The sequence below is a fragment of the Oratosquilla oratoria genome, chromosome 12 (assembly GCF_046742065.1).
Source record: "Oratosquilla oratoria isolate Oo_2021 chromosome 12, ASM4674206v1, whole genome shotgun sequence".
Taxonomy (NCBI): domain Eukaryota; kingdom Metazoa; phylum Arthropoda; class Malacostraca; order Stomatopoda; family Squillidae; genus Oratosquilla; species Oratosquilla oratoria.
In genome coordinates this window covers 46,591,879-46,663,967 of record NC_134788.1, presented here as the reverse complement: position 1 = coordinate 46,663,967, position 72,089 = coordinate 46,591,879, and the positions used below count along the sequence as shown (strand labels likewise).

Here is a 72,089-nt window from a genome sequence, read left to right as displayed (position 1 = left end):
ATGTATTGTGAGACCACCCGTTTGTGAGAAAGCAGAATCACAAAGGTTACACTGGAAAGGCTTCTCTCCTGTGTGGGTCCTCATATGCTTTGTGAGATTACTCTTGTGTGAGAAAGCAGAATCACAAAAGTCACACTGGAAAGGCTTCTCTCCCGTGTGGGTCCTCATATGTTCTGTGAGATGACCCTTTTGTGAGAAAGCAGAATCACAAAGGTTACACTGGAAAGGCTTCTCTCCTGTGTGGGTCCTCATATGCTTTGTGAGATGAGCCTTTTGAGAGAAAGCAGAATCACAAAGGTTACACTGGAAAGGCTTCTCTCCAGTGTGGGTCCTCATATGTTCTGTGAGATGACACTTTTGCGAGAAAGCAGAATCGCAAAAAATACACTGTGTGTGGGTCCTCATATGCTCTGTGAGAGGACTCTTTTGTGAGAAAGCAGAATCACAAAGGTTACACTGGAAAGGCTTCTCTCCTGTGTGGGTCCTCATATGCCTTGTGAGAGAACTTTTTAGTGAGAAAGCAGAATCACAAAAGTCACACTGGAAAGGCTTCTCTCCTGTGTGGGTCCTCATATGCTGTGTAAGATGACCCTTGTGTGAGAAAGCAGAATCACAAAAGTCACACTGGAAAGGCTTCTCTCCTGTGTGGGTCCTCATATGTCTTGTGAGATGATCCTTATATGAAAAAGCAGAACGGCACAGGTCACACTGGAAAGGCTTCTCTCCTGTGTGGGTCCTCATATGCTCTGTGAGATAATCCTTTTGTGAGAAAGCAGAATCACAAAGGTTACACTGGAAAGGCTTCTCTCCTGTGTGGGTCCTCATATGCTTTGTGAGATGAGCCTTTTGAGAGAAAGCAGAATCACAAAGGTTACACTGGAAAGGCTTCTCTCTTGTGTGGGTCCTCATATGCTTTGCAAGTCCATCCTTTTGTGAGAAAACAAAATCACACAGGTCACATTGGAAAGGATTCTCTATAGTGTGTGTCATTACACGATATCTAAGATGACTCATGATATAGCTGTGCCAAAGATGTCACACTGGATCCTTATCATTGCATGACACACATGGAATCTATGGCTAGCTCTTCCAAAGAAATAGTGATAGGTACCCTCATCCTGGAAAAAAAAATGTATCTATAAGGTGGATACCTAAACTTTTTGAAAATCTGTAATACACTGCAATAGGATAGTGGATGTTTTGTGTACAAGCCATTTCATACTCAAGTCCCGTAGTACCTAAACACACCCTTTGTACTTGCCATCACCTAACATCAAATAGGTAGTAACACTAACAGAGATGGTGCTATGATATATTGCAATCTATTTTTTTTTTCATTAGAAATATGCTGAAAATCACCCAAAATCTACATCCATACCCAACCCACAAACACAAGAATAACTCAAATTTTGTTCTAGTTTTTTTTTTCATTATTCATGTCATAAGGTTTAGAAGTGGGGAATGGTCCAGCTGGCCACAGCAGTCATATTTTGATATAACTCCATGACATTCCATGTTTGGACTCATAACACCTGAATCTGAATATGATCCACTCTAGGAAGATTTATTCAGTTCATGTTACTCATCTGACTCAAATAAGTGATGCAATTTATATTGTTTACGATATACTGGTAAGTGGTGTACTTGTGTTATATATAGATCTAATAAAGTGGTAGCTTATGTCATAAGCTACCTTGAATGTTCAGGTTATTAAACCTAAGTCACTGGAGTCAATGTAGTTGTTGAACAGGACCTACACATCTTGTGTACCATAATTGTTGAACAAGACCCACATATATTTTCTTACTGTGTTTATTACAATTGAACGACTTTTGGAGAAGAACCACATATATGTTTTTTCACTACTTTTGATACAATTTCTAATCTAAAATCCACATATATTTTCATGCTACATTTGATACAAGTTAATGAGTATTGAATACAAACCAACATATAATTTGCTACAATTTAATCAGAGAAAACTATATTCTTTCATTACCCAACTTGGACACCACTATTGAACATCACAAAGGAGGAGAATGGAATAAAATATGGTTTAATGAAGAGCAGCTTCCATTACAGATCATATATACACATATAATCAACTTGGGTGGTGGCAGTGATACCTTTTAAGTCATTAGGTTTAAAACCATAATTCCCAAGTCACCCTTATATAGGTATATTTGATTTTTCTCATTGGAGGTGCTCTTGGTTAAACACTATTCTGTAGAGGTGTTATAGAAATCTTGCCCTTCCATTCATCAATTGAAAGATAATAATACTTATTACAACCTTGTATTTATTGGATGACAATCAATCAAACGCCAACAGCACCACATTTTTGGTGGTAGCGGTGGGATTTACGCCATTAACCAACCTCAAGTCCACTTATCTGTGTGTCGACTGAGACAAAACTTGTGCATCCTGTGGATTATTAGTAATGTCATCAGAGAGGGAATAGGTCCTAGGCAGTTCACAAATAAAACTATAGAAATAGCACATGAGACTGTAGGGGGAGTGATGTGTTAAGGTGTATAGTTTTGTTAGAACTACACAATTAAAGGTAATTAAGCAAAACTGGAAAATAAAATAGAGTGGAGCTTTAACCTGGGAGAAGGAGAAGAGGCAGGTCTTACAAGCGAACAGAAGGAAGTTGGAGAAACAGAGACACCAACTGCATTTAAACGACTCTCAAGGATAAACAGAGGGTGAGCTCCACATGACAGGTGTTAGACAGTTGCTTAGGAGGTACATCTACAGTAGGGTCGTTAGATTCTTCCCATTAAGAACAAAACACCACCAACACATACTACACTCCCTAACCCAGTTCTTTGCAGACTATGACATCCCAGAGAGCATCTTGTCAGACAACGGAGCAGAATTCACCAACACAACCTTCAAGAAGATGTGTGAAGAGCAGCAAATAACCCTACTCTACACCACCCCATACCACCCACAACCAAACGGTGTGGTAGAACAGATGCATCGAACATTGAAGAGCATCCTGGGAATACAAAAACTGGTGGAAGAACCCATGGAGGTATCCACAGTAAGTTGGTGTACCCAAGGGTTACCTGTGATTTGCACACCTACAATGTGCTGAGTGGAGAGTACCTCACCAATCAATCAAAAGGATGATCACTCTCAGATGACAGGATGGAGTTATTGCAGGATACTTGGACCAATTCAGATAATCCTTCATGTGGTGTTGCAGAATTTTTCTTCCAGGAGGGCATAGGGCCATTGTAAGGCCAGGTATTTTTAAAGGAGTATTATTTTCGTTTAATTGCGTTTTTTCTAGAGAGTACTGTAAACGAGTGTACTGTAGCTCTGCCCACCCGTGACGTCACTAAGACGTGTTCGGACGGAGACACGAACTAGGGCCATTAATGTTAAGAGAATGAGAAGAATTCCCAACCCCCAGTTCAGGATTCCTCTAAAGTTTAGAGGGATAGTTTAGGGAGAGATTGTGATGACTAGGGGTTGACTTCAGAAGAGAGATGGGGTTTTGCAATATAACACAAAGGGGGAGTTGGTGGATTTACACATGGATGCGAACTCATACGCCAATCTCTCAGTTTCTTGTGTGTAGCTAGATTAGTCTCACACCCCAACTATTCCCCTTAAGAGGTATGTCAGTGCATTCTGTAAAATTAATAGAAATACATGACCATAACTGAAAGACATGGACATACATTGAAAATATAATAGGCAGATATTATCATCAAATATCTAGTGAGTCTCCCACCCCAACTATTTCCCTTAACAGGGAGGAAAAGGGTTGAGGGAGTGCAAACAATAACACTTGTTGCAGAGGGTAGGTGGTCAAAGGGATCACATATCAATTGGGTGAACTTGTCGTGTAATTGTTAAGTGAAATTTTGTCCAAAATTGTTCTCTACTAAGGACATAGATGTAAGGTTAGGTTTTGAAAGAAGTAGACGAATCAGACACTTAGACAGTGGACCTAGGAGTAATAGCAAAGACATGTCACCAGACAAGTATGTAAACAAAATAGTTGGAAAAACCTACAATTTACTATGTACATGCATATACCAAAGGCTTTTTCCCCCTTACAAGGGAGGTACCCAAAAAACTGGCATAAAAACCACTCCCACCCATTCCATCTCTATCACACTCCACTCCCCTTCACCTTCTTCTCTCCCTCTTATCTTGGCACCTCCTACATGACAGGTCATCCCTGCATCTTGTCCACTACCCTGGATCAGAAAGCAGTGTTGCAAGACATAGCACATCCACAGCAAGGCCACTTCATAAATTCGTCGACCACCCCCCTCTCCGTCCCCTCATGCAGAAAAGGAGAAGACGGGAAGAAATCCCTTCGGGCTGCATCAATTTTTTTTTTTCATACATACTTCCTCTCCCCCCATCCCCCACCCACTCCCCCTCATGCATCATAGCATCATCTATACACAACCCCTCTCCATTCACCCCTATCCTCTGTCCTCTTCCATCCTTCCTCCACAGACATTCTTCTCTTTTGTAATGCCCCTTTCACCCCATCCATCCATCTCATCCTAGGACACCCTCTCATATTCACTCCTTCCATACTTCTTTTACTAATCTTTCTTCATTCATTCTTTCCATGTGTCCAAACCATCCTAATATCCTTTCATCAACCCTATCTCCCAGTTCCCTTTCCACCCCTTTATTCCTCCTCACCTCCTCATTTCTTACTCTATCTAGCCTAGTAACCCTTATCATACTTCTCAGATATTTCATCTCAAACACATTCAAACTCCTCTCTTCCTCTCTCATGTTCCATGTTTCTGCCCTGTACAATTCTGTTGGTACAATCACTCCTTCATATAACCTCCTCTTAGCATCCATTCCCAGATGTCTATTTCTCATTACACTTTTCAATCCACCAAGGCATTTAGCCGCTTCTCTCAATCTACATTCTACCTCCACCCCGACTCCTCCCTTTCCTGCTACATTCGCACCCAAATATCTAAAACTATACACTTCCTCCAGTCTTTCACCCTTAATGCTCACCTCCAGCCTGCTGTCACTCTCTCCCCTTGTACATCTCATCACCTTACTTTTACCCACATTTATCTTCAGCTTCCTTCTTTCACACACCTTCTCAAACTCTGTCACTAACTTCCTCAATCCCTCCTCTGATCCTGCTACAAGTGCAGTGTCGTCAGCAAACAACTGGCTCACCTCCCACTTTTCTCCATTTTCTTTAATCATCTCCAACCCCTGACCCACTACCCTTGCATTCACCTCTTGCACCACCCCATCCATGTAAAGATTGAACAGCCAGGGTGACATAACACATCCCTGACAAAGTCCCACCTTTACCTCAAACCATTTACTCTCTCCATTTCTAATCCTGACACAAGCTCTACTACTCTCGTAAACACTCTTGACTGCTTTTAACAGCTTTCCTTCTATCCCATATATCTGCAGTGCCTCCCACAGTGCCTTTCTATCTACCCTGTCATAAGCCTTTTCCAGATCCATAAAAGCCCAGAAAACATCCTTACCTTTTCCTTTAGCTTTCTCACATATCTGTCTTACACAAAGATCTGATCTACACAACCACTACCTGTCCTAAACCCACACTGTTCCTCACCAATTACTCCCTCTGTTCCTCTCCCAATCCTCTCAATCAAGACCCTCCCATACGCCTTCCCAACTACACTCAACAAGCTGATCCCTCTGAAACTACTACACTCACACTTGTCCCCATTTCCCTTGTAAAGCGGAACTATACAGGCACTCCTCCAGTCCTCCGGCACTCTACCCTCTCTCAAAACAAACATTAAACAGCCTCACCACCCAATCCACCATCACTGTACCTCCTTTTTTCAGAGATTCTGCATGGCATCCATCCAGACCAGGTCCCTTACCTGCTCTCATCATCTTAACAGCTGCTTTCACCTCATCCTTCCCTATTTCTCCTCCATTTTCCTCACTCATCACTCTCATTTTCTTAGCGTTTCCCACTGCAATTACTTTTCCCTCCCTATCCTCCTTCACATTTAGCAACTCACTACAATACTCTGCCCACCTTCCTCTCACTGCCTTCTCTTCCATTATCATCTCTCCATCAGCACCTTTTACATTTTCCTCTCTACTTGATTAGCCTTCTTTTTCTCTTTTAATTTCCTTCCAAAACATCATTTTATTGCTTACAAAATTTTCTGTCATACTCTTACCCCATTTCACATCTACTCTCCTCCTTGCTTCCTTTATCTTATGCTTAACTTCCTTTCTCTTTACTTTGTACCTCTCATACGGTTCCCTCATCCTAATTTGCAGCCAATCTATGAATGCCTGCTTCATTTCTTCAATATTTCTTTGCTTCCTCATCCCACCACTCACTACCCTTCCTTCTAATAAAAAAAATCTCTACGCTATTACAAATAGCCATATAAAGATTATTTATCTTGGTAATTTTCTTGCAATTAACTTATAAGTAAACACTATGTATTTACAGATTCTCAATTCATACAAGTACTGAACAAGCTGGCAACTTTTGCAACATGTTGCCACTTGTACAGAATCAGCACAGATAGTTGTAGTTTAGATCTACATGTTAGTACACGTTCAGCATGAAGTGTGTGTGGTTGGTTATTATGGTTCTCTAATGAACCTCAAAGAATATCAAGAATTAAAATATAGTCTATAACTGTATTCTTAATGTGTCATCTTATTGTATATTTTTTATTTACAGATTTATAGAAACTACCCATAGTGATATCTAAATCTTGACTATTAGGCCTTTTCAGTAAAACAGAATGGTTCAGCGCTTGAAATACTGCCAAGACAATACTAAAACACATAAGAAGCACATAACAATAATCCTTAGAAAAGTGACTGATGTGCTTATTGAAAAGTTGATGGAAGTTTGAAAAAAGAATACTCACTGTTATGTGTGAACTGTTGGACACTAATAATGAATAACCCCACAATACTAAGAACTATTGAAAACAATGAGACTGAGCAACATATATTTCAATCATCTTCAAGCAGTGATTTGAGAGACATATCTTCATATCGAGATATGTACAGTGAATACTCAGTTGAAGAAAATTCTTCAACTTCAATTGAATCAGTTCTAGCACTTCTGGGCCAAACACTAGTCAAAAAAAAGTAATAAAATAATTATTTAGGTTTGTTTGATCCATATTGGAAGACAAATCACGAGCAAGAAGAGATTGTTGGAGAACTGTAGTTACAGTTAATTTTGTGTAGTTATAAGCTGCATCCCCTCTGTTTTCACCAACCAGTGGGAAAAATGTAAGGAACTCAGTGTCCTGAGATACAGGTAAAACAGACTGCAGCCCTGAGAAGAGCTGGAAAGAAAGAACAAAATTGCATGCACTGAGTAGTTCTGGGGAAATCTTAAAATTTAAAGTGAGAACCATTTTGCCAAGTTTTATATAACTTCCCATGTTTCTGGTGATCCCAATGTAATGTAGATACATCAGGAATGATCCCATTCAACATGGTTGCAATTTACAGTTTTCTAACAGATGGGGCAGCCCCTATGTATGTAGTAATGGTTGGCATGCTCTCATACATATTTTGCAGGATATATAACAGAGGGCATGGTCCAAGATAGAATATGTAAACTTGTTTTAGTTAGGAAGTTTTTTTGGATTGATGCTTCACCAGAAAAAGGACACTCATGTAATTAAATCAAATTGCCCATTGATGGGTACAAAAAATGAACAAACTTGTACTCCTTGACAAAGACCAAAAAAAATTATAAACAAAGCATCAAAGACTGTATCTATTCAGACTTCAGAATGCCACTTGAGGAGCTAGAGTTCTTTGGAAAGAGTACAACTACACACTGTCAGAGTGTGTCGTCAAACTAGTGAATAATTGGGTTGAGATAAACAGTCTCCTCCCAGTCTCTCCCACCAAATGGCAGTTTGCAGCTGTCTGTATGGTAAACTTCACCTCTGTCTAGGAGAAAATATGCCTCTTGATATTTCAAGATATCAAAGATTTAATCTTACTTAAGACTCATGCTGTTTTATTTTGAAAATATCTTTAACCTTTGTAATAGCCTCTTACATATGAAAAACAAGAAATTATCAGCATCAGTATATCTTTCTTGCTAATGGTTGTCCTCCAATATGGCAGCATATCTATTTATGATTACCATTACATCACTCCCAGCAGTCAATAGGTCACATGACCAGCACCCACTATCTAAGATTACATATGGGAAGGTTTAATGGTAAATTATTAGAAATACACACCTCAAAAATATAGCAATAGAAAATTAAATATCAAGTTTGTATAATATAATACATCAACACAATATGTTTTCCTTGGTGGAAATCAATAACAGAAAGTTGCCAAAAGCAATGGACGAGGAAGTCAAAGAAATTGAAATATGTTAGCATGGTCTAACCTAACATGCATTTAATAATGTGGTACCTATCTGTAATGCTAGAGATCGTTAGGGTCGTCATTGTTAGGGATGTTGACAGCAAGTTTTGGCATCCAACATAATGCAGGGTGTAGAGGAGCTTCATAGCTTCATGAAAATCATGAAACTCACCTCCATAGAGCTGTTTCAAATATATGATGTCACTTGGAGTGGGAGAACACCCAGTACATGTTTAAAGTCATCAACATCGTCAAACTGACATTGATGGGACTAGACAGATGATAACATGGCATCTTGAGCCTATTGTTGCATCTCCGGTATTGTATTTGCTTTTAGCAAGGTTTTTTGTAATTAGTTTCCATCAAGAAAAACATATATTACATGATGTATTATAACTTATAAAATTTATATTTTTCTATTGCTATATTGTTTAGATGTGCACTTCTAAAAATAAACTGTTATAATTACACATACTATAATACAATGATTTGTAATAAATATGATGTGGATTTGTGGAGTCAATATTAGGATTTTACTTCCGAGAACAATTAGTACACACTGAATTGAGAATGAACTTCATGAATTTTTTACTTTTGGACAGAGGAAGACAAGATGGAGACCCATCTCCTAATGAGAATGTAAGAAAAATATTATACAGGACAAACATTAAATATATAAATGCTTGCCAGTCTCCATTTACATTTCAAATTGCTACTGATTTTAATATCAATTTCTGGTACTTATACATACAGCTCAAAATATTCAGTATGATAAGTCTTAAGAGGTAGCCAATGATACAATTATGAATTGCAGCTGTGAGGCCAGTGGAACTCTTTATAATATACAAAGATGTTTGCCAGTTTCAATTTTCTAAAAATTGCTACCAACATTACTACTAATTTACAATACTTCATATGGGGTTCAAAATAATAAATGATATCAACTAGCCAATGATAAAGATAAGAACTGCTGTGAGACCTGGATACATATAATGAATAAAGGTGTTTGCCCATGTTTTTGTTCCAATGGCTACCAACGTTACCATTAGTTTACCGTACTTATAAATGGAGTATTATGTACTCATAATGATAAGAGCTAGCCGATTATAAAGGTAACTGCAGGTGCACGACTGACAAACATTTTGATAATTATTTTACCTACAAGTTTACTTCCGTTTTGAATACGAAATGCACTGCCAATCGGGAATTGAAATATAGCAACTGCCAACACACTACGCATGTTCTAAGCTACCTTATCATAAAATCATTGCACTTACGAATTCATGAGAAAAAAAGCAAACTTGTTTGGCCCGTACAAAGCACAGCCACGAAAACAAGATGATTTATGAAGGAGTGCAAAGCAATTCTCATCGAGCTATGGCGTCATATGTAAGCAAACGTTACATTTACATTAAGGCGAGGATGTAGATTTTCTATATGTCTTTCCTCTGTTTTCCTATTTCTGCTCTCTATTCTAAGTTTTATATTTTGTATTTAATATTTTCATACTTTATACTTTATGATTTTTTACATTTTATATACTAAGCGTCGTTTACTTGGCGCTGCTTTTATTCGCTTTGGACAGGCTGGTGAAAGCGTCTAAAGACATATTTAATTCGCTATTTAGATATAAATTCACAGCATCTGTTTGACGCTGTGACAAAGTTAAACATGTTTGTCACAACTTTGCGTTGTGACACTCTGCCTATTACTCCCCATTTTCTTTTGTCTCCTTTCCGTCCTTTCGGCTATTGCTTTTCTTTCCCTCTATGGAACCGCTGGAAGTCTTAGGGCCTCTAGTAACTACTTCTTGATATTTTCCCTTCCCCTTCTCTCCAGCAACTACTGTGCGAATTTAGCACTAATTAAGTACAGTGCCTCATCGAGTTTAAGTATCTCCTCTTTACTCTTATTTACAGCAACTGCTGTGCGAATTTAGCACTAATTAAGTACGGTGCCTTATCGAGTTTAGATATTTCCTATTTACCCCCTGTCTTCCAAGATGTCTTCGTATACTCATGATCGAAGTCATAACAGATGTTAAGATTGAAATATCTCAACTTTTCAGTTTCACTAGTTCACCATATTACACTTTTATTTTTACTTAATGATTAGGGTTGGTATATTCTACCTATGTATTACCATTTTATTTTGTTAGATCAAGATATAACACACCTTAGATCAAGATACAATGAAATGGCAAAGCTGTTTAAAAAGAATACACGTACAGCGAAACGTAATTATGAAATTAAGGTTGCCAGTCAAGCAAGATCCAACCCAAAGGGTTTCTTTCATCTCTATAGAACAAGAATTAAAGAAAGAATAGGACCAGTTAAAAACGATGAAAATGTCATGATAGAATCGGAGGAAAAATGAGGCTCCAAATCTGGTATATATTGGTGTACGTGGAGTATCCTCTGGCTCGGATGTGGGTATATTAGTGGTGCGCTGTGGTTCATCGAGTCCATCATTCGCGGAAGGGACAGGCGCTGGAGTAGATGCTGCTGCTGGCGGTGTTGGGAGAGGAGCCAGTTTCAACCTGTCGATGGAATCCGTTTTGGTAGCACCAGACGGAAGTAGTATGGTGAACGTTTTGTCAGAACGTCGGAGCACCTTGAAGGGGCTGCGGTACGGCGCTTCAAAGGGCTTACGGACACGGTCCACTCTAACCCAGACCTGGGCACAACTCATCAGCTGGTGTGGAACAAACGGCTTAGCAGAAGAGTGGTCAGTCGTTGCAGTGAGCTGGTGAAAATCAAGTTCTGACATACGTGCGCAGAGGTCACGGACGAATTCGTGTTGAACACGGGCGGAGTCTAATTCAGTGTTGACTAGGATGCGAGGACACATACACTGGCTGCCTGTAACGGCAGTGAATGGCGATATGCCAGACTCGCCGGGTAGTAAGCGGACTCCGAGCATCACTACGGGCAGTGCAGATAACCAGCATTGACGTCGCGCCATCATAGATGTCTTGATCACACGGTGAAGGCGCTCAATCAAGCCGTTAGACTGGGGGTGGTAGGACGTGGTGCGTAGACGATGGAAACCGACCCGTCGTGATATCTCTTGGAACAATTCGGACTCGAATTGGGTACCACGGTCAGTCACCACATATAGTGGGACACCGAAGCGTGACACCCAGTGAGTGAAGAAGGCACTGGCCACGGAGGCTGCGGTAATCTCCGTCAACGGTACTGCCTCTGGCCAGCGGCTTACACGGTCGATGCACGTCAGTAGGTAGCGGTACGGTGTAGCGTGTGGGTGGCCCACGTCAATCGCTGGTGGAAGGGGACCTACGATATCCAAGTGCACACACTCGAAGCGCGCACTCGGCACAGCAAAGTTGGCCAAAGGGGACTTCGTATGGCGACAGATTTTGGCTTGTTGACACGCTGAGCAGCTGCGGACCCAGGCTTTCACGTCCTGCTCGATGCGCGGCCAGACGTAGCGTGATTTGAGCAGGCGGATGCTGCCATGAATTCCCGGGTGAGATAGGCTGTGGAGACGTTGAAATACAGGTAGACGGCAGGGCTGTGGTAGGAATGGCCGGGGGTGAGGCGTAGACGTATCGCACAGCACTGACAAGTCACCAGAGAGTTTGAGGGCAGTAAGATTGTGGGCAGCAGACTTGGTTTCTTCGTCTTCCGCCTGAGCACGTGCGATGGCCGGTAGGTCAAACACGTCAACTTGGACAGCGTTCACGCTGCGTGAGAGACAGTCTGCGACGGTGTTCTCTGCACCTCTGATATATTGTACATCTGACACGCACTCGGTGACGTAGGACCAATGGCGCTGTTGACGGTCGGATTTGGCAACGTGTGGACTTTTGAATGCCGATACCAGCGGCTTGTGATCCGTCAACAGAGTAACAGAACGGCCCTCTAGGAAGTGTCGAAGGTGCACTACGGGGTAGTATGCTGCTAGTAGTTCGCGATCGTAGACCGAGTACTTGCGCTGAGCGGTGGTTAGCTTCTTTGAGAAGAAGGATATGGGACGAGGGAGACCGTCTACCATCTGATGGAGCGCTGCTCCGGCAGCAACAGATGAGTAGTCGGTGACCAGCTGCAGGTGCGTGCAATCAGGCTTCGGGTGAGGTAGTGTACAGGCGTCAGTTAGTGCTTGTTTGACGTTGTTGAAGGCAGACTTTTCGTTCTCCTGTAGCACAAGTCGTTTGGCATTGGGCTGTAATCTGCCAAGTTCTGACAGAGGATGAACAATATCAGCGATGCCGGGTATCATACGCCGGTAACAGCTAGCCATACCGAGAAATCTACGTAGAGAAGCGGAGTCGGTAGACTCTGGAAAGTCGCGGATAGCTGCTGTCCTGGACTCAGGTGGTCGTACGCCATCGGCTGTTATCCTGTGTCCGAGGAAATCCACACTGGTCTGGAAAAATGAGCATTTCTCGAGAGCTATACGCAGGCCATATTTTTCCAGCACTTCGAACACAGCTGAAAGATCGCGGGTATGCTGCTCTTCATCGGCTGAGAATACTAGGACATCATCTAGGTAGACGTACGTGCAGTCTAGGTGGGCGAAAATGGTGTTCATCATGCGCTGGAAGGTGGCTCCAGCGTTCCGGAGGCCCATGGGCATGAATAAGTACTCGAAAAGACCGAAGGGTGTTACGACGGCAGTCTTAGCGATGTCTGCGTCGTTCATGGGTACCTGATGATAGGCTTGAAGCAGATCGATCTTGGAGAAAATGTTTTTGCCATCGAGATGTGCCGACAGATCCTGGATGTGTCGCAGCGGGAATCTGTCCGGCACTGTCCTAGCGTTCAGTGCTCGGTAATCGCCTGTGGTGCGCCACTCGTTCGGTGCTTTCTTGGCCACCATGTGCAGCGGAGAAGCCCAAGGAGAGTTGGAGCGACGGACGATGCCGGCTTGCAGTAGATCTTCGAACGCTGCACGCGCGGCTTGTTCTTTATTTGGTGTCAAACGACGGGGGCGAGCAAAAACAGGTGCTGCACTGCCGGTGTCAATATAATGGCATACTGGCATGGTAGTGCAGCTGGATGAACACGGTGCAACCAGGGCAAGGTGACTGGCGAGCAGCGGCTGCACAAGCGGAGGGAGCTGGCTGAAGTAATTTACTACCAGGCCCACAGATTGCTCCTCACTGCTGACGGTGGTAGGGACACATAGCGACGTGGTAGTATCTCTGAGACATCTTCCGTGGCAATCAACTACCAGGCGAAAGTGACTGAGGAAGTCATGACCCAGTAATGGCGAAACTGCGTCAGAAACGATGAAGGTCCAGTTGAATTTACGACGCAGTTTTTGGAGTACTATATCAAGCCTGACCTCACCATGCACTAACATAGGACGGCCGTTGGCTGCTGATATTCGGACGGAAGAGGGCTGTATCATCAGTTGGTTCACTAAGTTCTTCGGGATGGTGGAAACACCGGCACCGGTGTCGACGATGAAATCCACCCAGCTGTTCTGGATACGGGCTGCGACTTTGAGGAGTGGCAGGCCATATGGTGCAGCAACCATGACCTGCCGGTCTAGTTTTCCGGCGTCGATGGTTTGGAGCGCACAACTGGGGAGGGAGAAGAGCTTCTTGACGGCGGCTGCATGCTTAGATTATTTGGCTTATTCGGCCACTGACACCATGGCTTGCAGGTGCGAGCTGTAGTTCCAAAAAATATATGGCCACGGCAGACTTTTGGTCGTTGGTCACTATAGAAGGGTTGTAGGCCAATGTGACGACTGGTGGTAGGCCGCGTGTGTATTTGGCGCTCTCCCTGGCGGCGTGCAGTTGTACGGCCGTAGCAGCTGACATAGCGAGGCACTGTGACTGCGCTTGTGCTAGTGGCATCAGCTCGTCAGCCAGTTTTCCGAGTTGGTCCAGTGGTGTTTGTCGTTGTGCTGCCAGTACAGGGCCGATAGCTGAAGGTAATGCTTGGGTAAACTTGTGCCGGACGAAGTCTTCCGACACACCAGCTTTGCGGGCTTTGGGCTGGAGTTCCAGAAGGTACGCTGATGGCCGGCCCGTCATAGTAGTGGTCGCCGTTAACTCTTCGAAAAGTTTTGGCTTGGTTTGCTCGAACAGTTGGATGACAGCAGACTTCAGCTCTTCATATTTTTGCGATGTTATGATGGAAGGCGACAGTTGGCTGACGATTTCCGCCGGAAGTGCAGCAACGACGTGAAACAATTTGGTCGTATCTTGGGTGACGCCTTGAAGGTGAAACTGAGCGTCCATGATGGTGAACCATCCATCCACAGCATTGTGCATGAATGCAGGGGGCTTGATTGCAACCCGGTGCACCGTACTTCCGGATGCAGGCATTTGGTCGGGTGGGTTCACCTGTTCGTCGGTCTTCATGTTCTCCATCTTCTACGTGTTCCTCACTCGGGGTCACCAATGTGGTGGGAGTCACCACTGTAGTGGGGGTCAGGGATAATGACTAGGCGGCTCGGGTTATGCAGCGGTACTGACTTCTTCACAGAGACTGTCTGTCACCTGCGTTTATTAGCTCTATTTATAGTTAACATAGCAGAGCATTGTGGGAGGTTTGCCAACGTGGACCAATCAGGAGTCAGGTATAATGTATAACAATTAGATAACAGATTGACAAACAGACATGGGGAAAATATTATAAGTACATATTCTAAAGATATTAATTACAAGTGTGAAATATGAAATTAAAAGCGAAGAATAATTTACATCCGATCACAGCGACACGGACCCAAACAAACATAGCAACGGGTACACACATTTTTAATATATAACACAATAACACTTGTACATGAGTAAATAGGAGTTTTTAATAACACATTGATTTATGGAACAAACTTCGTTTACTGCATTTGCTACAAGTCTAACAAATATTCTCTCACAGTGTTTACTAATGAGAGTACCTGATAATAATAATAAAGTAATAAAGTACCTGACTGCGATCCGATATCAGCATTGGTAAAATAGAAGTATTCAAGCAGATTGAAAGACTTAAAGCTACAAAATCCCCGGGTCCAGACGAAATTTTCCCGATAATACTAAGGAGTGTAAATTTGAAATCTGCGACCAGTTAACTGAAATATTTAATAAATCGGTAGACACTGGTTTTGTGCCTACTGCTTGGAGGCAAGCAAACGTTGTTCCTGTTTTAAGAAGGGAGATAGATCGTCTATATGCAATCACAGGCCAATCAGCTTGATATCGGTTATAGGAAAAATGCTTGAATCAATAGTAATAGGAAATAGAATCAGAGAATACATCGAAAGACACAATTTAATTCGTGATACACAGCACGGTTTCTCCAAGGGTAAGTCATGTGTGACTAATCTTCTATACTTTTACACTAAAATATATAAGGCGTCAGATGACAATGATAATTACGATGTTATTTACCTTGACTTTAGCAAAGCGTTCGACAAGGTGGCACACCAGAGGCTACTAAATAAAATCAAAGACCATGGCATAGGAGAAAAAGTGTTAGAATGGATTAGAGCTTGGATTAGTAACAGAAAACAGCGGGTCACCATAAATGGAGTAAAATCTAGGTGGGGCAATGTTACTAGTGGGGTCCCCCAGGGCTCGGTTTTGGGTCCCTTGTTGTTCATTATATACATAAACGACTTAGACGATGGGATAGTGATGTTAGTAAGTTTGTGGACGACACTAAAATAGGACGACAAAATAGGTCAGGAGACGATGCAGAGATCCTGTAGGATGGTCTTACCAAATTGTTCACATGGTCGGAGAAATGGCAAATGAACTTCAATATCTCTAAGTGTAGTGTGTTAAACGTAGGGCTACACAACCCCGAAAATAGACACAGCTTAGATAACACGCTTTTACAGAAAACTGAGTGCGAGACTTGGGAGTTCTAGTGAGTCCGGTCCTTAAAACCAAGAAACAGTGCATTAGTGCCAGGAATAAAGCTAACAGAGCATTAGGTTTCATTGCTAGGACGGTAACGAATAGAAGTGCAGAGGTAATTATAAAACTCTATCTAGCGATAGTATGGCGCAGCGGACTGGCTTGTTATACACTGGAACGTGGCACTGGTTGCCCTGTTACGAAATTACGTAAGATCATTCACACGGGAGGGCAAGAATGCACTGTTACTTGGTGCCACGTTTATTTGACGATAAAAAAGAGGGGGGTTGCCCCTTTACAAGAGGCATTTTCCTCTTCACATTAGAGGTGCTGCCATTGAAACTTTTGGGGGCAGAAGGGACATAGGAGGAGATGAAAACTACAAAACATGGAACGGCGCTAGTTACTAACAGCTACAAGCCAAACGTAAAAATATAAAAAAAAATACAAAGAATCTGAACATGAAATATGAGCAGCTTAAGACTAATTCATTATGAACATACAGATAATGTAATATAACAGATTTTCTAAAACTAAATTTGGCTCAAAAACTTACTGAGTTGGCCGCGAAAAGAGGGTGTTAGCACCTTGGGTTTCAGACCTAAACTAAAGCTTAGACGTGAGTAGTGACGTCACAAACGGCAACTTGTCTTTACACAGTTTGCTTATTCCTAATTTTAAAGTGAATATCATACAAATAATGGGATGTTATCTTGCAACACAGCTTGCAGACAACTTACAAAGGTAGAGATTCGAACAGAAGTGGTCTCTGTTCGAAATACACTTAAAATTAAAACATTACAGAAAACAAAACTGATACCCTTTCCATGGGGAAACGGGCTTAAGACAAAATATATGTAAAAATGGAGATACACAGAATTATAAAAAGGCCCCGTTACTGCTCGTAACGGCACATATAGTTAGACCCATCCTTGAATATGCGGCACAGTTTTGGTCTCCGTCCTACAGAATGGACATCAATTCACTAGAATCAGTACAAAGAAGAATGACCAAAATGATACATGGACTCAGAAATTTGCTTTACGAAGAGAGGCCTAGGCACCTTAACTTACACTCTATGGAAAGATGCATAGTGCGGGGTGATCTAATAGAGGTGTTCAAGTGGATCAAAGGCTTTAACAAGGGTGATGCAAACAAGGTCATCATATTATAACAACTGGGCAGGACTCGCAGTAATGGATTTAAACTGGACAAATTTAGATTTAAGAAGGAAATAGGCAAGAATTGGTTTACTATTAGGGTGGTCGACGAATGGAATAGACTTAGTATTCATGTAGTAAGCGCTGAAACTATCAATTCTTTTAAGAAACGATTAGACAAATTTATGGATGGGGATGACAGGTGGTGATGGATACGGAGCTGCCTAGTGTAGGCCTTATGATCTCTTGCAGTCTCCTTTATTCTTATGTTCTTGCAAGACTTATTGACCCACTGTCGGAGAATAAGATGGATAGAAATTCTGTATATTTCGGCCACTATCTGTGGTCCTTTTCAGCAGAATGATACATAGCGTGTGCTTACAGGCAGTGTGCCACCGAATGTGAGTAAGCACTGTTCACGCATATCCAATTCTTGGGCATTAAACAACATGAAGAAAATTATATCTATACTACAACGTAAGAACTCTCTCAGAAGACTACAGGCTGGAGAGTTTAATGAAAGAACTAGACAACATCAAGTGGGATATTGTAGGACTGAGCGAAGTCCGAAGAGCGGAAGAAAAGCTAATACAATTACAAGATGGTCACCGCCTATTCTACTATAGAGATAAGGACAAAGAGAGATCTAGTGGAGTAAGATTCTTGATAAACCGAGAGGTTGCTGGTAACGTAGTCAAGTTCAGTAGTTTATCAGACAGGGTAGCTTGGAATGTGATAACGCTGTGTAAAAGGTACACTCTAAAAATAGTTCAAGTTTATGTACCCATTTCAGAACATAAAATTGAACCCTTCTATGGTGATTTAAGTCAAGTAATGGATCAAGAAAAAAGTACACATAGGTAATAAGCGACTTTAATGCTAGAGTGAGGAAGAACATGGGAGATCAGTCGTATATTGGGAAGTTTGGAGTAGGTGAAAGAAATGACATATGCGAGATGTTAGTCAATTTTGTAGGGAACTACATGAGGATAATGAACACTTTCTTCCAAAAGCAGCGTGTAGGTAGTAAATGGACCTGGAGAAGTCCAAATAGAACAACAAAGAACGAAGTAGGCTTCATATCAGGAGATGAGAGCAGGAACGTTGGCAATGATACGGCCATAAATAAAGTCAACATAGGTAGTGACCATAGAATGGTAGGTTGCACGGCAATATTTAATTTCTGAGCCGAGAGAATTAAACTAGTTTAAAAAAAAAACTTACAAAGGTGATAAGATGAAATTTCAGTTAGAAATTAAAAATAGACTCGAAGCCCTAAAAACTAACGAGGACACCGTCCAAGATATGAATTTGAATTTAGTGAATATCATTTGGGAATCGGCAGAGAAAGTAGGACGTACAAAAAGTATTAGAGAAAACAAATAGTCCAAAGCTACAAATGACCTAATTAAAAGAAGGACCATGTAGATTAAAAGCAGGAGAGATGTAATAGAGTAGAACTATACAAACTTATCAACAAAAGGCAGAGATTAGAGAAAAGGAAGAGAAACATGGATGGAATAGGGGAAACTATTTGGAAAGGTAAAAGTACTACAGGGACCGAGCACAGACACGCTTTAGGAAGACAGCAAATAATCTATTTGAAAGATAGAAACGGAGAAATCATTAAATGCAAAGACAGAATGGTAAAAAGAGTAGAAGAATTTTACCAAGAGCTTTGCTCGTCGAAGACCGTAATTGAGTCAGTAAATTCATCTGTAGACGTTAGTAGTGTACCAGAGATTACAAAGGAAGAAGTAGAATAGTTGCTCTAAAAATAAGAAATGAGGAAAAGCATATGGGGAAGATGGTAGCTATACCGATAGATCTGTTGAAAGACGCAGAGAAAGAAGTTCATATTAAGTTAGCTCACTTGGATACACAGTACTCACGTCAAGAAAGCCTTCCTGAACCGTGGTGCAATATTGTAATTATTTTGCTTCACAAAAAAAAAAAAAAAAAAAAAAAAAAAAAAAAAAAGGAGACCGGAAGGACCTTAGTAGCTATCGACCGATTAGCTTGCTAAGTATTCTCCAAGATCCTTACAAATAGACTAAGTCAAGTTTCAGATGGAAGCCAACAGGCAGGCTTTAGGAGCGGATATTCGACTCTAGACCATTTGCAGGCGATGAACCAACTAATCAAGAAAACGACAGACTACAATATACCTCTCTTTTTAGCTTTTGTAGATTATGAGAAGGCCTTTGACTTGGTGAACAAATAACAATACTAAACTCGCTACGGAACCAAGGTACAAACGAACAGATCGTAAGGGTTCTAGAAAAGATTTATGCAAAAGGCACCGCTATAATTCGACTACATAAAGATACAAGGCGATACAATTTCACCCAAACTATTTACAGCTTGTTTGGAAGATATTTTCAAAAGGTTGAGTTGGGAAGAGAAAGGTTTGAAGATTAATGGGGCGAATATTTTAATCATCTAAGATTTATGGATGACATTATTGTTATATAAGAAAGAGCAGAAGACTTGCAAGATATGCTGAGTGATGTGAACAAGGAAAGTATCAAAGTAGGTTTAAAATAAATAAGAGTAAAATCAAAGTAATGTTCAACATGAAAGTTCAAAGTAGAGATTGTAATTGATGATGAAAGTCTTGAAGAAGTTGAAGACTATAATTACTTGGGCCAGATTGTGAAACAGATGAAAGAACATGATTATGAAATAAAAAGACGAATTGCAATTGCTTGGAAAATGTTTGGTAAAGAAAATAAATCCTGAGAGGCTCTCTACATTTATGTTTAAAATGTAAAGTTTACAATTAATGCATTCTGCCAGCAATAATCTACGGGTGTGAGAGTTGGAAACTGACGAAAGCGATGGAAACAAAACTAAGAACTGCACAGGGGAGAATAGAGAAATCAATGATGGGAATAACGCTGAGAGACCGAAAGAGAGCAAGTTGGGTGAGAGATCAAACTATAGTAAAAGATATTGTGAAGGCGGTAAAAGAAAGAGGAATTGGGCGGGTAAGTTAGTACGAACGACTGATGAGCAATGGAGCAAGTGTGCAACTGATTGGACGCCGCGAGACGGGAAGCGTGGAAGAGGGAGACCTGACAGGTGGAGAGACGATAGAGAAGTTTGCAGGAGTGACTTGGCATGAGTTGGTGCGGTCGTGTAATTCATGGAATGCTATGAAGGAGGCCTTGTTCAGCAGTGGACTGAGAATGGCTGATTTGATTGATTATAGCCTTCGCCAATGACGTCAATAATGCGCATTTATGCGGAGTGCCAGGTAGTCCTTACGTCAATGGCTCGGACGTCGGGAACGTACTTCCCGGATGTACAGTATATCTCCTACCTCCCCTCTCACACCTCCACGCAATCTATATAGCCCAAAGGGATTTCTTCCCGTCTTCATTTCTGCATGAAAGGGCGGAGAGGGGGGGGGGGGTCGCCGAATTTATGAAGCGGCCTTGCTGTGGATGTGCTGTGTCTTGCGACACTGCTTCTGACCCAGGGCAGTGGACAAGATGCAAGGATGACCCGTCATCCAGGTGCCAAGGTAGGAGGAAGGGAGGAGGGTGGAGGGGAGTGGAGTATGTAGGGGATGGAATGGGTGGGAGAGGTTTTTATGCCTTTGTCTTTTGGCTACCTCCCTTATAAGGGGGAAATAGCCTTTGGTATTTGTATGTAAAAATAAAATCCACCTAGTCACGTGACCACAAAAATTTTGCTTGTGTGCAAAGTTGACCTTCTTTGCACAATATATTCTTCTCATCCACACAAGTCACCATAACGACCCGTTAACCCATTAAACTCCGATGACAAGATGTCTTGTCATTTGGTCAAATAAAACAAAAAATCATAATAAAACAACAAAATGTTTGATGATCAAACAGCACCAGAAAAAATCTCATTCTGGAACCTTTATTTGATATTACTATCTCGGTTGAGAAGGTGTCCCTACCTATTAACATTACTCAATGTAAAGATGAATGCTCAGCGAGCTTTGATTTCACTTGAGCATTTCCCACATTAATGCTTTTCAAATGGATGCTTCCCATATGAGCACTTTATACAAGAACATTATAATAGTACGTACAGACAGATACTTTATCATCAGCAATTATATCCAGTGTACTGGTTAGACAGTGGCTTGTGTATAAGACCTGATCTGGCAACTGTGTGTTTGTTTACATTGTAGTGAAACAATATGAATGGGTCAAAGCACCCACCACCATAAAGACTAGTTTACCATTATCAGAATTTCCACTATATATATGAAGTTGATATAATGTATTTACCTCGTATTTTATGGGAGGCGAGCCATGCTCTTAGTGACCCACTTTTGTATCTTTCAGCATCCAGTTTGATCTTAAATTCTTGTATAGTTTTTGCACTGTTTCCTCATTCAATTTGTTCCAGATATCTACCACTCTGTGTGGGAAGCTATTCTTTTTCAGATCTTTTCTGTAACTATCCTTTTTATTTTTTTTTATGTCCTCTTGTTTTTCTATTATCCCACTTTAGTAAATCATCTCTATCAAGGACTTACATCCCTTTCGTGATTCTGTAGATGGTTAGTAGATCTCCTCTTTCTCTTCTATGTTCCAGGATTAGTAGTTCAAGTTTATCCAACCTTTGTATGTCAATCTGGAGAGTGTTGATGCCATCTTTTTCATACTGTGAATACACAGTGTCCAGATCAACTCAAACATGAGCTACTTTCCAACCAGTGTACCTGTTGGGCCTTTTCTTCCTACAAGGGCCAGAGTCAGAGCATACAGCCACATTTCACCTAGACCACACTCTTTTGTTGGTCTCACATTTGCCTAGTTGTGCTCCCCTGATGGGAACCACCTTGTTGTGGTGGTGGGGTGGGGTTGGGGGCTTGCATGTTCCTATGACCTAGCAAATGAGGCTAGAGGTGGGGTTCAGCCCAGGTCCTCCTTACTTAAGGGAAGAGGCCCACCCATGCTAGCATGTTCACCAGTGAGGGACCAAATGAAATGGTTCCTGGAGCAAGGCTGACTGTGCGGGCCAACAGTGACACCCACAAGAGGGACCACCTTATAAGGTGCTGGATGGTTACACTTGAAAAATCCTCCGAAGCCAAGTCTCAAAGTCTGCACTAAGCGCAAGGAAGGCTCCTCCAATCTTCATCTCCTTGACCTAGTCTTTGAACTGTTCATTCTGAAGACCAAGTACTACCATTTGTGTAAAATTTGATATAAATTTGGATTTCATCTCTTTTGTGCACAAAAAAATTGAAATCATTAGATTATAATTTCTACAGTATCAGCCAGAAAATCGGGATATTCAAGACAAAGGGCATTAACATGTTCACTACCAAATGAGAAATCATAATGTGAAATAGGAGAGATCAAACCATGACCATTCTTGTACCTTATCCTCAGGGAACCTGTCCTGTAATTGGGTGTAGCAGTTTTCAACATTTCATCCAACTATTCACTTGCAGCTAGCAGTTTGTTTTTGCTTCCTTTGAATTTGACATGTCACCTTATTTTGTCTTCCTATCAATTAAAGTCGAGCAGAGAGTCAAGATGGGCCTTTCCAACAGCTTCCTTTTCCCTTATAATTTCTAATTTATGAGCTTTGCTTTGGCTTTGTTTTAACGTTGTGCTTATCTTAGTATTCCTACTTATCCAAAGTTCTTTCAGTAGCCTTTTTTTCATGTCTACTTCTCTCATGCTGTTATCTTTTAATTGTAGGTCTCAGTAGGAAACACTACTATTTTTTTCTTTTCCAAATAGAGTTTCTTACATAAAAAAGGATTGTATAAAGAATTTGGAGTTATCAGGCCATCAGATTTATTTAATGTGAGGGGGTAAAATTCATTACATGCTTCTTGATTTCTTTCACTTGACTGAACAAGCAATCATGATAAATAACAACCAAATACAGTACAGACAATCTCATAAATATATGTGAAATAATGAAATTGTACACTTGCATTTCAAGAGTCATAGCCAGATTCTCAAACTCACATCTTTTATTTTGAATTCATTATGGAATTATACATCTAATCTATTTGATTAAAACATTTCAATTTCATCTTGAACACCTTCCATGTACACATTTTTCCTTTGTGCACTAGTAAAACATGTGTGCACACACAGGTGCACAGATCACATGGGAATGGTTTCTAACCAGTGTAAGCCACCATGTGCCAATTTAGACCTCTTATGTGAGAATGCGGAATCATACAGGTCACACTGGAAAGAATACTCTCCTGTGTGGGTCATCACCTAACATTTGAGGCGCTTTTGTAAGAAAGAAGCTGCATTGCATAGGTTATGCTGGATGGGTCTCACATGTTTTGTGAGATAGCCTTTAGTGAGAAAGCAGGATCACACAGGTCACACTGGAAAGGCTCCTCTCTTGTGAGGATCTTCATATGCTGTGAGAGATAATCCTTGTTAAGAAGGCTGATTCCAACAGGTCACACTCTAGGAAGGCTTCCCTCCTGTGTGGGTCCTCACATGCTGTGTGAGATCACCCTTTTTTGAAAATGCAGAATTGCACATGTCACAATGGAAAGGCTTCTCTCTTGTGTGGTTCCTCATATGCTTTGTGAGCTTACTCTTTAGTGAGAAAGCAGAATCACAAAGCTTGCACTCGAAAGGCTTCTCTCCTGTGTGGGTCCTCATATGCTCTGTGAGATGACCCTTGTGTAAGAAAGCAGAATCACAAAGATCACACTGGAAAGGCTTCTCTCCTGTGTGGGTCCTCATATGCATTGTGAGACCACCCGTTCGTGAGAAAGCAGAATCACAAAGATTGCACTGGAAAGGCTTCTCTCCCGTGTGGGTCCTCATATGCTCTGTGAGATGACCCTTGTGTAAGAAAGCAGAATCACAAAGGTCACACTGGAAAGGCTTCTCTCCTGTGTGGGTCCTCATATGCATTGTGAGACTACCCGTTCGTGAGAAAGCAGAATCACAAAGATTGCACTGGAAAGGCTTCTCTCCTGTGTGGGTCCTCATATGTTTTGTGAGATGACCCTTTTCTGAGAAAGCAGAATCACAAAGGTTACACTGGAAAGGCTTCTCTCCAGTGTGGGTCCTCATATGTATTGTGAGCCTACTCTTTAGTGAGAAAGCAGAGTTACAAAGGTTACACTTGAAAGGCTTCTCTCCTGTGTGGATCCTGATATGCTGTGTGAGATTACTTTTAATTGAGAAAGCAGAATCACAAAGATTGCACTGGAAAGGCTTCTCTCCTGTGTGGGTCCTCATATGTTCTGTGAAACGACCCTTTTGTGAGAAAGCAGAATCACAAAGGTTACACTGGAAAGGCTTCTCTCCAGTGTGGGTCTTCATATGTTCTGTGAGATGACCCTTTCGTGAGAAAGCAGAATCACAAAGGTTACACTGGAAAGGCTTCTCTCCTGTGTGGGTACTCATATGTTTTGTGAGAATACTCTTTTGTGAGAAAGCAGAGTCACAAAGGTCACACTGGAAAGGCTTCTCTCCTGTGTGGGTCCTCATATGCTGTGTAAGATTACCCTTTTGTGAGAAAGCAGACTCACAAAAGTCACACTGGAAAGGCTTCTCTCCTGTGTGGGTCCTCATATGTCCTGTGAGATGATCCTTATGTGAAAAAGCAGAACGGCACAGGTCACATTGGAAAGGCTTCTCTCCTGTGTGGGTCCTCATATGCTTTGTGAGATTAGCCTTTTGAGAGAACGCAGAATCACAAAGATTGCACTGGAAAGGCTTCTCTTCGGTGTGGGTCCTCATATGCTTTGCAAGTCCATCCTTTTGTGAGAAAACAAAATCACACAGGTCACATTGGAAAGGATTCTCTATAGTGTGGGTCATTACACAATATCTAAGATGACTCATGATATAGCTGTGCCAAAGATGTCACACTGGTTCCTTATTATTGCATGACACACATGGAATCTATGGATAGCTCTTCCAAAGAAGTAGTGATAGGTACCCTCATCCTGGAAAAAAAAAATATATCTATAAGATGGATACCTAAACTTTTTGAAAATCTGTGATACACTGCAATAGGATAGTGGATGTTTTGTGTACAAGCCATTTCATACTCAAGTCCCTTAGTACCTAAACACACCCTTTGTACTTGCCATCACCTAACATAAAATAGAAACACTAATAGATACGGTACTATGATATATTGGAATCTATTTTTTCATTAGAAATATACTGAAAATCACCCAAAATCTACATCCATACCCAACCCACAAACACAAGAATAACTCAAATTTTGTTCTAGTTTTTTTTTATTTTTTTTATTCATGTCATAAGGTTTAGAAGTGGGGAATGGTCCAGCTGGCCACAGCAGTCATATTTTGATATAACTCCATGACATTACATGTTTGGACTCATAACACCTGAATCTAAATATGATCCACTCTAGGGAGATTTATTCAGTTCATGTTACTCATCTGACTCAAATAAGTGATGCAATTTATATTGTTTACGATATACTGGTAAGTGGTGTACTTGTGTTATATATAAATAAGATCTAATAAAGTGGTAGCTTATGTCATAAGCTACCTTGAATGTTCAGGTTATTAAACCTAAGTCACTGGAGTTAATGTAGTTGTTGAACAGGACCTACACATCTTGTGTACCATAATTGTTGAACAAGACCCACATATATTTTCTTACTGTGTTTATTACAATTGGACGACTTTTGGAGAAGAACCACATATATGTTTTTTCACTACTTTTGATACAATTTCTAATCTAAAATCCACATATATTTTCATGCTACATTTGATACAAGTTAATGAGTATTGAATACAAACCAACATATAATTTGCTACAATTTAATCAGAGAAAACTATATTCTTTCATTACCCAACTTGGACACCACTATTGAACATCACAAAGGAGGAGAATGGAATAAAATATGGTTTAATGAAGAGCAGCTTCCATTACAGATCATATATACACATATAATCAACTTGGGTGGTGGCAGTGATACCTTTTAAGTCATTAGGTTTAAAACCATAATTCCCAAGTCACCCTTATATAGGTATATTTGATTTTTCTCATTGGAGGTGCTCTTGGTTAAACACTATTCTGTAGAGGCGTTATAGACATCTTGCCCTTTCATTCATCAATTGAAAGATAATAATACTTATCAATTACAACCTTGTATTTATTGGATGACAATCAATCAAACGCCAACGGCACCACGTTTTTGGTAGTGGCGGTGGGATTTACGCCATTAACCAACCTCAAGTCCACTTATCTGTGTGTCGACTGAGACAAAACTTGTGCATCCTGTGGATTATCAGTAATGTCATCAGAGAGGGAATAGGTCCTAGGCAGCTCACAAATAAAACTATAGAAATAGCACATGAGACTGTAGGGGGAGTGATGTGTTACGGTGTATAGTTTTGTTAGAACTACACAATTAAAGGTAATTAAGCAAAACTGGAAAATAAAATAGAGTGGAGCTTTAACCTGGGAGAAGGAGAAGAGGCAGGTCTTACAAGCGAACAGAAGGAAGTTGGAGAAACAGAGACACCAACTGCATTTAAACGACTCTCAAAGATAAACAGAGGGAGAGCTCCACATGACAGGAGTTAGACAGTTACTTAGAAGGAGGTACATCTACAGTAGGTTCGTTAGATTCTTCCCATTAAGAACAAAACACCACCAACACATACTGCACTCCCTAACTCAGTTCTTTGCAGACTATGACATCCCAGAGAGCATCTTGTCAGACAACGGAGCAGAATTGACCAACACAACCTTCAAGAAGATGTGTGAAGAGCAGCAAATAACCCTACTCTACACCACCCCATACCACCCACAACCAAACGGTGTGGTAGAACAGATGCATCGAACATTGAAGAGCATCCAGGGAATACAAAAACTGGTGGAAGAACCCATGGAGGTATCCACAGTAAATTGGTGTACCCAATGGTCACCTGTCATTTCCACACCTACAGTGTGCTGAGTGGAGAGTACCTCACCAATCAACCAAAAGGGTGGTCACTCTCAGATGACAGGATGGAGTTATTGCAGGATATTTGGACCAATTCAGATAGAATCCTTAATGTGGTGTTGCGGATTTTTTCTTCCAGGAGGGCGTAGGGCCGTGTAAGGCCAGGTATTTTTAAAGGAATATTATTTTCATTTCATTGCATTTCTTCTGGAGAGCGCTGTAAGCGAGTGTGATGTAGCTCGATCCATCTGTGATGTCACTAGGACGCATTCAGAGACATGAAATAGGGCTGTTAGTATTAAGAGAATGAGAAAAATTCCCAACCCCCTGTTCAGGATTCCATTAGAGGGATAGTTTAGGGAGAGATTGTGATGACTAGGGGTTGACCTCAGAAGAGAGATATGGTTTTGCAATATAACACAAAGGGGGAGTTGGTAGATTTACACATGGATGGGAACACACACGCCAATCTCTCTGTTTCTTGTGCGTAGCTAGATTAGTCTCACACCCCAACTATTCCCCTTAACAGGTATGTCAGTGCATTCTGTAAAATTAATAGAAATACATGACCATAACTGAAAGACATGGACATACATTGAAAATATAACAGGCAGATATTATCCTTAAATATCTAGTGAGTCTCCCACCCCAACTATTCCCCTTAACAGGGAGGAAAAGGGTTGAGGGAGTGCAAACAATAACACTTGTTGCAGAGGGTAGGTGGTCAAAGGGATCACATATCAATTGGGTGAAGTTGTTGTGTAATTGTTAAGTGAAATTTTGTCCGAAATTGTTCTCTACTAAGGACATAGATGTAAGGTTAGGTTTTGAAAGAAGTAGACGAATCAGACACTTTGACAGTGGACCTAGGAGTAATAGCAAAGACATGTCACCAGACAAGACCCCTTTATTCCTCCTCACCTCCTCATTTCTTACTCTATCTAGCCTAGTAACCCTTATCATACTTCTCAGACATTTCATCTCAAACACATTCAAACTCCTTCTCTCTTCCTCTCTCATGTTCCATGTTTCTGCCCCGTACAATTCTGTTGGTACAATCACTCCTTCACATAACCTCCTCTTAGCATCCATTCCCAGATGTCTATTTCTCATTACACTTTTCAATCCACCAAGGCATTTACCCATTTCTCTCAATCTACATTCTACCTCCACTTTCTCCAGTCTTTCACCCTTAATGCTCACCTCCAGCCTGCTTTCACTCTCTCCCCTTGTACATCTCATCACCTTACTTTTACCCACATTTATCTTCAGCTTCCTTCTTTCACACACCTTCTCAAACTCTGTCACTAACTTCCTCAATCCCTCCTCTGATCCTGCTACAAGCGCAGTGTCATCAGCAAACAACAACTGGTTCACCTCCCACTTTTCTCCATTTTCTTTAATCATCTCCAACCCCTGACCCACTACCCTTGCATTCACCTCTTGCACCACCCCATCCATGTAAAGATTGAACAGCCAGGGTGACATAACACATCCCTGACAAAGTCCCACCTTTACCTCAAACCATTCACTCTATCCATTTCTAATCCTAACACAAGCAATACTACTCTCGTAAACACTCTTGACTGCTCATAACAGCTTTCCTTCTAGCCCATATATCTGCAGTGCCTTCCACAGTGCCTTTCTATCTACCCTGTCATAAGCCTTTTCCAGATTCATAAAAGCCCAGAAAACATCCTTACCTTTTCCTATAGCTTTCTCACATATCTGTCTTACCACAAAGATCTGATCTACACAACCCCTACCTGTCCTAAACCCACACTGTTCCTCACCAATAACTCCCTCTGTTCCTCTCCCAATCCTCTCAATCAAGACCCTCCCATACGCCTTCCCAACTACACTCAACAAGCTGATCCCTCTGAAACTACTACACTCACACTTGTCCCCCTTTCCCTTGTAAAGCGGAACTATACAGGCACTCCTCCAGTCCTCCGGCACTCTACCCTCTCTCAAACAAACATTAAACAACCTCACCAGCCAGTCCACCATCACTGTACCTCCTTTCTTCAGACATTCTGCATGGACCAGGTGCCTTACCTGCTCTTATCATCTTAACAGCTGCTTTCACCTCATCCTTCCCTATTTCTCCTCCATTTTCCTCACTCTCATTTTCTTAGCGCTTCCCACTGCAACTACTTTTCCCTCCCCATCCTCCTTCACATTTAGCAACTCATTAAAATACTCTGCCCACCTTCCTCTCACTGCCTTCTCTTCCATTATCATCTCTCCATCAGCACCTTTTACCTTTTCCTCTCTACTTGATTCGCCTTCTTTTTCTCTTTTAATTTCCTTCCAAAACATCATTTTATTGCTTACAAAATTTTCTGTCATACTCTTACCCCATTTCACATCTGCTCTCCTCTTTGCTTCCTTTATCTTATGCTTAACTTTCTTTCTCTTTACTTTGTACCTCTCATACGATTCCCTCGTCCTAATTTGCAACCAATCTATGAATGCCTGCTTCTTTTCTTCAACATGTCTTTGCTTCCTCATCCCACCACTCACTACCCTTCCTTCTAATAAAAAAAATCTCTACGCTATTACAAATAGCCATATAAAGATTATCTATCTAGGTAATTTTCTTGTAATTAACTTATAAGTAAACACCATGTATTTACAAATTCTCAATTCATACAAGTACTGAACAAGCTGGCAATTTTTGCAACATGTTTCCACTTGTACAGAATCAGCACAGATAGTTGTAGTTTAGATCTACATGTTAGTACACGTTCAGCAAGAAGTGTGTGGTTGGTATGGTTTTCTAATGAACCTCAAAGAATATCAAGAATTAAAATATAGTCTATAACTGTATTCTAAATGTGTCATCTTATTGTATATTTTTTATTTACAGATTTATAGAAACTACCCATAGTGATATCTAAATCTTGACTATTAGGCCTTTTCAGTAAAACAGAATGGTTCAGTGCTTGAAATACTGCCAAGACAATACTAAAACACATAAGAAGCACATAACAATAATCCTTAGAAAAGTGACTGATGTGCTTATTGAAAAGTTGATGGAAGTTTGAAAAAAAAATACTCACTGTTATGTGTGAACTGTTGGACACTAATAATGAATAACCCCACAATACTAAGATCTATTGAAAACAATGAGACTGAGCAACATATATTTCAATCAACTTCAAGCAGTGATTTGAGAGACATATCTTCACATCGAGATATGTACAGTGAATACTCAGTTGAAGAAAATTACTTCAACTTCAATGGAATCAGTTCTAGCACTTCTGGGCCAAACACTAGTAAAAAAAAAAGTAATGAAATAATTATTTAGGTTTGTTTGATCCATATTGGAAGACAAATCACGAGCAAGAATAGATTGATGGAGAAATGTAGTTACAGTTAATTTTGTGTAGTTATAAGCTGCATCCCCTCTGTTTTCACCAACCAGTGGGAAAAATGTAAGGAACTCAGTGTCCTGAGATACAGGTAAAACAGACTGCAGCCCTGAGAAGAGCTGGAAAGAAAGAACAAAATTGCATGCACTGAGTAGTTGTGAGGAAATCTTAAAATTTAAGGTGAGAACCATTTTGCCAAGTTTTATATAACTTCAAATGTTTCTGGTGATCCCAATGTAATGTAGATACATCAGGAATGATCCCATTCAACATGGTTGCAATTTACAGTTTTATAACAGATGGGGCAGCCCCTATGTATGTAGCAATGGTTGTCATGCCCTCATACATATTTTGCAGGTTATCATATAATAGAGGGCATGGTCCAAGATAGAATATGTAAACTTGTTTTATTTCAGAACTTTTTTGGATTAATGCTTCCCCAGAAAAAGGACACTCATATAATCAAATTAAATTACCCATTGACAGGTACAAAAAATTAACAAACTTGTACTCGTTGACAAAGACCTAATCTAACAACAATGAAGATTTGTTACCTGATACTTTGAAATTATTTTTACCTTTGTAATGGCCTCTTACATATGAAACACAGGATATTATCAGCATCAGTAGATCTTTCTCACTAATGGTTGTCTTCCAATATGGCGGCATATCTATTTATGATTACATCACTCCCAGCAGTCAATAGGTCACATGACCAGCACCCACTATCTAAGATTACATAAGAGAAGGTATAATGGTAATTTTTTAGAAATACACACCTCAAAAATATAGCAATAGAAAATCAAATATCAAGTTTGCCTAATATAATACATAAACATATGTTTTTCTTGGTGGAAATCAATAACAGAAAGTTGCCAAAAGCAATACACTAATGATAGACGAGGAAGTCAAAGAAATTGAAATATGTTAGCATGGTCTAACCTAACAAGCATTTAATAATGTGGTACCTGTAATGCTAGAGGTCGTCAGTGTCATCATTGTTAGGGATGTTGACAGCAAGTTTTGGCATCCAACATAATGCAGGGTGTAGAGGAGCTTCATAGCTTCAAGAAAAGCATGAAACTCACCTCCATAGAGCTGTTTCAAATATATGATGTCACTTGGAGTGGGAGAACACCCAGTACATGTAATAGTCATCAACATCGTCAAACTGACATTGATGGGACTGGACAGATAATAACATGGCATCTTGAGCCTATTGTTGCATCTCTGGTATTGTATTTGCTTTTAGCAAGGTTTTTTGTTATTAATTTCCATCAAGAAAAACATATATTACATTGATGTATTATAACTTATGAAATTTATATTTTTCTTTTACTTAGATGTGCACTTCTAAAAATAAACTGGTATAATCACACATATGACTTGTAATCAATTTTATGTGGATTTGTGGAGTGAATATTAGGATAGCTAGGTCAACATGAAAATGGAATTCATGATATTTGAGCTGAAGTAGTTCTCATGGGATGCAAAAAGTCGCTATGAGTATAATGCAATTTGAATTATCCATCTAGCTGTCCTTGTTCTCGAGATATTGCATTTTGAATGGAATTAAATCGGGCCTATTTTCTCCCCGGAAATCGGGCCGAAACGTGCGGTCTGACGAATCGCCGATCGAACGTAAACAATGACGGTTTTTGTTGACAGGCACAATTTTATATAAAAATTTAGCATATGGTTGCATTATTTGACATATTTTCTTTAAGATGTGTGATTTCCATGTAACTTGATCATAGAATTACGTTTTTATCCTCTGCAAAATTACCCACCACAGCTACGAATACCTTCAAATTACATGAAAATCACACATTTTAAAGAAAATAGTTTGAATAATTCAACTATATGCAAGCTATTACACTAATAACACAATAGTAACAAACTTAATAGTGTAGTTTGATCCATACCACCAGTGATCATAGATAGCGGGCAGGACGAATCGTAGCTGTGGTCCGTAATATTACGGAGGATAAAAACGTAACTTCTCTTTGATCAAATTACATGAAAATCACACATTTTAAAGAAAATAGTTCAAATAATTCAACTATAAGTCTATTACGCTAATAACATAATAGTAAGAAACTTAATAGAGTGAAGTTTGATAAGATGGCGGGTTGATGTTGATGTTGTTATCCGATAATCCGACCCGATAGAAAAAAAAAATAATTAATACCTCCGATTTCTCAGCTCTACCGTAACACGCTGCCTTTATTTTGGTATTAGAATAATCCACGATACTAGTAGTTTTTCATTATTATAGTCAATTGCCACAACCGTAAATATGTTAGCTCATCTTTTACGTTGAAACATATGCCAATTTTCGATTTACTGCTGAATGCAGGCCGCCATGTTTATCTTATGTTTTTATTGACCGACATGTAACTGATGATGTGAATGTTTGAAATTTACTACGATCGTAGTAAATACACTCACACAACATTTTTATTAATTAACTTTCCCGCGGTATATAAATTTGGCCGTTTGAATGGCGTGCGCATAAAATGACGCGCTATTGTGCTCGTCATCGACGGTGGCGCCTCTGGTGGTGTTTGACCTACCTAGTTAGGATTTTACTTCCCAAGAACAATAAGTGCACACTGGATTCAGAATGAACTTCATGAATTCTTTACTTTTGGACTGAGGAAGACAAGATGGAGACCCACCTCCTAATGAGAATGTAAGAAAAATGTAAACAAACAGGATACACATGTTAAATATAAAGATGCTTGCCAATCTCCATTTATATTTCAAACTGCTACTGATTTAAATATTAATTCCTGGTACTTATACATACAGCTCAAAATACTCAGAATGATACAGTTATGAATTGCAGCCATGAGGTCAGTGAAACTAAATTATATACAAATATGTTTGCCAGTTTCAATTTTCTAAAAATTGCTACCAACATTACTATTAATTTACAATACTTCTATATGAGGTTCAAAATAATCAATGATATGAACTAGCCAATGATAAAGATAAGAACTGCCGCCGTGAGACCTGGATACATATAAATAAAGATGTTTGCCCATCCTTTTTTCAGTAGCCACCGATGTTACCATTAGTTTGCCATTTTTTTTTTCCAATGGCTACCGACGTTACCATTAGTTTGCCGTACTTATATATGGAGTATTATGTACTCATAATGATAAGAGCTAGCCGATTATACAGGTAACTGCAGGTGCAGGACTGACAAACATTCTGATAATTGCCCACAAGTTTACCTCTGCTCTGAATACCAAATGCACTGCCAATCGGGAATTGAAATATAGCAACGGCCAGCACACTACGCATGTTCTAAGCTACCTTATCATTAAATCATTGCACTTACGAATTCAAGAAGTAAGCACACTTGTTTGGCCCGTACAAAGCACAGCCACGAAAACAAGATCTTTTATGAAGGAGTACAAAGCAGTTCTCATCGAGCTATGAAGTCATATGTAAGCAAACGTTACATTACGGCGAAGATGTAGGTTTTCTATATGTAATTCATATGTTTTCCTATTTCTGCTTTCTATTCTAGGTTTCATATTTTATATTCAACAAGCACCCGGCTTCGCCGGCCCTGGCTTCGCCAGGGGTGCTTGGCCTGCGGCGCTACTCGCTTCACTCACGGGCGCTTCGCGCCATTGGGGCTACGCCCCGAGATACCCTCTGTCCCTGAATTTTCTTGTATTAATGAAGGTTTTACAAATAAAAGATAGATTTTTACAAATCGTTTTATTTAACATCAAATACAAGTTTTGTACACCATTATTGCTTCATTTTCTTTCTTGGAGGGCCATCATCTTTAATATCTGAGTCCTCTTCCGAGTCGTAGACGCTTCCATCACTGTCCTCGAATATTTTTCCGTCATCATCGCTGTCGTCACTCAAAGCCTTCAAAAACTCCTTCATCATCCTCTTCATGTTCTCCTTATTCCTTTTCTTTTCATTTTCAATTTTTTTTCTGCTCTTTCATTTCCTCTCTGATACTCTGGATCATTTCAATAAATTCTCCAGAATCACTGTTTTCTTCCCCATAATTGGACTCGGGAGGCATGATCATGTTGATGGCGTCTATTTCGCTGATTTTGTAGGCGGACTTTGGTGTTACAGTGATCGATTGATCCGGTTCTTCTTCTGCTATTTCGACTTCTGTTTCGTCGTCGTTAGACGTTTTCTTATATGTCTCCGGAGAAAAGTTCTTCTTTCGCCAGCTCGCGTTTTTCCATTCTTAGACGTAGTCTCTCGTCTTTTCTTTGTTCTTCGAGACGTTTCTTCTCTAATTTTTTACGGTGTTTCTCCTCTTTCAATTGTTGCTCAAGTCTTTTTTTCTCCAACCGTTTAACACGCCTCTCATCCCTTCCCTTTTTAAGTTCCATCAGTTTTTGCTTTCTATCCAGCTTTTCTTGCTTTTTCCGTTCCTCTTCCTCGGCGGCTTTCCGCTTTTCTTCTTCAATCTTTTCTTGGAGCCTCTTTTTTCAGCCTCTTCTTTGACTTTCTTTATAGCGTACTTGTTCTTCTTCTCTTGACGCTTGTAACTCTTAAAAATTGAGTCGATGTAGTGCATTTGGTAATTTCTGTGATCACCCCTGCCTCCATGTTTTATGAAACTCTTGTAGCCCGCGAAATAGTGCTTGGAAAAACCATCGAATTTACTCTTTTCGACGTCTCCGTTAAACAATTGTAAATCGTCAAACATTTCATCTGAATACGAAAAGTCTTCATTTTCACGTATGGTGACATTAAACTGAAGAACTTTTAAATGGAACTCCTTTAAAGACTCTATCACAGCAAAGCTTTTGGTTTTTCCGTAAAGACCCGGAAAGGTTATAGCGTGTTCTGCTCGAAGCTGTCCAAGCAGTCTTGGGTCAAATTAAATTTTAAATGATATGTTATTATAAGAAGTGAAATGCTGAAGATTGTGACGTCATGTCGTCGTTACTTGGAACACTACGTCATGTCTCTTCCTCTGATTAGCTGGGACCCGGAAAGGTTCTGGCTTGAGAAGCGTTACAAAATCACCACGTCAACACAGGGGCGCGTGGCGTTTTGCAAAACCACCCTAAAGTCAGAGAACCCATCCAATTAATTTTTTAGTAGTACTAAGATATTTTCATACTTTATGATTTTTTACATTTTATATATATTAAGCGTCGTTTAAGTGGCGCTGCTTTTGTTCGCTTTGGACAGGCTGGTGAAAGCGTCTATATTTTATTCGCTAGCTATTAAAATAATGAATTCACAGCATCTGTTTGACGCTGTGATAAAGGTAAACATGTGTGACACACTGTCTATTACTTCACATTTACCTTTGTCTCCTTTCCGTCCCTGTAGCTATTGCTTTTCTATCGCTCTATGGAACTGCTGGAAGTCTTAAGGCATCTAGTAGCTACTTCTTGATATTTTCCCTCCCCCTTCTCTCCAGCAACTGTTGTGCGAATTTAGCACCAATCAAGTACAGTGCCTTATCGAGTTTAAGTATCTCCTCTTTACTCCTATTTACAGCAACTGCTGTGCGAATTTAGCACTAATTAAGTACAGTGCCTTATCGAGTTTAAGTATCTCCTATTTACTCCCTGTCTTCCAAGATGTCTACGTATGCTCTTGATCGAAGTCATCACAGATGTTATAATGTCAAGATTGAAATGTCTCAACTTCTCAGTTTTACTAGTTCACCATATTACATTTGTATCCTTGTACTTTATGATTAGGATTGGTATAGTTTCCCTATGTATTGCTATTTGATTTTGTTAGATCAAGATATAACACACCTTAGATCAAGATATAACGAAATGGCAAAGCTGGTTAATAAGAATACACGTACAGCGAAACGTAATTATGAAATTAAGGTTGCCAGTCAAGCAAGATCCAACCCAAAGGGTTTCTTTCATCTCTATAGGAAAAAAAAGAAAAAAAAAAGAAATAGAAAATAAAGAAAGAATAGGACCAATTAAAAACGATGAAAATGTCATGATAGAATCGAAGGAAAAATGAGTGGGGAGTTTAACAAATATATTCTCTCTGTGTTTACTAATGAGAGGTTAGATAAAGTACCTGACTGCGATCCGATTTTCAGTGGGGATGAAGAAAGTAGTCTAATATCAGCATTAGTAAAACTGAAGTAGTCAAGCAGATTGAGAGACTCAAAGCTACAAAATCCCCGGGTCCAGACGAAAAATTTCCGAGAATGCTTAAGGAGTGTAAACAGCGGCGGCGCCAAGGGGGGACTTATGTGTCTTTAGCCTCTTGTCAACTGGCCTATTAGAGTTGCTATTTCCTTCATCGTTATTTCATCACAATAGCCATCATCATCAGTATCATCATTACCATTGTCCTTACCATCATTATCATTATCAATGAAAGACGCAACAGTCAGGGAACTCTTTGTGTTCTTTGCTCTAATTATTGTGATGCCACACGCAAAGAAACATGTCATCAGCGACTATTGGAAAAAAGAACCGTTGCTGGGTACACCAACATTCGGGAAATTCACGTCAAGAAATAGGTTCCAAACACTACTAAGGACCTTGCCACTTTGCCACGAATACACAACCTCGACCAGACGACCGCATGTGGAAGATATGTGATGTGTTTATGCTGATAAAAGAACGATACAGCCGATTTCTCAAACCCTTCTGCAAGCTGGTAATAGACAAATCGCTTGTGCTATTCAAGGGACGTCATATTTTCAAGCAGTATATGGAGACGAAAAGGAACCAATTTGGAATCAAATTGTTTGTCTTGTGTGATTGTGAGACTGGTATTGTAGTGGACATGATCCCATACACAGGTACCAGCATTGATTACAATCGAAATGACCCTCACGGAAGCACCAGGAGCATTATATAAAAAAAAAAAAAACTCTGCTTGCACCATACATGGAGAAAGGCCACGTTTGATAAAGAATCCTCCTATTATTCAATCCCCCCCAGATTTGTCCCGTTTTCTGCACGATAAAGGAGTAGGAGGATCCTGTGGTATAGCTCGAAAGACACGAGAGCACATGCCTCCACTTTTCGAGGCACACAAAACTACAAGTGAGGACCACAACATTCAGAAGTGGGGAAAGGTCATGGCAATGCAGTGGCATGGCAAGCGTCAAGTCATTATGCTGTCAACTCTGCATACCGGAAAAATGATGACTACAGGGAAGGTGAATTACAGGACAGGTGAAGTAATAAAGAAACCAGACCTTGTGATTGACTACACGGCAAATATGCGTCTTGTTGACAAGGTCGACATGATGGTCAGCTTTGTGGAATGTGTGAGGAAAACTGTGCTCAATGCCTGTAACTTCAGGCTGATAAGGAGTGGCAACAGACCAACGCCTCTGAAGAAATTCACGTATGCAGTGTCGTACCAATTGCTGGACAAGTTCGGAGAACAAAGTTCACCACTAGGCCAGTCAATAGCGGGTTGAATAAGGAAAAAAATTAAGGAAAGCTGCAATATGCTTTATTTTCTTCCTAATGTGGTTCTTAATAATGTATTAATTTTGCACCCCTCTACCTTCCCGGATTTAGCCGGTTTTTTTTTTTCTTCAAATATCTCGCTTGAAATGCATTTTACAGAGAAAGTAGTCGAAACAAAAAATAATCTACATAAAATTTCCTATAATATTTGTCCCTGTCATGTTTTCCATAGGTTGCACCGTTTTTGCGCTAGAGCTGTGAAATTCCTTTGGGGTCAGGCGTCCCTTCAAGTTATACATGTCTTGTAAATACAAGTGTGCTGATTTTGCATATAAAAAATGACCACTGGCATGAAAGTAAGGTAGCATTTTTTGGATCGTGTCCAGGTGCAGTTTCCAGTTACCCGAGCGTTCTCCTTCAATGAATTGTTTCACCAATGTTACCATTTCAAAGTACTGTACCCAGAGTTTTGCAGTGGCACCTTTACTCTTCATCGTACCCAAGGTATCATTGAACTTAATCAGTACATTTTGTATAACCTCACTGTCAATGTCTGAATAATCAGTCTCTCGTAAAACTGCTTCTGTTGTTGACTGTTCTTCAGGGGAAAGATCGATTTCATTAAAAATGAACATAGACAGTGCAGCATGTGCTAGTTAGTGTATGGGCCCTGAGTGCTCTTGCATAAGCATGCCCGGTCAACATTTTTTCAACAGATGTACTTGCATAAACAGTACTAAAAAGTTCTTTTATTCCACTACCATTCATGATGAAACCAATTGCACCCATAAAAGACATCAATAAGTGGAAACCACCAAGACGTACAATAACATTATTTAGGTGTGAGTCTTGACCACATATTTCCACAATGTCTCGGGCCTTGGTTAAGTACTGTGTATATGGTGTCATAATTGGTAGGTGGAGCATTTGTAAAGGGAAGATATGAGATCTGGGACACATCATATGGGAAGTGTGCTGTACATTTCTCCATGTAACCATTCCAACCTGGGCACTGCATTTTTTTGCCATTTTCCAAGTAGCCATAAAAGCTCTGTTGTTGTTATTGATACAGTAGTGGACACTGGATTGATACTTGCCAAATCCCTGACTTTTATATTCAAGAGTCCTTTTACACTTTTACTTTCAAAGGTTTTAATAGGATTATGACCAAACTGCCCAACAAACGATGCACTAGGGATCTTCGTTAATCTAGTGATTGGCTGATCTGAAGTAATATTATTCTGAGGAGTAACACACTGAATTCCTCCCATACTGTGGAATGTGTTAAATCCATCAATAGTAGAGATGTTCACATCTGCATTGTCGAATACAAACTGTGCAAATGAATCATTCGGAGGTTCCTTGGCTGGATGTTGCAAAGCAGATACTTGAAAGAGTGCTGCCTCAGCATAGGACGCACATAATCCCAACGCAGAGAGCACGTTCAGTAGATGCTTAGAGCCATACTTCTGACTTAAGTGAACAGCAAGTCCTATTTGTAGAGGAGATATGAAAGAATTTGGTCTAGCTGCTGTAAGGATAGCATGTGAAATTGCTGTACATTTCCTATTCCATTTTCTTTGATTTCCTTTCTTGTTTTTTAAGACTATTGTCTTAACAAGGCACTGGAGAGTTTCTGGAATAAGTGAATCCAATTCTTCTAGGAAATTTTCTGGTGGTGGATACTGATCTGCTTCGTACATCTGCGATCTTATATCTTCAGCAATTATTCTGGCGGCAGTCTTTACAATCCGAAGCCGTTCTTCCTTCTCGTCATGACTTCTATGATTTTCGTACCAAGCGTCAGTCAAAATTTTGTTTCCTGTGTCACGGAAACAGATCACTGGTTTTCTATTTTTGTTCACAGAAACAATAATATCATGTCCATATCTCTCTATCAATTCAGATTTTATGGTTTTATCAGTTGGTAGCTCACCCTCATATTCTGAAAAAATCTCACTGAAAGTAAACTGGCATTCCTCTCGATTTTCCTCCAAGTAGTTAAAAGCATGACTCATTGCCTCAGAAACCGTAGAGCTTTTGGGACGACCACGTTTCATACCAGAAGATGTTTGGTAGAATTTTTTCATGCAGGCTGAATGGTACCTTGCCTCAGCAGCAACTAAATCCACTACGTTACATATACGAGTACATACTTCTTTGCCCCATTCATCTTTTCTCATTTCACCAGCTTTCAAAATAGTATCCTTAACATACAGCATCTCTATACAGTGCACAGATTCACGATCACCTAAATATTTTTTGCTTTCTTTTTTCAAAAAGTCACTTGATGCATCTTTTCCACAAAAGAGACAATCATGAAGAAAATCAAACTGTAATTCTTGACTTCTCAGTGACGTTGTCGGCACTTGCGAGGTTTTCTGCCTTGCTTGGAAAGTTTCAGCTCTCCGTTCTTTTGTATACACTTTTCTACATTTTTCATGCACTTTCACACTTTTTAGTCCTTCTAACAGAGAATGTTTTCCGTCTTTCCACTTAATGCTATAATCAATCAGTGTCTTTATTCCTTTCTCTTTAACTTCTCTAGTCTCACCCACAGAAAGCTGTCCATCGCATATTAAACATTTCCCCAATGAAGACATTTTGCACCAACAACTGCCTGGGGTTTCACTGAAGCTTTAACTATCTATTTTGATAGTTCTGAAACAAAAGAAAGACTATAATCAAGTTAGGAACTTAGATATTTTATTCAGTATAGCATACAAAGGAAATTATTATATGATCTTTGTGCACTGTAGGTATCAAATAAAGATAAACACAATCTTTTCGCACATTTAGCGCAAAAACAGTGAGGTATTTCACAAAATTGAATAAAATAACTTTTGTAGAAAATTTTATGTAGAATAAATTTTGTTGCGATACATTTTTCGTTAAAATTAGTTTCTAGTGAGATATTTGGAAAAAACTGTTTTTGGTCGCCATTTTTTCAAGATGGCGGCCAAATCCGGGGGGGTAGAGGGGTGCAAAATTAATTTGTTATTAAGTAAGGTATTATAAACACATTAAAGCTTATTGCAGCTTTCCCTGATTTTTTTCCTTATTCGCCTTTTTTTACTCCTCTATTGACTGGCCTACACACCCAGGCCGCCACTCGCAACTTCAAAACATGCCCAATCGTCTGGCCTGTACAGCGTGGGTACAGAGGCACTACCTGCAAATCTCTCTCACCCCCAGCACCTACTGCTGCCTCAATAAAACGTACAAAAAGACAAAGGGATTGCCACGTTTGTATGAACACCATCCTGCGACCAAGGAAAAGAAAATCAACATCTTACCATTGTAAGGAGTGCAATGTAGCACTCTGCCCAGGGAAATGCAATACGCAGTACCACACTCTTCGAACCTATTGAGTGCTAGAGTACTGAAAAAGAAATATGCTTTGTGGCTACACGCCAAACGACGCATCATTCCATTTGTAAAATGTGTACTTGCATTGAATGTAGTGCTGACTGAAGTTTATTCCCCCTCTTTCTCCACACTAGCTTTCCTTCCTAAATCCATTGTTGCATTTCTCTTTTCTTCAGACATTTACGCCTGTCCTTCCTTTACTTTCCTCTCCTCACCCATTTACTATCCTCTCCCTTCACTTCTCTTTCCTTTCTCATCTCATTCCGCATTATTTATGAGGAATTGTATATTCCTGCTGTCCACTTATGGTCTAAATGAAAAGGTCTAAAGAGTTCTCACTATAACGAAAATTATTTGTTTGGTCTATTATCATATTTTCATTCTAGTTTTCACTCATTTATTATCTGTTTTGATATATTGGAAATTGTTAATTTCTCGTCTGTCTGTATTATTCCTTCATGATATAATGTTGCATTGTTATGAATTGTAATTCATACCCCTACTAGAAAGGGATGGCATTAGTTATTACTGTATTGGAAGTTATCATTTTCAGCTTTTACTAATTCTTATTGTATTGTAAATGATATATTCTAAAGGTGTATTTCTTTATATTTATAATTTGAAAATGTAAAATCAATTCATGAATTTATACGTCACCATCTAACATATCTTTAGCTCCATTCATTTGTCGTTGAAATGTGTTCTAGAAACAGATGCGTTTTCTCCTCTCTTTCCAGATGGTAGGCACTTTTCAAGGATGAGGGAGATAGTGCAGTAGTCGCTGAAAGCCGACCTCCTCTCAACCCTTTATTTCGTTTCGTTTCCTCTCTGTACGTTTCCGTCTAATATTCCATTATTATTTCTTTGTCGTGTTCTGCAGTATCATAACGTATTACAGGGAAATACTTTATTTGATGGAAAGGTATCTATATGAATTTTTATTCATGAGTATCGGGGTCCTGACATTTTCACAATTCATCATTATTTCGGGAGGATAAGGTTGATATATATATATATATATATATATATATATATATATATATATATATATATATATATATATATATATATATATATATATATATATATATAATTCAAAACAGGCATGTTCGTTTTTCAACGGCATATTCCTCTCGAAATTAGTCAAGATCTAAATTCAGTATGATGACATAGTTTAGCCAATCATATTCTTGCACTGCCGTTGAGTTGCCAATATTATTCCAATATTTCGCATTATTTCTCCAAAACAACAGTATGCATAAGCATGGCAATTTTTTACTATATCAATTAGATAGTAAGCATCGTTTTGGCAAGACAGAAACTAAATGAAGTTATGATTATGCTTTTACCCTAAGCTAAAAAAAATCACGTAACAATGCGCAAGAATACGGCAGTGTCAGGGTAAAAAGTTTATTTTATTGATCTATTTATTTATTTATTTACTTATTTACATATTGCGTTTTATGTGATTTAATTTTTATTTATTCCTTTATTTTTTCGTTGTTAATTCTTTTTGTATCTTAATGTTTGTTTATATTTATTTATTTATATTCTCAAGGGACAAATACACCTTTACGGGTTTGGGGTGGAAAAATATCGACTGTATTTTTGTCATGACTGTGTGAAGGAAGTCCATGTGAGGAAATTTTGACGGTAATTCTGTCTCGTTGAAGGATTTTTTTTTTCGCGTATGGAACAAAAAATATACGATTTTTCTGCCAAATGTAAAGGAAGACATCGACATAGAAAACCAAAATCGACGGCATTTTTGCCTAGTGTGAAGATGGAAATCGACGGTATTTTTGCCTAGTGTGATGATGAAAATCGACGTTATTTTTGCCTAATATGAAGGAGGAAATCGACAGTATTTTTGCCTAGTGTGCGGATGGAAATCGACGGCAGTTTTGCCTAGTGTGTACATGAAAATCAACTGTAATTTTGCTTAGTGTGCACATGGAAATCAACGTTATTTTTGCCTAGCGTGAAGATAGAAATCGATGGCAGTTTTGCCTAGTGTGTACATGAAAATCAACGGTAATTTTGCTTAGTGTGTATATGTAAATCGACATCATTTTTGCCTAGTATGAAGGAGGATATCATAGGTATTTTTGCCTATCGTGAAGATAGAAATCAACATCATTTTTGCCTAGTGTTTAGATGGAAATCGACGGCAGTTTTGCCTAGTGTGAATATGGATATCAACGTTATTTTTGCCTAGTGTGTAGATAGAAATCGACGATATTTTTGCCTAGTGTGAGGATGGAAATCGACGGTATTTTTGTCCAGTGTGAAGATGGAAATCGACGGTATATTTGCCTAGTGTGGAGATGAAAATCGACGGTATATTTGCCTAGTGTGAAGATGAAAATCGACGGTGTTTTTATCTCGTTTGAAGATGGAAATCGACTGTTTTTGCCTAATGACGACGAGAAAGGGAAATCAAGATGTCATAGTATCATGGAGCAAAATTTTCAGTTCAGCACGTGGCCTAACGTAATACTGAACGAAAATTTCTGAGAAAGCCCGTGAAGAGAATTTTTTTTTAAGAATATAGAAAAGACGATGAATTTTGACAATTGTGTTCATATTAAAACTAAGCGAAACATTCTGAGAAAATCCTTGAACACATTTCGAGAGAAACGTTTTGAAATATAGAAAAGACGATGAATTTTGACAATTATGTTCACATTAACACTGAACGAAACATTCTGAGAAAATTCTTAAACATGTGAGAATTTTTTTAAACATAGAAAATACGATTAATTTTGACAATTGTGTTCATATTAACACTGAGCGAAACATTTTGAGAAAATCCTTAAACACGAGTAGAGAATTTTTTCTAATATGGAAAAGACGATGAAATTTGAAAATTGTTTTCATATTAGCACTGAGCGAAACATTCTGTGAAAACCTTAAAAACTTTTTAGAAATATAGAAAAGACGATGGATTTTGAAAAGTGTTCATATTAACACTGAATGAAACATTCTGAGAAAATCCTTAAACACGTGGACAGAACAGTGCTTTAAAGATATGGAGAAGATAAATTTTGACAATTGTGTTCATATCAACACTAAGCGAAACATTCTGAGAAAACCCTTAAACACTTGTAGAGAAAATATGAAAAATACTAGTATAGAAAATACGATCAATTTTGACAATTATATTCATTTTAACACTGAGTGAAACATTCTGACAATTGTGTTCATATTACCAATGAACGAAACATTCTGGGAAAATTCTTAAACACGTGGAGAAAAATGTTTTAAAAATATAGAAAATATAATGAATTTTTGTGTTCATATTAACACTGAGCAAAACATTCTGAGAAAATCCTTAAACACATGTAGAGATTTTTTATATAGAAAAGACGATGAATTTTGAAAATCGTTTTCATGTTAACACTGAGCGAAACATTCTGAGAAAACATAGAGAAAAACCTATTAAAATATAGAAAAGACGATGAATTTTGAAGTGTTCATATTAACACTGAACGAAACATTCTGAGAAAACACGTGCAGAAGAAATGCGTTAAAGACATAGAATAGATGATTTTTGACAATAGTGTTGATATTAACACTGAGCGAAACATTCTGAAAATATTCTTAAACACTTGTAGAGATAATATGAAAAATACTCGTATGGATAATAAGATAAATTTTGTTAATTATGTTCATTTTAACACTGAGCGAAACATTCTGATAATTGTGTTCATATTACCACTGAACGAAACATTCTGAGAAAATTCTCAAACACGCGAAGAGATTTTTTAATCAAGAAAATACGATGAATTTTGACAATTGTGTTCATGTTAACACTGAGCGAAACATTCTGAGAAAATCCTTAAACACAAATAGAGATTTTTTAATATAGAAAAGACGATGAATTTTGAAAATAGTTTTCATATCAACACTGAGCGAAACAATCTGAGAAAACCTTTTAGAAATATAGAAAAGACGATGAATTTTGAAAAGTGTTCATATTAACACTGAACGAAACATTCTGAGAAAAGCCTTAAACACGCGGAGAAAAAATGCATTAAAGACAAAAAAAAAAAAAAATGATTTTTGACAATTGTGTTATTAACACTGAGCGAAACCTTCCGAGAAAATCCTTAAAGACTTGTAGAGAAAATATGAAAAATACTCGTATAGAAAATGCGATAATTTTTTACAATTACGTTCATTTTAATATTAAACGAAACATTCTGATAATTGTGTTCATATTAGCACTGTACGAAACATTCTGAGAAAATCCTTGAACACGTGGAGAGAAAAATGTTTTAAAAATATAGAAAATACAATGAAATTTGACAAAACATTCTGAGAAAACAGAGAGAAACCTTTTTAATATATAGAAAAGACGATGAATTTTGAAATGTTCATATTAACACTGAACAAAACATTCTGAGAAATCCCTTAAACGCGGGGAGAGAAAACTGCTTGAAAGATATAGAAAAGATGATTTTTGACAATTGTGTTGATATTAACACTGAGCGAAACATTCTGAAAATATCCTTAAACACTTGTAGAGAAAATATGAAAAACACTCGTATGGATAATACGATAAATTTGGCCAATTATGTTCATTTTAACACTGAACGAAACATTCTGACAATTATGTTCATATTAACACTGAAGGAAACATTCTGAGAAAATTCTTAAACACGTGGAATCTTTTTTTAATATAGAAAATACGATGAATTTTGCACAATTGTGTTCATATTAACACTGAGCGAAACATTATGAGAAAATCCTTAAACACGTGTAGAGATTTTTTTTAATATAGAAAAGACGATGAATGTTGAAAATTTTCATATCAACAGTGAGCGAAACATTCTGAGAAAACCTAGAGAAAAACCTTATAAAATATAGAAAAGACGATGAATTTTGAAAAGTGTTCATATTAACACTGAACGAAACATTCTGAGAAATCCCGTAAACACGTGCAGAGAAAAATGATTTAAAGATATAGAAAAGATGATTTTTGACAATTGTGTTGATATTAACACTGAGCGAAACATTCTGAGAAAACCCTTAAACACTTGTAGAGAAAATATGAAAAATACTCGTATAGAAGATACGATAAATTTGGACAATTATGTTCATTTTAACACTGAGCAAAACATTCTGACAATTGAGTTCATATTAACACTGAACGAAACATTGAGAAAATCCTTAAACACGTAGAGAGAAAAATGTTTTGAAATATAAAAAGGACAATAGTTTTTGGCAATTCTGTTCATATTAACACTGAGCGAAACATTCTGAGAAAATCCTTAAACACATATAGACAATTTTTTTTAATATAGAAAAGACGATGAATTTTGATTTTTTTCATATTAACACTGAGCGAAACATTCTGAGAAAACCTAGAGAAAAACATTTTAAAAATATAGATAAGACGATGAATTCTGAAGTGTTCATATTAGCACTGAACGAAACATTCTGAGAAAACCGTTCAACACGTGCAGAGAAAAATGCTTTAAAGATATAGAAAAGATGATTTTTGACAATTGTGTTGATATTAACACTGAGCGAAACATTGTGAGAATTTTTTTTGTCAATCTCTAGATAGCTGGGAGCAACTACGAAATCATGCTGAAGAAGTGTGATAGAGTGTAGGGATTGGCAGACAACTTTCACGTCAGAGGCAAAGGGCAGCCCCGCGATACTTGGATGAGTTTGTCATAACATCCGGCATAGGACAAGATGATGATTCGAATGACTCCGATGTTACCAAGAGACGTATTTACTACTCCGTGATAGACAAGTTTCTCTGTGAGTTGAGAAGAAGGTTTTCCGGCGATGCATGTCAGGTACTTATTGGAGTATCTGCCCTCAACCCCAATCATCCAACCTTTTTGAACAAGGAAAAACTATCAGGAATGGCTGCAGATTACGGGGTGGAGAGCTGCACCAACTAAGAAGGTCGATTGCCAGAAAGCAGGAGCAAGGAATGGAAGTGGACACACCTATTCAACTTGCCATCATGCTCCAACCGTACAAAGATGCATTCATAGATTTGTCAAAACTAGTGCGTATTAATGTTACTCTTCCAGTTAACTCAGCATCATGTGAAAGAAGCTTTTCGTGCCTAAAGCAACTGAAAACCTGCTTGTGTAACAGTAGCGGTGACAAACGTACCAGTAATCTTGGAGTATTAAACATCATTTCCCAAAGAGTAAAGATATTAGACAGGGATATGATTATCGATGCATTTGCTGCCAGCCATAGGAATAGGCGTACCATTTTAAAATAGGTGGAACTATGTATTTCCTGAGATATATCATCGTGAGTTTCTCTTTTAACTTTATCTGTTTATGGTTGAAATCCATGAAATGTCAAAACATCAAGGATTTACTGGCGTTTTCATATGGAGGACACTGAATGAAGAAAACATGAATTTCTATCTGTTTTTAAAACTATTCTTAAGGAACAACTTGTAATTAAGTTTAGCAAGAGGATTACATTTTTGTTATCGAAATATGTCAATAGTTTCTAGGGAAGTGCTTATGTTTCAAAAGTATTTGTTCAGCTATATAGGAATTTCATTTTCATTCATATAAATGTTTTACAAACTGTAAAACCTTTTTGTTTTTGTTTTTAATTCAATTTTTGTTTATTCGACAACTGAAGAAATATAGCCTACTTCAAGTAATGTTTCATGAAGCAATTTACACAGACGTATATGCTACGTGGGTTAAAAGGGTGATTAGATGCCAGGGCCCACAATATTATATAAGAAGCTTTTGAATTTCCACATTGGCCCTGAATTTCCCATGGCATGTACTGCATGATGAATTGGTCACGGTAAAAATATACACTTGATTTCCTTCCTTACCCAATTACACAATTTGATGATTGACAGACAATAATACCCCATTCATAGACAAGAATCCAGCTCAAGAAACCCTAGTCACAGCATGCAGAGCATACAGAGGGGGTTTTGATTACAATCCTGCCCAAAGTACCGTGTAATTTTGTGCAACCTAACTGGAATAGCAGCTCGGTGAAGTGATAATGATAGACCTCCAGCAGTGGGTTTGGAAACTCGATATACCTCACTCGAACAATAGATAAATGAGATTAGAAATTCAACTTTTTTTTTTTTTTACTGGGATCAAAACAGCATGGTATGCCTCCCATGTTCATTTCGTGAATGATCATCATCTGAGTTTATTTTCTGAGACCACCCCCTCGTCAACATGTCGAGTCCCTCCTCAGCCCCTAACAAAAAATCCTAGCAGAGCTCCCCATGGCGGACCTTGGACTACGCTTTTCGGATTGCCGCTAAGAGAAATTATAGTACTATAATCCACCCCAAAAATTTGCTCAGCCCCCCCTTAGCCTCCCCAACTAAAAATTCCTGGCGCCACCGCTGAGTGTAAATTTGAAATCTGCGACCAGTTAACTGAAATATTTAATAAATCGGTAGACACTGGTTTTGTGCCTACTGCTTGAAGGCAGGCAAATGCTGTTCCTGTTTTTAAGAGGGGAGATAGATCGTCTATATGCAATTACAGGCCAATCAGTTTGACATCGGCTATAGGAACAATGCTTGAATCAATAATAATAAATGACTCGGAGAACACATCGCAAGGCATAATTTAATTCGTGATACACAGCATGGTTTCTCCAAGGGTAAGTCATGTGTGACTAATCATCTATCCTTTTACACTAAAGTATATAAGGCGTCAGATAACAATGATAACTACGATGTTATTTAGTTATTTACCTTGACTTTCGCAAAGCGTTCGGCAAGGTGGCACACCAAAGGCTACTAAATAAAATCAAAGCCCATGGCATAGGAGGAAAAGTGTTAGAATGGGTTAGAGTTTGGATTACTAGTAGAAAATGCGGGTCACCATAAATAGAGTCAAATCTAGGTGGGGCAATGTTACTAGTGGGGTCCCCCAGGGCTCGGTTTTGGGTCCCTTGTTGTTCATTATGTGCATAAACGACTTAGGCGATGGGATAGATTGTGATGTTAGTAAGTTTGCGGACAACACTGATATAGAGCGCCAAATTAGGTCAGGAGACGACGCAGAGATTCTGCAGGATGATCTTAACAAATTGTTCACTTGGTCGGTGAAATGGCAAATGGACTTCAATATCTCCAAATGTAGCGTGTTAAACGTGGGGCTACACAACCCCGAAAATAGACACAGCTTAGATAACACGCTTTTAGAGAAAACCGAGTGCGAGAGAGACTTGGGAGTTCTAGTGAGTGCAGACCTTAAAACCAGGAAACAGTGTATTAGCGCCAGGGATAAAGATAACAGAGCATTAGGTTTCATTGCTAGAACGGTAACGAATAGAATTGCAGAGGTAATTATCAAACTCTATCTAGCGATAGTTAGACCCATCCTTGAATATGCGGTACAGTTTTGGTACCCGTCCTACAGAATGGACATCAATTCACTAGAATCAGTATAGAGAAGAATGACCAAAATGATACATGGACTCAGAAATTTGCCTTACGAAGAAAGGCTTAGGCACCTTAAGTTACACTCTCTGGAGAGCCGCAGAGTGCGGGGTGATCCAATAGAGGTGTTCAAGTGGATCAAAGGCTTTAACAAGGATGATACAAACAAGGTCATCATATTAAAACAACAGGGCAGGACTCGCAGTAATGGATTTAAACAGGACAAATTTAGATTTAAGAAGGAAATAGGCAAGAATCGGTTTACTAATAGGGTGGTCGACGAATGGAATAGACTTAGTAACCATGTAGTAAGCGCTGAAACTATCAGTTGTCTTAAGAAACGATCAGACAACTTTATGGATGGGGATGACAAGTGGTGATGGATGCGGAGCTGCCTAGTGTAGGCCTTATGGTCTCTTGCAGTCTCTTTTATTCTTATGTTCCTATAAGACTTACTGACCCACTGTCGGAGAATAAGATGGACAGAAATTCTGTATATTTCGACCACTATCTGTGGTCCTTTTCAGCAGAATGATATATGGTGTGTGCTTACGGGCAGTGTGCCACCGAATGTGAGTAAGCACTGTCCAAGCAGATCCAAGTCTTGGACATTAAACAACATGAAGAAAATGAAGATCTATACTACAACGTAACAACTCTCTCAGAAGACTACAGGCTGGATAGTTTAATGGAAGAACTAGACAACATCAAGTGGGACATTGTAGGATACTTTCAGGTGAAAGCAGAATTGCACAGGTCACATTGGAAAGGCTTCTCTGCTGTGTGAGATTACCCTTTTCTGAGAAAGCAGAATCACAAAGGTCACACTGGAAAGGCTTCTCTCCTGTGTGGGTCCTCACATACTGTGTGAGAACCAATTTGTGAGAAAACAGAATCACACAGGGCACGCTGGAAAGGCTTTTCCTCCTTTGTGGGTCCTTCCATGCTGTGTGAGAGAACCCTTTTTGAGAAAACAGAATCACACAGGTCACACTGGAAAGGCTTCTCTCCTGTCTGAGTAACCATGTGATTTTTTTAGGAAACACTTTTGTGTGGAAGCTTTGTTGCACAGGCCACATTGGAATAGTTTCTCTTCAGTGTGGGTCATCACGTGAAATTTGAGGTGATTTTGTGAGAAAGCTGCATTGCACAGGTCACATTGGAAAGGTATCTCTTCTGTGTGGGCCATTATATGCTGTGTGAAATAACCCTTTTGTAAGAATTGCAAAGGTCACATTGGAAATGTTTCTTTCCTGTGTGGGTCCTCATATGCTGAGAAAGCGGAATTGCATGGGTCACACTAAAAAGGCTTCTCTCTGGTGTGGTGCCTCATATGCTTTGCGAGTCCTTATTTGAGAAAGCAGAGTTGCACAGGTCAAACTGGAAAGGCTTCTCTCATGTGTGAGTCTTCATATACTCATTACTCTGTGAGGCAACTTTTTTGAGAAAGCAGAATCACACAGGACACAATGGTAAGTCTTCCCTACTATGCAGATCATTACATAATTTTTGAGGTAATACTTTTGTGCAAAAGCTTTATTGCACAGACCACAATGGAATGGCTTTTCTCCTGTGTGGGTCCTCATATGTTTTGAGAGATCCCTTTTGTGAAAAAAAATGAATCACACAAGTCACAGTGGAAAGGTTCTCTCCTGTGTGGGTCATCATATGTTGTGTGAGACCATCCTTTTGTGAGAAAGCAGAATCACAAAGGACACAGTGGGAAGGCTTTCTCCTGTGTGGGTCATCACATGATCTTTGAGGAAGATTCATTTAGATAAACACCTAAACAGGATGCTGTAATGCTTGCCATTTATTCTATATTATTTGCTTATCATTTATTGTTCACTACTTATATTTATTATTTAACTTTACCTATTTCATTTTTATTGATATCATTATCATTTTTATTATGATATTTTTTTTGCATCCGACCTAGTTATGGACCAAAAGGTCTCCTGTCAGCATGCTCCTCCTTTGTAATCCTTTGTGAGAACTGATGCTTTAATATTTTCAAGGTACAGGTCATTTAGATTGGCATTACATAAAGTACTCATCAAAAGTATGTGACCCCTACTCTTTGTGGACACTTATTCATGACGAAAATAAGAAGGTTTTATCCGAGAATCTCGGTCCGAGATGAAATTATGTAGATAGAATGTATCTGGCAGCCCCCTGCCAGATACAGAGTGGGACATGAGGGAGAACCCAGCCAGTTGCTCCCACACTGCCGTGGGAAAAGCATTTACAGGTAACCCTTCTCTTCAGGACCTTGCCTTTATTCACACTAGTTTTCTTTATTTCCCTATGGTCTGTATCATTACCATGACCCTTACAAAGGAATTAACTAAAGATATAATTGCCCGAGTCATTGGATTACAGAAGGCAGGCCAAGGAACTAAAGAAATAAGTGAAATGTTGAAGGTGGCCAGGTCCAAAGTCAAGAGATACATGGTGCGATTCCAGGAGGGAAGAGGGCTGGCGACATCCCAGAAACCTAGTATAGAGCATCCTAAGAAGACTTCTCCAATGGTTTTGAACATCATAAAGTGTACTTTATGGTCAAATCCACTAACAAAAGCAAAATCTCTAAAGGAGAGGTCTTCTTAGGATCCCCTGTACCAGGTTTCTGGGATGGTATCTCCAGCCCTCTTCCCTCCCGAAATCCTTTATTTGATATTATCATTATCTCGGTTTAGAAGGTGTCCCTACCTATTAACATTAATCAATGTAAAGATGAATGCTCAGCGAGCTTTGATTTCATTTGAGCATTTCCCACATTAATGCTTTTCAAATGGATGCTTCCCATATGAGTACTTTATACAAGAACATTATAATAGTACAGATACTTTATCATCAGCAATTATATCCTGTGTACTGGTTAGATAGTGGCTTGTGTCAAAGACTTGATCTGGCAACCGTATGTTTGTTTACATTGTAGTGAAACAATATGAATGGGTCAGAGCACCCACCATCATAATGACTAGTTTACCATTATCAGAATATCCACTATATTTATGAAGTTGATATAATGTATTTACCTAGTTGTATTTTATGGGAGGCAAGCCATGCTCTTAGTGATCCACTTTTATCTTTCAGCATCCAGTTTGATCTTAAATTCTTGTATAGTTTTTGCACGGTTTCCTCATTCAATTTGTTCCAGATATCTACCACACTGTGTGGGAAGCTATTCTTTTTCAGATCTCTTCTGTAACTATCCTTTTTAATTTTTTTCATGCCCTCTTGTTTTTCTATTATCCCACTTTAGTAAATCATCTCTATCAAGGACTTACATCCCTTTCGTGATTCTGTAGATGGTTAGTAGATCTCCTCTTTCTCTTCTTTGTTCCAGGACTAGTAGTTCAAGTTTATCCAACCTTTGTATGTCAATCTGGAGAGTGTTGATGCCATCTTTTTCATATTGTGAATACACAGTGTCTAGATCAACTCAAACATGAGCTACTTTCCAACCAGTGTACCTGTTGGGCCTTTTCTTCCTACAAGGGCCAGTCGGAGCATACACCCACATTTCACCTAGCCCACATTTTTTTTTTGGTCTCACATTTGCCTAGTTGTGCTCCCCTGATGGGAACCACCTTGTTGTGGTGGTGGGGTGGGGTTGGGGGCTTGCGTGTTCCTATGACCTAGCAAATGAGGCTAGAGGTGGGGTTCAGCCCAGGTCCTCCTTACTTAAGGGAAGAGGCCCACCCATGCTAGCATGTTCACCAGTGAGGGACCAAATGAAATGGTTCCTGGAGCAAGGCTGCCTGTGCGGGCCAACAGTGACACCCACAAGAGGGACCACCTTATAAGGTGCTGGATGGTTACAATTGAAAAATCCTCCGAAGCCAAGTCTCAAAGTCTGCACTAAACGCAAGGAAGGCTCCTCCAATCTCCATCTCCTTTACCTAGTCTGTGAACTGTTCATTCTGAAGACCAAGTACTACCATTTGTGTAAAATTTGATATAAATTTTGATTTCATCTTTGTGCACAAAAAATTGAAATTACTAAATTATAATTTCTACAGTATCAGCAAGAAAATTGTGATATTCAAGACAAAGGGCATTAACATGTTCACTACCAAATGAGAAATCATAATGTGAAATAGGAGAGATCAAACCATGACCATTCTTGTACCTTATCCTCAGGGAACCTGTCCTGTAATTGGGTGTAGCAGGTTTCAATATTTCATCCAACTATTCACTTGCAGCTAGCAGTTTGTATTTGCTTCCTTTCAATTTGACATGTCGCCTTATTTTGTCTTCCTTTCAATTAAAGTCGGGCAGAGAGTCAAGATGGGCCTTTCCAACAGCTTCCTTTTCCCTTATAATTTCTAATTTATGAGCTTTGCTTTGGCTTTGTTTTAACGTTGTGCTTATCTTAGTATTTCTACTTATCCAAAGCTCTTTCAGTAGCCTTTTTTTCATGTCTACTTCTCTCATGCTGTTATCTTTTAATTGTATGTCTCAGTAGGAAACACTACTGATTTTTTCTTTTCCAAATAGAATTTCTTACATAAAAAAGGATTGTATAAAGAATTTGGAGTTATCAGGCCATCAGATTTATTTAATGTGAGGGGGTAAAATTCATTACATGCTTCTCGATTTATTTCACTTGACTGAACAAGCAATCATGATGAGTAACAACCAAACACAGTACAAACAATCTCTTAAATATATGTGAAATAATGAAATTGTACACTTACATTTCAGGAGACATCGCCAGATTCTTAAACTCACCTCTTTTATTTTGAATTCATTATGGAATTATACATTTAATCTATTTGATTAAAACATTTCAATTTCATCTTGAACACCTTCCATGTACACATTTTTCCTTTGTGCACTAGTAAAACATGTGTGCACACACAGGTGCACAGCTTAGAGGGAACACTGTTCACTGCACAGATCACATGGGAATGGTTTCTAACCAGTGTGAGCCACCATGTGCCAATTTAGTCCTCTTATGTGAGAATGCAGAATCATACAGGTCACACTGGAAAGAATACTCTCCTGTGTGGGTCATCACCTAACATTTGAGGCGATTCTTTTGTAAGAAAGAAGCTGCATTGCATAGGTCATGCTGGATGGGTCTCATATGTTTTGTGAGATAGCCCTTAGTGAGAAAGCAGGACCACACAGGTCACACTGGAAAGGCTCCTCTCTTGTGAGGACCTTCATATGCTGTGAGAGATAATCCTTGTTAAGAAGGCTGATTCCAACAGGTCACACTCTAGGAAGGCTTCCCTCCTGTGTGGGTCCTCATATGCTGTGTGAGATCACCCTTTTTTGAAAAAGCAGAATTGCACATGTCACAATGGAAGGGCTTCTCTCTTGTGTGGTTCCTCATATGCTTTGTGAGATTACTCTTGTGTGAGAAAGCAGAATCACAAAAGTCACACTGGAAAGGCTTCTCTCCTGTGTGGGTCCTCATATGTATTGTGAGACTAACTTTTTGTGAGAAAGCAGAATCACAAAAAATACACTGGTAAGGCTTCTCTCCTGTGTGGGTCCTCATGTGCATTGTGAGATTACTCTTCTGTGAGAAAGCTGAATTGCATAGGACACACTGGAAAGGCTTCTCTCTTGTGTGGGTCCTCATATGTATTGTGAGACTACTCTTGTTTGAGAAAGCAGAATCACAAAGCTTGCACTGGAAAGGCTTCTCTCCTGTGTGGGTCCTCATATGCTCTGTGAGATGACCCTTGTGTAAGAAAGCAGAATCACAAAGATCACACTGGAAAGGCTTCTCTCCTGTGTGGGTCCTCATATGCATTGTGAGACCACCCGTTCGTGAGAAAGCAGAATCACAAAGATTACACTGGAAAGGCTTCTCTCCCGTGTGGGTCCTCATATGCTCTGTGAGATGACCCTTGTGTAAGAAAGCAGAATCACAAAGGTCACACTGGAAAGGCTTCTCTCCTGTGTGGGTCCTCATATGCATTGTGAGACTACCCGTTCGTGAGAAAGCAGAATCACAAAGATTGCACTGGAAAGGCTTCTCTCCAGTGTGGGTCCTCATATGTTTTGTGAGATTACCCTTTTCTGAGAAAGCAGAATCACAAAGGTTACACTGGAAAGGCTTCTCTCCAGTGTGGGTCCTCATATGTATTGTGAGCTTACTCTTTAGTGAGAAAGCAGAGTTACAAAGGTCACACTCGAAAGGCTTCTCTCCTGTGTGGGTCCTCATATGTATTGTGAGACTACTCTTGTCTGAGAAAGCAGAATCACAAAGATTGCACTGGAAAGGCTTCTCTCCTGTGTGGGTCCTCATATGTTTTGTGAGAGAACCCTTTTCTGAGAAAGCAGAATCACAAAGGTTACACTGGAAAGGCTTCTCTCCAGTGTGGGTCCTCATATGTGTTGTGAGCTTACTCTTTAGTGGGAAAGCAGAGTTACAAAGGTCACACTCGAAAGGCTTCTCTCCTGTGTGGATCCTGATATGCTGTGTGAGATTACTTTTACTTGAGAAAGCAGAATCACAAAGATTGCACTGGAAAGGCTTCTCTCCTGTGTGGGTCCTCATATGTCCTGTGAGATGACCCTTTTGTGAGAAAGCAGAATCACAAAGGTTACACTGGAAAGGCTTCTCTCCTGTGTGGGTCCTCATATGTCTTGTAAGTCCATCCCTTTTTGAGAAAACAGAATCACACAGGTCACATTGGAAAGGATTCTCTATAGTTTGGGTCATTACATGATATCTAAGATGACTCATGATATAGCTGTGCCAAAGATGTCACACTGGATCCTTATTATTGCATGACACACATGGAATCCACGGATAGCTCTTCCAAAGAAATGGTGATAAGTAACCTCATCCTGGAAAAAACAAAATTGTATTTGTAAGGTTGATACCTAAACTCTTTGAAAATTTGTAACACACTGCAATAGGATAGTGGATGTTTCATATACAGGCCATTTCATACTCAAGTCCCTTTGTACCTAAACACACCCTTTGCACTTGCCATTATCTAACATCAAATAGGTTGTAACACTAACAGAGATGGTACTATGATATATTGCATTCTAATTTTTCTTTAGAAATATGCTGAAAATCACCCAAAATCTACATGCATACCCACCCCACAATCACGAGAATTACTCAAATTTTGTTCTAGTTTTTCTCTCATGTCATAATGTTTAGAAGTGGGGAATGGTCTAGCTGGCCACAGCAGTCATATTTTGATACAACTCCATGACATTCCATGTTTGGACTCATAATACCTGAATCTAAATATGATCCACTCTAGGAAGATTTATTCAGTTCATGTTACTCATCTGACTCAAATAAGTGATGCAAGTTATATTGTTTGAGATATACTGGTAAGCAGGGTTGCAGAGTCGGAGTCGGAGAGAGTCAGAGGTTTTAGCTGGAAGTCAGAGTCGGATTTCTAAGAGTACTAGGAGTCAGAGTCGGAGTTGGAATTTTTTATCCGACTCCGACTCCTTAAGGGGGTACGCGACACCTGGAGGTCATTTTCTAAAATGTTTAGAGTAAAGAGCTGAAACTTCTCAGGTAAATAGGTATCCATATTGCCTACATTTTAGGTGAAGCAGAATGATGTATGTACACATGTACGTATACCAGTAGCGACATTTAAAAGTGCACAGCACCATAATACGTGGACCAATTTGTTTTATATTTTGGCTATGATTAGTCAGTAGGCACACCTAGGGCCGGTCATTGAGTAATTGAACAATTTCCTTTATACTTTTGCATACAGGCATTTCAATTTTAATGGCTGGCAAAAATCGTGAAAAATACAATTTTTTTGCTCTTGTTTCCATTATTACTCCGAACTCTTTGATCCTATTCAAAATATTCGAACGATCGGCCCTAGCAGTTACTAAAAGTAATATTCCCTGTAAGTTTCATCTAAATCTAATGTATATTAGATTTTTTATGATTAAAAAAAAGTAGAAAAATATCGAACGGAGATATGGCAACTTGAAATATGAATATATCTGTAACTTGCTTATAGTTTCACCAATTTGACTGATGTTTTCATGGCTTAATTCTTATTATATAATAAGTACAGTAAAAATTATCAACATATTTTAATTATAAGTACTTTAAATACTGAAAAACTAAAGTATAAGTATGGCATACAGTAGTGACGACGCACAGATGACAACATCATATAATTTGCTTTTTTGCACCTTTGGCGGTTTCTTCATATGAAACCTCTCTGCTGGGGGTCTTCAGGGTATCTAAATCATTGGAAAGAGGTTTATTTTCCAGTAGTGGGCGCCTTCTCTTTCCTCATCAGATTCCCCTCGCCAATCTATGTTGGTAGGGCACCCCCTCCAGCATCATATGATGTCCCTTCTTCTTTCTTCTTCCTGTATAGCCTTGATCTTTTTCCTCTTGCTTTCTTCTTTGGATTTAATCTTCCTCTTTGAATTGTTTAGTCTAATGTTGTCCTTTACCTCTGTCACCGTCACAGAGGTGCAGGTGAGGGCGGTGGTGGAGTGAGAGGTGGTGAGATCTTTAGTCGTCTTTGACTGCTTGCCATCTTTAACTACTGTTTTTTGTCATTGTGATGTTCTTTTGTTCTTTTTGATGACTGTACTAAAGAGTAATATGTACTAGCTAAAGTAATAGATTGCAATGAGAGCTCATGAGACATGTGTACTTCCCTTTTCAGAGCTAGCCGGTAACTAACGCTTAGTTTCGCACAAAGTTGGCGAAATATTCTCCCTCCACCTTCCTCCCTTCCCCTCCACAATCGTATTGGCCGTTGATACACTGGGCGAGTGTAAATTCAATCAAATTTCAATGTTATTCGCTGCGCCTGAAGGTCCTAAGTGGCACGCCTCCTTCTAGTGTGGGTTGCGCCTTTAAATCTGTCCCTTTGATCCTCACCCAGGACCTTTAAATTGCGCGCGGCTGGAAAATTATTTGTCGGGATTTATTTCTAAGTGGTATACGAACATTTTGAACACAGTTTTGAAAAATGCCATATCTTGACCAAATTCACCCCCCCAGGTGTCGCGTACCCCCAGTCCAAAAAAATTATTTTATTTAACATGATTTCCCTGTTTGGTTTTTACCAGTTGCACAATTTAGCAGTTTTTGCATGGTTTTGCTTATATTTTTGGAGGTAATAGTGTGTGCAGTGTATATGTACACTAAGTGGTCTCTCCAGATGGAAAAAAAAAACAATCCATCAACAATAAAAAAAAAGAAAAATACACAATACTGACAAGCTATCGTTGTCAGTCTGGGTAAAAGTGTCTGTGGTCATGTATTTGTAATTGTTTCCTGTAAGGAGAGTGAAACTATATATATACTGTATATATATCATATTTTGTACTATACTACAATGCTTCTACTTCAACATAAATAAGGATATATACCATTTATACAAGTTTCCAGAATGTAGTTTGTATTAATGCTTCATTCATTCTATACTATGGTAGTTCTAGCCAGTGGAATGTATTTCTATTCTTAATAAATATTCAATAAATATAATGATTAATTCAAATTCTTGAATAATTTGTCGACTGTCAAGTGACAGTGATGATTTTTATCTTTAAATAATTTAAACTAGCTACTTTACCTTTGTTGACAGTCTAATTAATTCAAATTATGTTAACATCTAAAACTCCATCATGTACACATGTACATGACAGTGTAGACAAAAGTATATATCCACTACATATGCACTATCCACATATGTCTTCATGTATGTAAGTCAATGGAAGTGTTTTTGTGTGGTTTACTGTTTTGTAGGAGCTATGTCATGCTGGGATAATGCCCTGAGATAAACTTTGACCAGTCTCAGAGGCCAGATAGGAATGACATTAGAACATATGTCACAGCATTTGGTGATGACTGAAAAGGAGAGGAACAACAGCAGCTATGAACAGTGTGCACAGGGGAAGGTTGTCTCTCTTTCCTGAACTGATTCCTGGGTTTTATGATAACATGGTGAAATTAATTTTGCAGTAAGTACTAGGTAGGGCACCCTCCATTAACCTTTCCTCATCATGATTTGTTTATCATAGTACTGCCCCATGAGCTCGAGGTTGGCTGATACTCGTGTCTTGACCTCTTGGAAGGTGGTGGCCTGTGTGGCTAGGCATAAGTCATCCACATAGATGAATCTGCGGATGTTGGGGAAGGAGGGTTGGTCGTTTGTATAGATGTTAAAGAGCAGAGGTACCAGGACTGATCCCTGAGGTAGACCGTTCTTTTGTGTCCGCCATCTGCTTTTGATGCCATTTATTTCGACATAGAATCTGCAGTTTTCCAGAAGGCTTCTTATAACATTAACTATGGTCTTCTTCTGAAGCATGTTGGCAAGTTTCAGCAACAGGCCTTTGTGGTTCACACTGTCGTATGCTGCTGTTAGGTCTACAAACACTGTCCCAGTAATTTGCCGCAGTTCGAACCCATCTTCAATGAACTGAGTTAGGTTAAGGACCTGTCCACAACATGAATGACCTGGCCTGAACCCAGCTTGGTCAGGAGTGAGAAAGCTATCGACAGCAGTGGATATTCTATTTCATATGAGTCTCTTGTATAGTTTGTAGGTTGTACATAGTAGTGATATGGGTCTATAGCTTTTGGGGTGATTAGGGTCCTTATTGGGTTTTAAGAGAGCCACAATTTTGGTTCTTGTCTTCTTAGGTATTTTCTGCATTCTCAGGCATGAGTTGAAATAGGACAGAAGCCACTGATGTGCAATAGGTCCAAGGTTTTTAATGAATTCATTTGGTATTCTGTCTACGCATGCAGCTTTGTTGGACTTGAGTTGCTTTATTTCTTCTATAAGTTCTTCTATGGTGAAAGGCTGGAAGATGTCATTTCCATTAGATAAAGCTGCCTCTGTCTCTTCTTTTGCCGCCATTCTTTGTTGTTTGGTCGGCCGTTTACAATTAGCTGGTGAGCAACCTGATTGGAGGTTACCGCCGCCAATCTCTGTGGTAGTCTATTTTCAGTATTTAGTTTGTGGATAGTTGTCCATGCTTTTTTACTATTGTGGGTAATAGCCGTGTTTTCAATGGTTTCGTGCCATTTTTGTTGTTTTTCTTGGCTAATTAGAGATATAACTGTTTCTCCCCATGCAATGGTCTCTTGGCTAAAAGGGTCTTCTTTGTACAGGGAGGTATATTCTTTGTCTCTCAACCCAAACCCATCCAAAACCCAAGTGTGTGCATTTCACCTAAAAAATAGAGAAGCTAATCGAAAGCTTAAAGTGCAATGGTGTGGAAAGGAGCTAGAACACCACCACTATCCAGCATACCTAGGGGTAACCCTGGACAGGACCCTCTCGTTTGCCACCCACATCCAAAAACTCAGAGGGGAAGTAAGCTCCTGTAACTCCCAGCTCAAAAAACTAGTGGGAACAAAGTTGGGCGCAAATGCACGCACACTCAGAACATCTGCCTTAGCACTGTGCTATGCACCAGCAGAATACTGTGCTCCGGTGTGGAACAGATCACCCCACACAAAGAAAATAGACCCAGTACTGAACGAAACCTGCAGAATCATCACAGGAACACTTCGCCCCACGCCCATCAACATCCTGTACAGAATCACAGGCATAGCATCCCCAGATATTCGACGACGCGCTTTAGCAAAAGTCGAAAAGGGTAAACAAACCTCAGACACGAGGCACCCACTACAATCACATGTGCCTCCCCCAAGTAGACTCAAGTCGCGAAAGAGCTTTGCCACCGTGGAGGAGATACCACCTGGTATGTTGCCCCACAATTACAGAATAAAACAGTTGAAGGAGTCTGACAGCACAACTCTCCCTAACAGTACAGTGCAAGGACCCAGTGAAGAGTTCTCAAATGGGGCACTGCTACCAAGACGTGAATGGTCCACACTAAATAGAGCAAGATCCAGAGTCGCCAGAACTGGTGACAATCTGGTTAGATGGGGCCTCAAAACCGACCCATCCTGTGAGTCCGGAGAAACTGAACAGAACATTGACCATATCCTAAGCTCGTGCCCACTTTCAACCAATTTCGACAACATTGACCCAGTCAAAATTAACCAAAGAACACTTGAATGGCTGTCTGTCTGGCGTGATAAGCTATGATGATCATTATTTGTCACATTTTCTTCCTAATATTGTAATAGAAGGTTTATGAGAATAGACAATGGAAATAACAGATGATTTTTTTTTTTTTTTTGGGGGGGGAGGGGTGTGGCACAAAGGAAAAATAAATTATATAGATTGTAGAGGCTACTCTGCCATGACAGATTTGAAAGTGTTCATAAGCTGGTAGATAATCATGAGCATAAATAATACCATTATATATTTAATATATGTTTATACGAATATACATGCTTGTGTGCATATATATATAAAGTCAGGTGAGTGTATATTTATCATACAAGTGAATGTTTCATGAAAAAAATAATATACATGAAAAATATTTATAAATTACTTGCTGAATAGGTTGGGAGGCTGGTATATGGATCTGCAGAATAGATTTCCACACAGGGGTCAAGGAGTTAAGGAGTCGGGAGTCGGAGTCGGGTGTCGGAGTGAGTCGGAGTCAGAGTTGGCATCCTAGGAATTCTAGGAGTTGGAGTCGGAGTAGGACCTTATACCATCCGACTCCGCAACCCTGCTGGTAAGTGGTGTACTTGTGTTATTATTTAAGCAAAAAAATAATAAATAGATAAGATCTAATAAAGTGGTAGCTTATGTCATAAGCTGTTCAGGCTATTAAATCTAAGTCAGTTGAGTCACTGTAGTTGTTTTAAACAGGACCTACATATCTTGAGTATCATAATTGTTGAAAGACCCACATATATTTTCTTACTGTGTTTATTACAATTTAATGACTATTGAAGAAGAACCACATATATATTTTTTCACTACTTTGAAATTACTTTTAATCTAAGATCCACATATATTTTATTACTACGTTTGATACAAGTTAATGAGTATTGAATAGAATCCACATATAATTTGCTGCAATTTAATCAGAGAAAACTATATTCTTTCATTACCCAACTTGGACACCACTATTGAACATCACAAAGGAGGAGAATGGAATAAAATATGGTTTAATGAAGAGCAGCTTCCATTACAGATCATATATACACATATAATCAACTTGGGTGGTGGCAGTGATACCTTTTAAGTCATTAGGTTTAAAACCATAATTCCCAAGTCACCCTTATATAGGTATATTTGATTTTTCTCATTGGAGGTGCTCTTGGTTAAACACTATTCTGTAGAGGCGTTATAGACATCTTGCCCTTCCATTCATCAATTGAAAGATAATAATACTTATTAATTACAACCTTATATTTATTGGATGACAATCAATCAAACGCCAACGGCACCACGTTTTTGGTGGTAGCGGTGGGATTTACGCCATTAACCAACCTCAAGTCCACTTATCTGTGTGTCGACTGAGACAAAACTTGTGCATCCTGTGGATTATCAGTAATGTCATCAGGCAGTTCACAAATAAAACTATAGAAATAGCACATGAGACTGTAGGGGGAGTAATGTGTTAAGGTGTATAGTTTTGTTAGAACTACACAATTAAAGGTAATTAAGCAAAACTGGAAAATAAAATTGAGTGGAGCTATAACCCGGGAGAGGGAGAAGAGGCAGGTTTTACAAGCGAACAGAAGGCAGTTGGAGAAACAGAGACACCAACTGCATTTAAACGACTCTCAAAGATAAACAGAGGGAGAGCTCCACATGACAGGAGTTAGACAGTTACTTAGAAGGAGGTACATCTACAGTAGGGTCGTTAGATTCTTCCCATTAAGAACAAAACACCACCAACACATACTGCACTCCCTAACTCAGTTCTTTGCAGACTATGACATCCCAGAGAGCATCTTGTCAGACAACGGAGCAGAATTGACCAACACAACCTTCAAGAAGATGTGTGAAGAGCAGCAAATAACCCTACTCTACACCACCCCATACCACCCACAACCAAACGGTGTGGTAGAACAGATGCATCGAACATTGAAGAGCATCCTGGGAATACAAAAACTGGTGGAAGAACCCATGGAGGTATCCACAGTAAGTTGGTGTACCCAAGGGTCACCTGTCATTTGCACACCTACAGTGTGCTGAGTGGAGAGTACCTCACCAATCAACCAAAAGGGTGGTCACTCTCAGATGACAGGATGGAGTTATTGCAGGATATTTGGACCAATTCAGATAGAATCCTTCATGTGGTGTTGCGGATTTTTTCTTCCAGGAGGGCGTAGGGCCGTGTAAGGCCAGGTATTTTTAAAGGAATATTATTTTCATTTAATTGCATTTCTTCTAGAGAGCGCTGTAAGCGAGTGTGATGTAGCTCGATCCATCTGTGATGTCACTAGGACGCATTCAGACAGAGACATAAAATAGGGCCGTTAGTATTAAGAGAATGAGAAAAATTCCCAACCCCCAGTTCAGGATTCCATTAGAGGGATAGTTTAGGGAGAGATTGTGATGACTAGGGGTTGACCTCAGAAGAGAGATGGGGTTTTGCAATATAACACAAAGGGGGAGTTGGTAGATTTACACATGGATGCGAACACATACGCCAATCTCTCTGTTTCTTGTGCGTAGCTAGATTAGTCTCACACCCCAACTATTCCCCTTAAGAGGTATGTCAGTGCATTCTGTAAAATTAATAGAAATACATGACCATAACTGAAAGAAACAGACATACATTGAAAATATAATAGGCAGATATTATCCTTCAATATCTAGTGAGTCTCCCACCCCAACTATTCCCCTTAACAGGCAGGAAAGGGGTTGAGGGAGTGCAAACAAAAACACTTTGTTGCTTAGGGTAGGTGATCATCAGAGGGATCACATATCAATTGGGTGAAGTTGTCGTGTAATTATCAAGTGAAATTTTGTCCGAAATTGTTCTCTACTAAGGACATAGATGTAAGGTTAGGTTTTGAAAGAAGTAGACGAATCAGACACTTAGACAGTGGACCTAGGAGTAATAGCAAAGACATGTCACCAGACAAGTATGTAAACAAAATAGTTGGAAAAACCTACAATTTACTATGTACATGCATATACCAAAGGCTTTTTCCCCCTTACAAGGGAGGTAGCTAAAAAACATACACATAAAAACCACTCCCACCCATTCCATCTCTATCACACTCCACTCCCCTTCACCTTCTTCTCTCCCTCTTATCTTGGCACCTCCTACATGACAGGTCATCCCTGCATCTTGTCCACTACCCTGGATCAGAAAGCAGTGTTGCAAGACATAGCACATCCACAGCAAGGCCACTTCATAAATTCGTCGACCACCCCCCTCTCCGTCCCCTCATGCAGAAAAGGAGAAGACGGGAAGAAATCCCTTCGGGCTGCATCAATTTTTTTTTTTCATACATACTTCCTCACTCTCCCTCATGCATCATAGCATCATCTATACACAACCCCTCTCCATTCACCCCTATCTTCTGTCCTCTCCCATCCTTCCTCCACAGACATTCCTCTCTTTTGTAATGCCCCTTTCACCCCATCCATCCATCTCATCCTAGGACGCCCCCTCATATTCACTCCTTCCATACTTCTTTTACTAATCTTTCTTCACTCATTCTTTCCATGTGTCCAAACCATCCTAATATCCTTTCATCAACCCTATCTCCCAGTTCCCTTTCCACCCCTTTATTCCTCCTCACCTCCTCATTTCTTACTCTATCCAGCCTAGTAACCCTTATCATACTTCTCAGACATTTCATCTCAAGCACATTCAAACTCCTTCTCTCTTCCTCTCTCATGTTCCATGTTTCTGCCCCGTACAATTCTGTTGGTACAATCACTCCTTCATATAACCTCCTCTTAGCATCCATTCCCAGATGTCTATTTCTCATTACACTTTTCAATCCACCAAGGCATTTAGCCGCTTCTCTCAATCTACATTCTACCTCCACCCCGACTCCTCCCTTTCCTGCTACATTCGCACCCAAATATCTAAAACTATACACTTCCTCCAGTCTTTCACCCTTAATGCTCACCTCCAGCCTGCTGTCACTCTCTCCCCTTGTACATCTCATCACCTTACTTTTACCCACATTTATCTTCAGCTTCCTTCTTTCACACACCTTCTCAAACTCTGTCACTAACTTCCTCAATCCCTCCTCTGATCCTGCTACAAGTGCAGTGTCGTCAGCAAACAACTGGCTCACCTCCCACTTTTCTCCATTTTCTTCAATCATCTCCAACCCCTGACCCACTACCCTTGCATTCACCTCTAGCACCACCCCATCCATGTAAAGATTGAACAGCCAGGGTGACATAACACATCCCTGACAAAGTCCCACCTTTACCTCAAACCATTCACTCTCTCCATTTCTAATCCTAACACAAGCTCTACTACTCTCGTAAACACTCTTGACTGCTCTTAACAGCTTTCCTTCTATCCCATATATCTGCAGTGCCTCCCACAGTGCCTTTCTATCTACCCTGTCATAAGCCTTTTCCAGATCCATAAAAGCCCAGAAAACATCCTTACCTTTTCCTACAGCTTTCTCACATATCTGTCTTACACAAAGATCTGATCTACACAACCCCTACCTGTCCTAAACCCACACTGTTCCTCACCAATCACTCCCTCTGTTCCTCTCCCAATCCTCTCGATCAAGACCCTCCCATACGCCTTCCCAACTACACTCAACAAGCTGATCCCTCTGAAACTACTACACTCACACTTGTCCCCCTTTCCCTTGTAAAGAGGAACTATACAGGCACCTCCAGTCCTCCGGCACTCTACCCTCTCTCAAACAAACATTAAACAGCCTCACCAGCCAGTCCACCATCACTGTACCTCCTTTTTTCAGACATTCTGCATGGCATCCATCCAGACCAGGTGCCTTACCTGCTCTCATCATCTTAACAGCTGCTTTCACCTCATCCTTCCCTATTTCTCCTCCATTTTCCTCACTCATCACTCTCATTTTCTTAGCGCTTCCCACTGCAATTACTTTTCCCTCCCTATCCTCCTACACATTTAGCAACTCACTAAAATACTCTGCCCACCTTCCTCTCACTGCCTTCTCTTCCATTATCATCTCTCCATCAGCACCTTTTACCTTTTCCTCTCTACTTGATTCGCCTTCTTTTTCTCTTTTAATTTCCTTCCAAAACATCATTTTATTGCTTTCAAAATTTTCTGTCATACTCTTACCCTATTTCACATCTGCTCTCCTCTTTGCTTCCTTTATCTTATGCTTAACTTCCTTTCTCTTTACTTTGTACCTCTCATACGGTTCCCTCGTCCTAATTTGCAGCCAATCTATGAATGCCTGCTTCTTTTCTTCAACATTTCTTTGCTTCCTCATCCCACCACTCACTACCCTTCCTTCTAATAAAAAAAATCTCTACGCTATTACAAATAGCCATATAAAGATCATTTATCTTGATAATTTTCTTGTAATTAACTTAAAAGTAAACACCATGTATTTACAAATTCTCAATTCATACAAGTACTGAACGAGCTGGCAATTTTTGCAACATGTTTCCACTTGTACAGAATCAGCACAGATAGCTGTAGTTTAGATCTACATGTTAGTACACGTTCAGCAAGAAGTGTGTGGTTGATATGGTTTTCTAATGAACCTCAAAGAATATCAAGAATTAAAATATAGTCTATAACTGTATTCTAAATATGTCATCTTATTGTATATTTTTTAATTATAGATTTATAGAAACTACCCATACTGATATCTAAATCTTGACTATTAGGCCTTTTCAGTAAAACAGAATGGTTCAGCACTTGAAATACTGCCAAGACAATACTAAAACACATAAGAAGCACATAACAATAATCCTTAGAAAAGTGACTGATGTGCTTATTGAAAAGTTGATGGAAGTTTGAAAAAAAATACTCACTGTTATGTGTGAACTGTTGGACACTAATAATGAATAACCCCACAATACTAAGATCTATTGAAAACAATGAGACTGAGCAACATATATTTCAATCATCTTCAAGCAGTGATTTGAGTGACATCTTCATATCGAGATATGTACAGTGAATACTCAGTTGAAGAAAATTCTTCAACTTCAATGGAATCAGTTCTAGCACTTCTGGGCCAAACACTAGTCAAAAAAAAGTAATAGAATAATTATTTAGGTTTGTTTGATCCATATTGGAAGACAAATCACGAGCAAGAAGAGATTGATGGAGAACTGTAGTTACAGTTAATTTTGTGTAGTTATAAGCTGCATCCCCTCTGTTTTCACCAACCAGTGGAAAAAATGAGGAACTCAGTGTCCTGAGATACAGGTAAAACAGACTGCAGCCCTGAGAAGAGCTGGAAAGAAAGAACAAAATTGCATGCACTGAGTAGTTCTGGGGAAATCTTCAAATTTAAGGTGAGAACCATTTTGCCAAGTTTTATATAACTTCCCATGTTTCTGGTGATCACAATGTAATATAGATACATCAGGAATGATACCATTCAACATGGTTGCAATTTACAGTTTTATAACAGATGGGGCAGCCCCTATGTATGTAGCAATGGTTGTCATGCCCTCATACATATTTTGCAGGTTATCATATAATAGAGGGCATGGTCCAAGATAGAATATGTAAACTTGTTTTATTTCAGAACTTTTTTGGATTAATGCTTCCCCAGAAAAAGGACACTCATATAATCAAATTAAATTACCCATTGACAGGTACAAAAAATTAACAAACTTGTACTCGTTGACAAAGACCTAATCTAACAACAATGAAGATTTGTTACCTGATATTTTGAAATTATTTTTACCTTTGTAATGGCCTCTTACATATGAAACACAGGATATTATCAGCATCAGTAGATCTTTCTCACTAATGGTTGTCTTCCAATATGGCAACATATCTATTTATCATTAAATCACTCATGTGGAGTGCTATATAATTTTTTTTGCAGATGATGCAAAATTACTTAAGAAGGTAAAAACGGAAGAGGACTACAACTCATTGCAACAAGATCTGGACACAATATGGAATTGGACTCAAAAATGGGAAGTAAAATTCAATATTAAGAAATGCAGCATAATGGAATTTGGAAAGAGTAAAAATAGAATATCAAAAGATTACAGAATTGGGGAAGAAAAAATAAATAAAACTATGAAAAAGATCTTGGAGTGATGATTGGAAAGGACATGAAACCAGATAAGCATATAAACAAGATGTTCGGAGAAACCTACAACTTATTGAGAGCAATCAAAGTGGCATTTACCTATATGGACGAAGAAATGATAAGGAAAATAGTTACTACACTAATAAGACCAAAACTTGAATACGCAGCATCACTTTGGACACCCAGTACCAGAAAGAATATTAAGAAACTAGAAAGATTACAAAGAGCGACAACAAAACTAGCACCGACACTCGCCGAACTAACATATGAGCAAAGACTATCCAAATTGAACCTACCAACTCTGGAACAAAGAAGAGAAAGAGGAGATTTGCTAACTATCTACAGAATAATGAAAGGAATGGAAGTTTTAGACAGGAACGACCTATTAATGTGGGACAACGGTAAAACAAGAGGACACGGTAAAAAATTGAAAAAGGATAGTTATAGAAAAAACTTGAAAGGAACAGTTTCCCACACAGAGCGATAAATACATGAAACAAATTAGACAACAAAACAGTATGTGCTAACACTATACAAGATTTTAAGATAAAACTTGATGCGGAGAGATACAAAGACGGGTCACCACAAGCATAGCTCACCTTCCGTATATTACAACTAGGTAAATACAACTAGGTAAGCAGTCAATAGGTCACATGACCAGCACCCACTATCTAAGATTACATATGGGAAGGTATAATGGTAAATTATTGGAAATCCACACCTCAAAAATATAGCAATAGAAAATTAAATATCAAGTTTGCCTAATATAATACATCAACATAATATGTTTTTCTTGCTGGAAATCAATAACAGAAAGTTGCCACAAGCAATACACTAATGATAGACGAGGAAGTCAAAGAAATTGAAATATGTTAGCATGGTCTAACCTAACATGCATTTAATAATGTGATAGCTGTAATGCTAGAGGTCATTAGGGTCGTCATTGTTAGGGATGTTGACAGCAAGTTTTGGCATCCAACATAATGCAGGGTGTAGAGGAGCTTCATAGCTTCAAGAAAAGCATGAAACTCACCTCCATAGAGCTGTTTCAAATATATGATGTCACTTGGAGTGGGAGAAAACTCAGTACATGTTATAGTTATCATCATCAAACTGACATTGATGGGACTGGACAGATGATAACATGGCATCTTGAGCATCTCTGGTATTGTATTTGCTTTTAGCAAGGTTTTTTGTTATTAATTTCCATCAAGAAAAACATATATTACATTGATGTATTATAACTTATAAAATTTATATTTTTCTATTGCTATATTACTTAGATGTGCACTTCTAAAAATAAACTGGTATAATCACACATACTATAATACAATGACCTGTAATAAATAAAATGTGGATTTGTGGAGTGAATATTAGGATTTTACTTCCCAAGAACAATTAGTGCACACTGGATTCAGAATGAACTTCATGAATTCTTTACTTTTGGACTGAGGAAGACAAGATGGAGACCCACCTCCTAATGAGAATGTAAGAAAAATGTAAACAAACAGGATTCACATGTTAAATATAAAGATGCTTGCCAATCTCCATTTATATTTCAAATTGCTACTGATTTAAATATCAATTCCTGGTACTTATACATACAGCTCAAAATACTCAGAATGATACAGTTATGAATTGCAGCCATGAGGTCAGTGAAACTCTTTATAATATACAAAGATGTTTGCCAGTTTCAATTTACAATACTTCTATATGAGGTTCAAAATAATCAATGATATGAACTAGCCAATGATAAAGATAAGAACTGCCGCCGTGAGACCTGGATACATATAAATAAAGATGTTTGCCCATCCTTTTTTCAGTAGCCACCGATGTTACCATTAGTTTGCCGTACTTATATATGGAGTATTATGTACTCATAATGATAAGAGCTAGCCGATTATACAGGTAACTGCAGGTGCAGGACTGACAAACATTTTGATAATTACCCACAAGTTTACCTCTGCTCTGAATACCAAATGCAAAGCCAATCGGGAATTGAAATATAGCAACGGCCAGCACACTACGCATGCTCTAAGCTATCTTATCATTAAATTATTGCACTTACGAATTCAAGATGTAAGCACACTTGTTTAGCCTGTACAAAGCACAGCCACGAAAACAAGATCTTTTATGAAGGAGTGCAAAGAAGTTCTCATCGAGCTATGAAGTTATATGTAAGCAAACGTTACATTAGGGCGAAGATGTAGGTTTTCTATATGTATTTCATCTGTTTTCGTATTTCTGCTTTCTATTCTAGGTTTCATATTTTATATTCAATATTTTCATACTTTATACTTTATGATTTTTTACATTTTATATATATTAAGCGTCGTTTAAGTGGCGCTGCTTTTTGTTCGCTTTGGACAGGCTACTATTACTTCACATTTTCTTTTGTGTCCTTTCCGTCCCTGTAGCTATTGCTTTTCTTTCCCTCTATGGAACTGCTGGAAGTCTTAAGGCCTCTAGTAACTACTTCTTGATATTTTCCCTCCCCCTTCTCTCCAGCAACTGTTGTGCGAATTTAGCACTAATCAAGTACAGTGCCTTATCGAGTTTAAGTATCTCCTCTTTACTCCTATTTACAGCAACTGCTGTGCGAATTTAGCACTAATTAAGTACAGTGCCTTATCGAGTTTAAGTATCTCCTATTTACGTATGCTCTTGATCGAAGTCATCACAGATGTTATAATGTCAAGATTGAAATGTCTCAACTTCTCAGTTTTACTAGTTCACCATATTACATTTGTATCCTTGTACTTTATGATTAGGATTGGTATAGTTTCCCTATGTATTACTATTTGATTTTGTTAGATCAAGATATAACACACCTTAGATCAAGATATAACGAAATGGCAAAGCTGGTTAATAAGAATACACGTACAGCGAAACGTAATTATGAAATTAAGGTTGCCAGTCAAGCAAGATCCAACCCAAAGGGTTTCTTTCATCTCTATAGGAAAAAAAAAATAATAATAAAAATAAAGAAAGAATAGGACCAATTAAAAACGATGAAAATGTCATGATAGAATCGAAGGAAAAATGAGTGGGGAGTTTAACAAATATATTCTCTCTGTGTTTACTAATGAGAGGTTAGATAAAGTACCTGACTGCGATCCGAT

General features: G+C 39.1%; 2 protein-coding genes across 4 annotated transcripts; both read right to left on the bottom strand.

The window, feature by feature from the left end:
• Positions 1-31,257: 31,257 nt before the first annotated feature.
• On the bottom strand, positions 31,258-32,097 carry LOC143031655 (uncharacterized). Its single transcript, XM_076195768.1, has 2 exons — positions 31,643-32,097; positions 31,258-31,403 (listed from the first exon to the last, which is right to left on the bottom strand). Exons 1-2 carry the CDS (start codon positions 31,881-31,883, stop codon positions 31,315-31,317), a joined length of 330 nt encoding a protein of 109 aa, XP_076051883.1. The 5' UTR covers positions 31,884-32,097; the 3' UTR covers positions 31,258-31,314.
• Positions 32,098-54,442: 22,345 nt separating this feature from the next.
• Positions 54,443-71,508, bottom strand: LOC143031653 (uncharacterized). 3 transcript variants are annotated; one of them, XM_076195765.1, is made up of 3 exons: positions 68,611-68,709; positions 62,292-62,477; positions 54,443-56,702 (listed from the first exon to the last, which is right to left on the bottom strand). In XM_076195765.1, the coding sequence occupies exon 3, from the start codon at positions 56,596-56,598 to the stop codon at positions 55,117-55,119; it is 1,482 nt and encodes a 493-aa protein (XP_076051880.1). In that variant the 5' UTR covers positions 56,599-56,702; positions 62,292-62,477; positions 68,611-68,709; the 3' UTR covers positions 54,443-55,116. The 3 variants fall into 3 exon arrangements, with proteins under 3 accessions (XP_076051880.1, XP_076051881.1, XP_076051882.1); XM_076195766.1 differs by lacking the exons at positions 62,292-62,477; positions 68,611-68,709 and adding an exon at positions 71,036-71,508; XM_076195767.1 differs by lacking the exons at positions 62,292-62,477; positions 68,611-68,709 and adding an exon at positions 56,966-57,075.
• Positions 71,509-72,089: the final 581 nt, after the last annotated feature.

Coding starts and splice junctions, on each gene's coding strand:
- LOC143031655 (XM_076195768.1), bottom strand. CDS start 31,883: ATGCCATGTTATTATCTGTCCAGTCCCATCAATGTCAGTTTGACGATG. Junction 31,404..31,642: donor GACGACCTCTAGCATTACAG/GTACCACATTAT, acceptor ATGTAATCTTAG/ATAGTGGGTGCTGGTCATGT.
- LOC143031653 (XM_076195766.1), bottom strand. CDS start 56,598: ATGAGTCATCTTAGATATCATGTAATGACCCAAACTATAGAGAATCCT.